Below are 70,602 nucleotides of genomic sequence, written 5' to 3'. Positions count from 1 at the left end.
ATTTCATAACATTTACTGATTTTAAGGTATGAAAAGTATGTTGTTAACAAATAAAATATCAATAGTTCCATTCCGAACTGCTTTCCATGTCGAAACATCCACGAACATAAGCAGGTGAGCAGATCACTCTCTCACTATTTGATTGCTCTAGTCTTTATCCACTCATCATCATCATCCACCAATCAGAACACACGAGAACTCTTTGACCACAGCTGCTGTGCTTCTAAAGCTCTTGCAGCAGCTCAACACTGGTTTTCTCTGAGGTGGTCGGATCACATCAGATTGTGGTTAATCTTGCAGATCATGACTTATATCTACTCTTCCTCTCCCTGCAGTTTGGTAATATAAAGATTCCTCCTTTGAACTCCCACCTCTTCTGTGGGTTTTATTGTTCTGGGTCTGAATTGGGCTCCTGGGGTCTCAAAAAAGAAACAGTTTCAATCTCCAAGGTGAACGTTATGACAATGTACTAAATATTGATGGCTGTGATGATATTACATTCCACTTTAGAATTAATTTGAATCTCTTATTATTTTCATCAGAATGGTATGAAACTTGTTCACATTTGTGTTATGTGAACGCACAAAAAAATTGTGCACCTCACTTGTAAAGGCTAAAAATATATCACACTTTACACATGACTGCTATAGGAAATGATAGGGTAATATACAGCTTTTTTTTTTTTTTTAGGTTTCTCTCCGCTTATTGCAAGGCTACTCACCAAATAAATACATGCATGGATGCTAAACGTTGATTTAAGTTGATATTATTTCATAATTTTACCTGTATGTTGTTCTTAAAGCTTGAAACTCGTTGCAGATCATATCTGAGTGTTTATGATTAACACAAGTTTCTGGTGTTCAGGCTTGTCGAGGGCACGTGTTGGATGCAGGAGCGGAGGTTGAGACAGATTCTTCATTCTCAGAGGAAGAGGACGGCATGTCTGAGCTCTTCTCCATTCCTAGTGACACAGCAGTCATGTACGCCACATCTCCAGGTGTGACTTATTAACTCAAAAACACTGTTTGCATGGTTTGAGAAGTCACAGACACTTATGTTCGTATGTTCGTTCCCTGTTTTTCTAGGTTACGGTGCATTCATGCATCCTCTGGGCTCGGTGTTGATTCAGACCCTCTGTGATTTGCTAGAACAAGAAGGAGGTCCAAATCTGGAGATCACTAGACTTCTGACTCGACTGAACTACCAGGTGGCCTACAACTTCGAATCCAGGGGGAAACAGTTGGGCGGCAAAAAGCAGATGCCGTGTTTTGTGAGCCGCTTTACCAGAGAGGTTTTCCCATTCATGAACATCCAGCAGCAAATGATCTGAGCTTGACCTCTCCAGCTGAACCCAAGAGCTCCATCAGAACAGAGACTGACTGCGAAGAATACGTAGACAAACTGATTTATCTTAACTCTTCTATGACATCTCTCAAAGTATCTCACAGGAGACTGATAATGAATCACGTAAAGTTTGATGTCCAGCAGGAAGTGAGCGGCTGGGAAAGTTGCAGGATGTGATGTGCTCTTTTAGCATTCCATTTTTTTTTTTTTGGCTAGAGTTACATTATTATGTATATATTCTACTTATGCTTTATATACACTATTGTTCAAAAGTTTTAGGTCATACATTTTTTTTATTGCTTTTGAAAGAAGTCTCTTCTGCTCACCAAGGCTGCATTTATTTGATCAAAAATACAATAAAACAGTAATATTATTAAACATAATTACTATTTAAATAACTGCGTTCAATCAAATGATTTTATTATATTATTATTATAACCATTCTAATATACTGATTTGGTGCTCAAAAGACATTCTTATTATCAATGTTGATGGTGGTGGTGGTATAACCATGATCATTTTTTTCAGGATTCTTTTGATGAATAGAAAATTCAAAATAACTTTTTGTAATCTTTTGTAACATAATAAATGTCTTTACTGTCACTTTTGGTCAATTCAATGTTTCCTTGTTAAAAAAGTATGTTTATTTTTAAATAATTTAAGTTTTTATTACAAAAGTAGGCTACTGACATATGTTTTTGATAGTCAAACATTCTTAGAATTCTTGAAAGAACGTTAAAACAAAGTGCAATGACTCGCTAGACAACTGAAAGAGAGAAAGAAATCCCGCAACTGTTTAATGTCAAAAAGATCACATTTACCTGAGGTCTGATGCGACTGCTATTTTATTCACGATTCCAGAGAGAACTAATGTCATAAAAAAGAAGAAAAAAAGATCACATGCTGTTTGAGTTTAAAATAAAACTAAAAGTAAGTCTCAGCTGTCCGTGACTCAGATAACCATACTTTTTGCCTCTGTATATTTACTGTAATTGAAGCAGTGTTCGAATTGAGGGGGGGCCTGGGTAAAACTAAAATAGAAACAATATTTGACATAGCCTTATCTAATTTTTTATCAAAGTATTACGCTGCCGCTCCCATAAAAATCTACTTCAAATTAGATTTGCGTCTGTAAATACGCTCAAGTGCGCCACACACTGTTTTCTGAAGGAATTTACAGACTGCGGGCGCGACGTCGCTGTGTGATTGGCTGACAGAGTGATCCTTCCTCATTATTTTACCTCACGATGACGGTAAGATAATATTTGTTTGTTTTATGATTGTTTGGTACACCTTATTTACTGCTACTGAATAAGTGTTTATCCTAGAATCGGACAGTCACTTTTATAATCTTGGTCTCAATAGTTGTTTTTTTTATCTTATGATGCTAGCTCACTATCGGATTGTTAGTTGTAAATTAGCCATCTGACGTAATTCTGAGAAAAAAAAGCAAACATTGCACCCATTCTGAATAAAAAATAATTTTATATCTAGTAACGTTAAGGCCGCGTGTCCACCAAAGCGTTTTTCCCTGCAGCTAGTGTATTTTTTCAGTTGTTCTCAATGGGAGCGCCGCGTTTTTTAAAACGCCAGGAGCAGCGTGCCGAGCGCTGAGCTTCTTTTTCGCGCCGAGCGCTGAGCATTGGGCTTTTTTTTCTCGCGCCGAGAGTTGAAGAATCTTCAACTTTGGATAAAACGCTGCGCTCACCGCTCATCACTGTCACTTTCTAGTCAGCTGACCAATCAGAGTGCAGGAGGGGCGGGCCAAATTACACACCAATCAACTGTCACAACTGTTATTTGTTACATCGACGTGTCAACAAGCGCAACAACGAGAAAAATGGAATATACATTAATATTGCTGGTTTCTGAGCATCCAGAGCATTTATGTCAGAAAAAAAGATTTAACAAATCAGATACAAGTAACAGTTTAGCGGTTATTCTGTATTATAGCAACCAACGCGTCTCAACCACTGATCATATCGATCAGTGGTCTCAACTGAAAAAAACGCAGCCCACAAAAGGATTGTCAACGATGACAAAGCAGGGTTGCTAACTCTAACAAATTGTGCGTGAGACAGACATGCATTGATTATTACGCCGAAGACAAACATGCAGATCAGCCGTTTTTGTTATGAATTGTATCCTTCCGTACTTTCCGTTATTATGTATAGCCTAATACAATTAGTGTAGTAGCCTATTTAAGGTTAAATGGACAAAAGGGTTTTAAATTAAATGCAAAGAGGCATATTAATGCAAGAAAATACTGAATTTAACCCAATAAAAGTAAGTACAGTAGGCCTATTCATGTGAGTTGATAGTGAATCAAGAGATCGAAATTGATTAATGGTCATCAGCATCGTAATCGTATCAAATTCGTTCTATTTTTTACCCTCTTGTAGAAACACTATTGTGACAAAACATATATTTAATGTAGTCTCTCATTCACCACTATAGAAGTTTTCCCAACTATGACAACTTCCGCTAGAAAATATGAAAGGGTTATGTAACTACATTCAAGATAAACAATTTTTTTAATGAAATAAAATGCATACATGTGCACTGTTCAAAGTATATAGATTTTTATTTAATTTTACATATAGTAAATGCTCAGCTGCAAAAACATGTTCTGAAACACACAAAGTAAATGAAATTCACAGGTAAATGAAATTATATTATTATATGAAATAAATAAATACAAATATATATTATTATAGAGCTTTGACACAATTCGAACACTGAATTGAAGATGTTACTGTGTACACATGAATGAATGAATGAATGAATGAATGAATGAATGAATGTGAAGTGACAGCAGATCCAGTCATGCAGGATTTCATCAGTGCACACAGCCTGATCAAGAGCTTGATCAAGGGTTTTTGCTCAGCTGAATAAACACAGATGACCAGTTTCTATGCTTCAGGAGTTAATTGTGTTTTTAGTTATGATAATTGCAACAACAACAACAAAAAAACTTTGCAGATGTATCCTGTCTTAAACTCCTCAGCAGAAATGGACACATACGGAATGCTGTAAAAGTCAAAATGTGTTCTATTAATTAATTTTATATGTCTTTTTAGGGGAAAACGGTGAAAACGTTTTTTTTATCTCTCTCTTTTTTTCTTTTTTTCTTTTTAACTTGTCTATACAGAAACAAAAATTCACAGAACAAACCAACCGCGACAAATATTTCCCGGAATAAGTTATTTGTGATAACTAGCCCCAGTTTCCTCGTGAATGAGAACAAGTGCGTTACTAAGGGATCTTAAGACAACATCGCCATCTACTGGCAGAAAGCCTCTACCGCTACTGACCGACACCAGTGTGATATTCAAGTCAGCCACTAGAGGGCGGTGTCGTACTACACCAATATTACTCAGAACTTAAAAAGATCACTTTGTACATGTAACGTTTTTTTTCTTCTTGTTTTCCCGTAAAAGGAGTAGTTTACTTCCAGAACAATAATGGACAGATAATTTAGAAGAAGTGCATGGATATTAATTTTAATTTTGCACACGGTGTTCAAAGCTTCAGTTATCACTTAGGCTATACATTTCATAGTTTAATGATATTCTGGATATTCTTTAATTATTTACAGTAATTTTCGTTCATATCTGACACATTGCATTCTGATACCAGGTTACATAATTGTTACATTATTTACATAATCCTGATCTGATATATTCTTATATGAAATAAATTACTAAAAGTCATTATAACACTTATTTTTCATTATGGTATGACCCAATAACACATTAATATGCAAATTAGATGCAATGTATAGATGCAAATGGGAATTCCAATTTATAGACATTTTACGCACATATTCCATAAAGTACAGTAGTATATAAAATCATTGTTATATATTCTTATATTAAATAAATGAGCAGTAATATTTCCCAAACAGTATTGTAATTAATATTTACAGTAATTTACAGATTACATTCTGATATTACTTTACGTAATTGTTACATTATCTACATAAGTCTGAGCTTATTTATATATATATATTATATGATTTATACAACTGTATTTAATAACAATTTTTTTAACATTATTTTTCGACATTAATAGGCCTATATTGTCATGTATATTTATTTGTAATGTGTGAGAACTCTTAATATATAAGCACCATCAAGATCCAACTCAGATATTTAACAGAATAAAATGGTTCATTATGTGTACCTTGGGCATGTTGGATATGGAAATGTGTCTTGATTCTCTGCATACACAGATGGGATACAGTCTATGGTTTGATTCAGAAAAACTCCCCTCGCTGCCAAAAACAAAAGAAATCCAGCAAAACAAAACACAAGGACCAGCTGAGAGTGCATCTGCTGTTCTTTTATTCAGATAAATGCACGAATGCATAAATGTAAATGTAGCTGAGAATCTAACATTAAAATAATTTAAACAAATCTGTTCAAATTCTGTGCTGATGCCTTTAACAATGAAATGAGGAGATCATTTTCTACGCCCTTTCCACAACACATTAGAGTGTCAGAATTTTAAATGCATGTTTATTATCCTAAATGAGAAGTTACAAAATATGCATAAAAAAAGCCTTGGTAACCAAACAAACATTCATATCATTCATTACACCATCTGCAATTGGTATTTTCTCAGTATATATTCCTCTTACACAAGTGTAACCTAATGCAAAGTTATTTCTTCCAATAGCTGAGAACTGTAGAACTGGCAGACAGGCTTTTATATCATATATTATATCATAAAACTATAGTTAGTAGGTTACTCATTTTATTTAATCTAATTTGCCTACTTTTTAGATTACTTTAATCAAACTTGTTTTAAACTTACATTAAACAAACCATATTCATATAAAAAAGCTAAGAAAAAAAAACATGTACATATTACATTTTTTATGTCAACATCATAAAATGGATTAAACATTACATTACACCAGGGTTTGCCAAACTGGGGTTATTGTAATAACTGCACTAGATTTGTGAGTTGATAAAAAGATAATAATTAACTAAATCTCAAAAAGAAAAAAAAGTAAATAAATAATAATAATAATAATAATAATAATAATAATAATAATAATAAAAAAAAAAAATATATATATATATATATATATATATATATATATATATATATATATATATATATATATACCAACATTTAACATGTATGAAATATTAACTTCCTCAGAGATATTTCAGGTATATGTTTTATTTTAAGGGGTTTGGGATGACGTTAAACACCCAGAGTCTTCCAGGTTTGAAATGGTTTTGTCCAGACTTCCATTATGAATAATTTACTGCCATTGTATGAAGTGTATGAATAATATCTAATCATGTAATCCATAAAAAGTAACTGTTCTCGGATTATGAGCATGTGCTGTGTAGTAACTGATTGCATAATCACACACACACACACACACACACACACACACACACACACACACACACACACACACACACACACACACATATACACATATGTGGTTGAATGAAAGTTGATTCAAGATGGTTTTTATTATGTTAAAAGAAAGAGAGCTAAAGGAAATGAGACATAAAACTATCACAGATATGTAGAAAATCTTTCAGACAATTTTTATTATTTCTGCCAATCATTCACATGAATCTGCTGTGCAGTGGTTTGGAAACCTGGTCAAGGTTAAACGAGGGCTTTGTGTCTGTCAACATCACCCACCTCGAGCTGCAAGTGAGACCGGTTAATACAGCTAAGAGTTGAGACTGGGATGACATGGAATTATGAATGGCATCAGTGATCTGATTTTGAGTGCCTCTATTTTAGGATGATTATTTCCTGTGTGATGAGCTCTTCACACCACATTTACACTGGAGAATGGAGAGAATCCTGCAGAGATCGGCGAGATGTTTGATGATGAATCCTTATAGTGGACATTGCTTTGATATATATTGTGTTGCAGGACAGTTTGACCCACATTTGATATTTAAAAGGCTTGAACCACTGGTTAAAGGGATAGTTCACCCAAAAATAAAACTTTGATGTTTATCTGCTTACCCCCAGGGCATCCAAGATGTAGGTGACTTTGTTTCTTCAGTAGAACAGAACCCGAGATTTTTAACTCAAACCGTTGCAGTCTGTCAGTCATATAATGTAAGTGGATGGGAATCAGGGCTTTGAGAGTCATAAAACATACACAAACAAAACCATATTAAACCCTGCAGCTCGTGGCGATATATCGATGTGTAAAGACACAAACCGATCAGTCTGTGCAAGAAACTGAACAGTATTTATATAGTTTTTTACCTCTGATTTTCACCACTGAAGTTGAACTGTTTGCACGAGCTGTTTGCATCTTCTTTTTCTTGCTTTACGGCAGATCGCAGACTTGTAAGTCTCTCAAGTGGATCATTGACACTCCTAATTGAGATTGTACATACAGTGTCAATGGTCCATATATATAAACTATCTGAAGAGTCATAGCTATCAGAACACAGTGAACGCTCACCTCTGGGAAAGTCTTACCAATGTAAGTGACCTCTGTTGGTTCCTGCGTATGTTCTCCAGTTCTTGAACCAAATTAAAACGATTGCTCTAGAGGCCAAATGCATTTCAATCTTCTCAGATCTGCAGTTCTGATGAATCGGATTCAGGGAAATTAAAACTAGATGGATTCTGTCCCAAAATCAGGGCTGAATCTCCAGTCTCTGTGAGTGATGCAATACATCATTTTACATTTAATTTTAATGTTTTAATTTGATTTAAATCTATTAAAATAATGCATAGTTTTTTTTATTTAATTAAATGATATAGATTTACAAGAATTGAATAATGTTTAAGAATGTGTGTCATTTATATTAGATATGAACCCACAAACCAAATAACTGATAAAATGAATATACTAAACCATAAAAACCGGGCAGGAATGGTTCATGGAGGACAGTGTTGATGTCCGAGCCACTATATGGAAACTTGGACACTGCAGGAGGGGTTTCCTTTAATCACTGTGGAGGTCAAAGGTCAAGAGGTCACCCTCAAACAGAGAAGCAAACTCTTTAAAGACTTGAAAGTACATACTAGCTATGGAATATTACAAACTACTGTTTGTTGTGTAATATGCATACTAAATATTTTGTTTGTTTCTGCATCAGATTTATAGAAATGTAGCATTGCATCAGTGTCTCATCAATGGATGCTCTGCAGTGAATGGGTGCCGTCAGAATGAGAGTCCAAACAGCTGATAAAAACATCACAATAATCCACACCGCTCCAGTCCAGTCTTGTACTTTCATTCTGATGGCACCCATTCACTGCAGAGGATCCACTGGTTAGCAAGTTCATACATCCACTAAAAATCAGCAAATACAAAGACTTCATATATGGAAAAAAAAAGTAAAGAGTGAAGAGAAAAATCCTGCAGCATTTGAACACAAACAACACATTTTTTTATTTGACTTGATATAAAATTAACGTTCAGTCATTAAAAGTCATGTTGCTGTCATTGCATATTTTTTTTTCCTTCAGCATTGTGAAAGTCCCGCTGGATAAAGCTCTGAATCTGAGTTTGTACCTCAGTAAAGAGTCAGAGATCACGCCGGTGTTTGTGAAGCACTTTGTTAAATTACTGCTAAGTTAAATTTTAAAGGTTTTATTTAGTCATTTTTGAATTGTTGAATGTTTCAGTTGATTATACTTATCAATTGATTTGAGATCCTTTTTTATTATTCAAATATAATATATATCTAAGATATATAAAATAGAATCCAGAAAAAATAAAATGTAAAATTTTTCAATTGATTTCAAGTCAAATCAAATCAAATCAATTGACTAAACATCCTTTTAATTATAAAAATTAATGAAACTATTAAAACAGAAATAAAATTGAAAATACTGAACTTGGTGAAACATTTAATGCACTTTGGGAAAAAATATAATATATAGTGCTGTCAAATGATTAATTGCGATTAATCGCATCCAAAATAAAAGTTTTTGTTTACATAATATATATGTGTGTAATGTGTATATTTATTATGTGTGTATGTATATATATATATATATATATATATATAAAAATACACACACATGCATGTAAATATTTCAAAAATATTTATATATATATATATATTTATATTCATATAATTAATATTAAATATAAATATATTTAAAATATAAACATGACTTACAGTATTTCTCTTAAATATATACATCCGTGTCTGTGTATTTATATATACACAATAAATATACAAAGTACGCACACATTTATTATGTAAACATTACATTTTCAAAGTTCACCCAAAACTGACATCGATAATGATGCATGAAACATTAAGGAAGGTTTGGTATGGAAACTGTTTGGTATGTTAATCAGAAAAGTCATTAAAATGCAAAAGCATGATTAATTTCTCACCTTTTCAATCCTGTGTGTCAGTAATAACTGCTCTATGATGTGTTTTGTTTCTCCTTCTGTCTAGGCTTTTGGAAAGAAGCATCGAAGGAGAGATAATAAAAACACAAGACCTGCCATCACTGGTCATCAGCGTCAGTAAAAATTGAGAGATTTTAAACTTGCCTGGGACGTCCTAAAAAACCAACTGGGGAAACTTGTGAAAAAGTGTGTAGCTAATATCGGTCAATTCATAATGTCAGAAACATTATGAATTGCTTCATATCTACCATAGGACCTCATTATACAGTCAAATACAGTCACTTTCTTACTTCATGGTGCTTGTGACAAATTATAGCATGTTAGATTGAATGTTAGAGGTGCATTAAATCCAAATCCTCCTTTTAGGTTTGATCTTGGTTAATCTGCCATATATCTCATGTGACTGATCAGTATGGATGGTATGAACGCAAACTGAGCCCCTATAGTCCAGAAAATGCTAAATAAAAACACGTTAAAATGTGCCAAAACAGCATTTAGTGTTCAATTTTCTTTATATTGTTGAGAAATGTAAAGCTCAGCCTTTGTTTAATATCAAAAATAACAAATTGTATTGCTATGAAGATAGATTTAAATCGACATCTTCATTTTCAGTTGCTGAAATCCAGTGCATCACTAAAAGAAACCGAAACCTTTGCGACACCAGTTGATGTTTAAAATTAAAGAAACTGGTTTAATACATTTTTTGTGGATTTTCTTGACATCCTTTCAGAAACCACAAACGCTTAATGCACTAGTAAATTTATGGTCACGTTTAATATGGCATTAAAAATGATTTTATTAATAGTTGTAAAAAAAAAACAAAAAAGAAAACACATGGTTGAACATTTAAATTATACATTTACCTAACAGCATGTAAAATGTTTTTAAAATGGTATAAATATAGCTTAAAAGAGTATTGCATTTTTAGGCTATATATAACCTGTAACTGATCACAGCTTGATTTATACAGACATTCAAGTTATCAAGAGTTCAAACCACCCACCTGCTCACAATTACCATAGAAATCTATGAAAAACATTATAAACCAACACGCTGTGCTGAAACACCAACAAGTTCATGTTAAATCTGTAACGGCTTATTGGACATCTGCACAAAAAAACAACAACAACTATAGAACTGATGAGGATTTATGCATCAGTCAAATCTTAAGGATTCTGGGAAAATACTGCACTGAGCAATACGAATGCTTGGAGTATTTACATGCATTATCTATCAAATCTAGAAAGCAACACAGCCCTGCTCTTGAGTGGAAACGACCCCCACATCTGGACAGACCCACACACATCTGTGCTGTCACAACACTGCTTCCTCTCTAATGTGATGGGAATGATCTTCAGGTCCTCCGGTCGTAATCGCTGACCATTCTTTTGATGTGGCTGAGTTTGGCCTTCAGGTGCTTGCAGCGCTTCTTCTTCACCAGGTAATCACCGCTCTGCAGAGACGGAGGGAAATACATCAGATAACATCCTCCACTGTTGTCGTTTCTGTGTGAAATCTGGGATTCAGCTCATTCTTACCCTCTTTTTGTCTTTCAGCGCGTTGTACTTGTCCATGGCGTCCTGTTACGAGAGAATGACTGAAGTCAGCAACAAGCACAGTGACTAATTAACGTTAGCATGGGAAAAACGTTATTCACAAGTAATTGCTTTCCATCGTTCAAAAAAGTCATGCACCAATGGGTGAATCTTACAAGCATTAATTTAATAGTAATAATAATAATAATAATCCATAATAATAGTACTTAATGAGGATTAATGATAATTATAATTGATTCTAGAAGACTTTTCATGCCAGGAACTGAGGAATATCATTTTAATTTATTTATTTACACATCATAATAATATTTCTTGTACAGTGTTTATGCTAATTTAATATTAATACTACTACTAATTATAATAATACATATTTAATACGTTATATCAATTAATTACAATAATAATACATTTTATTATTTACAATAATTATTTTTAAAACAATTCAATAGTAATAATAATATTATTAAGAATAAAAAAAATATATTTCAGTCCTTACTAATTTTCAGTGAAAGAAATTTAAATGTGTACTTTTTTTAATTATCAATGCTATTTCTTGTACTCCTTATGCTAGTTTGAATAATACAAATTAGTAGTAGTCATATTTTGTTGTTAAAATTATTGTTTATAATTATTTTATTACAATATAAATAAAAAATAATGACAATATTACGATACTTATTATTATTATTATTATTACTACAGTAATGACAATTCATGATGATTGAGCTATTATTTTTTATTTTAGAATTTAAATTTACTTTTTTTTACACTTCATAATCATATTTCTTGTACTGTCTTTATGGTAATTTAATAATAATAATAATAATAATAATAATAATAAATGAGAATATTCCAGTACTTCTTAATTCTCAGTAATGAGAATTCTCGAGAGTCGTCACTGAATCTTTTCATACCAGGAACTGAGGACTGCCCTCCTGCAGGTCATCGAGCTCACGGTCCACTTCAGCCAGACGCTTGTTGATCTGGTCCATTTCTGCCTGGAGCTGCTTGTACTCCAGGTGGTCTTCGTCAAACAGCCGTTTGTAATGTTCTCTCTTTTCATTATTAATGATGGGTGGGAATTCACTGGATAAAAAAAAACCAGATGCATCTCATCTCGAATGCCAGAGTGCCTTATAACCCCAGAGCTTGAATTCAGCAGGTAACTCACCTGGAGAAGTCGTCGTCGTCCAGCTCATCTCCAGAGGAGGCGTAGTCTGTGTCGTGATCCCGTCCTTCAGCGGTTCGTGGGCGTCCAGCGCGCCGTTTCTTGGGCCGTCCTGCAGAGCTGCTCATCTCTGATCCACTGCTCAGCGGGACTGAACTACGGACTTGCACATTGTGCTCAATCTCCCTAAACAACACAAACATGAGCAGATATTTGACCCAGAAATCATGCAAACTTTAAATGCACATAAAGAAAAGCAATTTGCTCTTTCATAACCACAAAGCAGGGCAGATTACATCATGAGACCTTGTTTTCATTCCTTCTCAGTGTCATCATTCTTTCTACTGTGTGCTGCACTACATGAGTCTACATAGCCGAGGTACTCGTCATGCTGTCTGAACTGACACAATGTTCACGGTGAGTCTCCAGAAGGCACAGCATTTTCAGGAATTATTCAGATCCGGGAGGAACACCGAAACGAGGAAGTGAAAGAATGAGAAAACTCCCTTCGTCTCACATGACATCTGATGAGTCGTTATTCAGCGCTTCTGCACGACAGGTTCTGTAACTCTGTACACTTTAATTTCCCTTTATGCAAATGACAGCATTTTTAATTTAAAGTTTCGAGTGTCATGCTGATCAACTATCAAACAGTGATGAAGGACAGAGATCTAACTTGAAGTGTACTAAACTTCGAATCACATCAATTCTTTTTTTTTTTACAGTGATGGCAACTAATGTTTGTAGATACATTTGAAAAAAAAAAATTTTTGTAAACAACATTTTATTACAAATGTTTACTTACTAAATTCACTAAATTTCTAAACCAAAATCGTATTACTTTATATTTTTTTTATTTGATTTAAAAAAAATTTAATTTAAATGTACACATCATAATCATATTTCTTCTATTGTCATTATCGTATTTTCTAGTAATAATAATAATTGTATTCCAGTATGTAGATACACCGAGTATACCGTCTGAACACAGGTCGGATTTCAACACTTTCAAAACATCAGTATCAGTCCCAAAAACAGATCAGAATCAGGTGCGTTGTGTTCAAAGCCGAACTCCGTCACATGCAGAAACGCAGCGATGAGATGAGGGCCATACTCACACAGGACTTTCACTGTAAGGAGGTTTGTCATAATTTGTGCTGTTGTCATCTAGATCATTTCTAGACGCTACAAACTTCACGGGATAGTCAGCCATCAGCGGTTCAGGGACTCCATTCACATCATTCACCTGTGAGAAGATTAAAATAGTCATTTATTTATGCATACATTAAATTCAGTTCAGCAAATACTGCCATGACAGGTGTACGTACAACTGCATATTACAAATTGCATTGTTTTGTCCCCATTACAGCAATAAGAACAAGACATTATTAATATAATCAGAGGGATTGCTAAAGAATTAAGAAGTGTCACGTGAAGTTAACATTTCTGGACGGTTTTTGTGAGTTTCACTCAAATGGTGCTGTCAGTTTCCAGTGCTTTGGGTGGATTCTTTGGGGAAAACATGTTTCAACATGTCTATCCTGACTGAGGGAGTCAACAATTACTATAGAAAAACTTTAAAGGAGCTTTCCACATCTTTTCTAGCTATTTGTTTTATAGAATCACAGTCTGATTTAACATCAACGGTGGTAACAAAAACACAATCCCTTTTCCTGCACATAGATTTGAGAACCAGTTTGCCTTGAGCATTTAAACAAATCATCTTTGCATGGAAACCCAAATATCTTGATGTTCTATTCAGATCCGGTATTAATCTTTCAGATTTACAACATTTTACATCTATATGCCCTTAAAAAGCTATTCATTTACATTGATCCGCTGAATAGCTTTCAAAATGCCCGGAAAACCAAACGACAAAGATTTTGGAACATATTAAAGCATATTTCACAAAGAAAATGAGATCTCTGTTAAGCACCAATAACATGTCTAGCACATATATGTGAGGGAAACGGTCACAACAAACCACACCCAGAAACCAACGGCACGCTCTTCCCTTCCCCAACCACCATCACACACACACACACACACACACACACACACAAACAGGTCTTTCCACCTTCAGCGCATTACAAGATAAGGACAATGACACAGACAATTCCCCCAAGAGATAAACAGGTTTATGCTACGTGGAGACTGAAGGAAACCAAAAAACTCTTCGTTTGGCAACAAAAACAAAAATGCCAAGTAAAGTAACACATTGAATTAAATATGAAATTTTGAAGTAGTAGGATTATAATAGTATTTTCTAATGCGAATGCACTTTATTTTTTTTATAGTGCATTTGTTTCAGATAACTTAAAACTTTTGAGACATGTTTTTATGGAGATTCGACCTACAAAAATAATTGCAATGTTTTTTTTTTTTTATCGGAATTACTGATTTTTGATTGATTTATTTTAATTAATTAATTATAAGAATTTCTGACTTTTCCAGTACTGAAGATCACAATAACCCAAACATCCCAAAAACAAAGATTATCAGAGTAAGTTTTAGAAGAAAATAAATTCGGTCTTTCTACATCCAAATTTAAATGTTTGATTCAATTTGATGCAATTTCCTTCTAACTATTTGTAAAATTTAACAAACTAAATCCTACACCAATTTTTTTTCACTCTACTCCTACTCTATGATAACTAATGACTAGTTTGAGACATTTTCTCACTAAAGGAATTTTAGGAGAAACATTTGAGAACAGATGAAACTTTAACTAACAAGGCAAAGAGCAATAATATTATGCTCACCCAATCCTCTACATCCCGTGGCGAGTCTTGAGCACCAATTTCTTTCACACAGCGCCATAGTATGTTGTCCTTCCCGTGATAATTGATTCTTTGACGGGTTTTAATGGCAAAAACCATGATGATGATGAGGGCCGCGGTGACAATGAAGCCCAAAACCAGAGCGATTGCCTGGATGAGAAACAGAAAGAGGTCACAGTTAACCCTATTAAGAGCACATTGACTTAAACTGACCACGATTTACAGCTCACCCCATCAGATTTACACGATTTATATGATTTGTGCTCACCTCCTGAGGATCCACCACACAGAAGTGATACAGATACTGGTTCACGAACGCACCCGACATCTGAGGCTGCTGGTAAGCGGCGCACATGGCATAAACCTGATTGAACTGCATCGTTCCGGACGACTGGGCCATTGGGTAAACCGTCACCAGATAGACTATAGTGGCAACTAACATGAGGAAAGCCGTGATGGCGCTGATGATGATGACGGCCAGGTAGAACTTCCTTCCCTGGGCCAATTTCTGGTGCGAGATGATCATGATGAAGATGACAAGCAGAATGATGAAGGTGATGATGCCCATGGCGATCATAAAACCCTTCCCCTTCCTAGGGTCATTCTGAGAGCCGAGGATCCCATAACCGTATCCTCCACCCATTCCGCCACCCATTCCGCCACCCATTGAGCCTCCATATGAGCCACCATAAGAGCCACCATAAGAGCCACCATAAGAGCCTCCAGATGTCCCGAATCCAGCTGCTCCTGCATCCGTGTCCCAGGCCAGAGTCGAGGCCACGCACACAAAGATGCCCACGCATAAGATGATCGACATGATGCACATGATCTTTATGATGCCCGGCGGAGACGTCCAGCGGTAGAAATGCTGGAACTCATCGTCAGGGTAATACGAGTACGCAGGCTGCGAGGGAACATTGCTGGAGAGAAAATGATCAAAATTGTTTAAGATAGCAATATATTCTGACTTGGTGATATTCACACATTCACACTAATGCAAGATATCAGTATTGTTCTGTATTTTTTTTCTTTCAAACAATGTAATTTGTCCTACACCAGGTTTTTAAAAGCACTATTAATCTTTTAACATTCAATATTTTATTGTATAATTTTATTTGTGGGTGTTGAAGTGTGCTAGTGTGAGTTTTATATTGTTTAAAAACAGGCAAAACATATATGATAAATATACTATCAACTATTATAACATACAAGTTTTCAGCCATAACATATAATAATCAGTGAATTGCCAGTTCTTCTAAAACTTGTAACAGGAACATAAACAGGAACATTTTATACAATTACAAATATTGGTCGCATGAATATGGGAACACGCACCACCCAATAGCCATTAATTTCCCTATATTTATTTAATTTGTACAGTAACAGTTCATTCTGACTGTGCGGTTCAATTCCGCTCTTTAAAAAAACAAAGGCAAAAAAAAAAATAATAATAATAATCTAAATCCATGTAACACAATCCAGAGAAAGACTGAGGTGAAACTCAACACTTACTATGCATTCTCTGTGTGATAATCATAGGGCGGAGGACTCTCGTGAGGCCTCGAAGACATTCTGAAAATAAACTAAAACATGGAGATCATAAATACACGGAGTATAAAATTAGCATCATACGCACTTTACCTAATTTCAATATGATCAACATCATGACGATTGATCAGAAATCAAGCCAGAAGACAATTAGTGGGTAAAACTCCGCGAACACGGTGTACAAATGTAACATTTTAAGTTGTTTCTGAAATAAATCTCAGTGATCGTCGGCATCAATTATGTTATAATTAACGCAGATATAAAATGCTGATATAGGCTATACTAGAATTGTAATTACATAATAGATTATATGTAGTAGTTTCAGTCTCACCTGTTTAGGGAGTTGTTCTCGCGCACTGATGTTCACTGTGCGTCACTGTTCAGGTCCACAAACAACCTGCCCTTAAAATGATTAAACCACGCCCACAGAAAAATCTACTCTACAAATGTTATCTTAAAATCTAAAATCTTTAAACAGTTCCCCAGATGGTGAGAACACGCCATAGGTTTGTGCAGAAACATAAAGTGTAAAATGTCACAAGTTTTATAATTGCATTATTTGTATTTTTTTATTCTAATTTAATTGCACTTTTAAACGGCTGCTGCAGTTTGTGCCAGAAATGGGGAATTGATTTTTTTTTTTATTTGATTTGATTTATTTCAACAATAATCATAAACTTATACAATCATGCCAGAGGCAGTTCATATACATTGAATACAATTTGTTGAGGATAAAATACACAAAAAAAGCCTCGGACTTATTTCCATTGTGGTCCTCTACATGCATAAAATGAAACGAACAGTTCAAATGGGAATAAAATCAAATAACAAGCAACTCACACTTTACAAATTCCTAAGGCATCCTAATTGGAAAGCCATTTTTTAACTTCACTTCTAAAGGGCCATGCTTTCTGTAATTGTTTTATATGATCAGGCAATTCGTTCCAAGCAACTGCACTTGAGTACAGAAATGAATTTTTCCCAGCTACACTTTTAAACCGGTACAGATATATATTATTTATCCTTGCCCTTGTAGAGATACAATGTACATCTCTCACAAAAACATACACAAGTATTTAGGAACAGTTCTCTGAATTATTTTGTACACCATCATAATTTTAATAAACATTACTCTTTTATCCACTTTTAAAATACCCAATTCCCTGAAATGGTTATTGTTAAGATGCATACGAGGATGCAACCCCAAAACGATTCTGCACAACCTGTTCTGTGCAGTCTGTAATTTATTTTTAACATGTTTTTTAGAGCCACTGTACCAAAAAGTTACTGCATAGTCGAAATGAGGTTGCACTAATGCACCAGCTAACATAGTCATTGTTTGTTTATCTAAATAAGCAGCCTGTCTTGCTAAAACTTTTATTCGATTATTTATTTTTGATAAAGCTACAGCTGCCATGCTATCTCCAGTCATTTTGTTATCAAGAACACATCCCAAAAATTTCACTTCTTGTTTAAAAGTAAAATACTCATCTCCCTCCCTTATTTCTGAGTTGGGACATTTCTTCAACTTTGCAGCAGAACCGAATAAAATAACTTCAGTCTTCCCTAAGTGTAAAAATAGCTTATTTTGAAAACACCAATTAGACACTTCTACAATTTCTCTACTTAACTTGCTTTCTATTGTTTCTTTATTTTCATCAGTAACTATTATTATGGCATCATCCGCATATAATGATAAGTGGCTAGAACAAGCCATCTTTAAATCATTTATATAAATTAAAAAAAGTAAGGGCCCTAATACACTACCTTGAGGTACTCCACTAGTGATCGGCAAAAAGTCTGAGCACACTCCATTTACATCGACCATTTGACACCTGTTCGTAAGATAGGATTTGATCCATTTACATGAATTAGAGTCAAAACCCATAGCATTTAATTTCAGCAACAGAATACTATGGTCAACTGTGTCGAAGGCTTTTCGTAAATCGAGCAGTATCATCCCACTTAATTTACCTTTATCTATTCCTTTCTTTATATGATCCGTCAAATATAGAATAGTTGACTCTGTGGAATGCAACCTTCTAAAACCAGACTGAAATTCATATAAAATACTAAAATTGGAAAAATATTCTTCAATTTGGTCAAATAATATTCTTTCAAAAAATTTTGATAACGAAGACAGGATTGACACAGGCCTATAATTATTACACTCTAGCCTACTCCCTTTTTTGAACAGGGGAAAAATTTTAGCTTGTTTAAATTCAGCCGGTACCTTATTCTGGCAGATAGAGATTTAAAATGTGAGTAACCATAGGAGTTATAAAATTAGCAGCATCTTTAATAAACTTGGCCGGAATATTATCTAACCCTGTGGCTTTATTGCACTTCAATTCAGATAGAGATTGAGAACTAAATGTTTTCTTTAAAATAAAAGTAGTGAAAGTGTCTAATAAGGCAATTCTTAAGCTTTTTATGTCTATGCTGCAAATCAGCCATGGAGGGGAAAGAAAGATAATCATGTTCCGTTGTGTCTGAAGTGTTTCCTGACCGGACTTTTTTATTTAACGATTATTTTAGTTACAACAAATCTGCATGAAATGCTTCACCTTTTCACTCTTTACATTATTTGCATATAAAACACCTATTCAACACATCAAAATGCATGTACAACACTAAATATATAAGGAAAAGGCTGTTGTTCAGATTAAATAGAACTTCAACACAGAAAAACAAATGAATGAACTGATAAAAAAAAACAGCAGTTCTGTATTCATGCACACACTGAACACAGAGTATTTCTTTAAACATTCATGCACTTTTAGTCAGCATTGTGAAATACAAAATGAAAAAGAAAATATTTTCAGTCAGAGCGTGCACATTAAGAGCATGCAAGTTATCGATCCCTCATTGGATTACTGTTTGTAACAAAAATCCAGACTAGCATGGCTCTGCAGATACAGTGGTCACATGTTCAGTGTAATATGATGTCCCAGCATCAAAATGAAGGACCGTCATGGCATGACTGAATCTAGTGCTGCCTGTTTCAGCCGTAACCATCGTTCCAGCCCATGACTTTGTCGAACTCGTGAATCCTTTGTTTGATGTGCGCAAGTTTGTTCTTCAGGTACTCGCATCTTTCCTTCTTCTCCAGAAATGAAGGATCCTAGGGACAAAACACCATCATACACATAAATAAGACCATGAAGAGTGAAAACTAAATATCCTCTCAATGGCCATAAACATCGGTTATACTGCATTTTATAACCAAACAGAACAACTAGTTTTTAAAGGGATAGTTCATCCAAAACGACTATTTCCTCAGCTTTTCACTAATATTTCAAAAAACATAATGAAAAAGCATTCCTTTGTCATAAGGATTTTTTTAAAAATTAAATAAAGACAATGTATGCCAACAACTCACCATCTTCTTCCTCTGATATTCCTGCTGGATTTTGTTGATGTGATCACGCTCCTATGATCAAAAATGAGAGATTTTTTTTAGTAGACTAGAATTATTCTTCTGAAATTCATGATTTACATTTAAGCATTTAGCAGACACTTTTATCCAAAGCAGCTTTAAAAGAGGAACAAAAGCATTGTGTAAAAGAGCCAACAATATTCTTAATATGCAATGCCGGGTTTATTAGACAACTATATATAGGAATTTTATTTTTTATTACATGACAAAAATAAATGGTAAAATCCTTTGCTTAAAAAAACAAAGCACAAATAAAATGCATCAAGACCTGTGGCATTGAACATAAAAAAAAAAATTCTAAATTTCAAATGAAAACACACACATAGACTTCTTCTTGATTTGTGCTTGATATTTGTTTTCTAGATGAGCATTCACATGCACATGTAAAGTAATAAAAGCGATTTTCAACTGACTATGTGGCTGGTGGGGTTTTGTGGTAAATTCTGCATCATCACATCCATTTCATTAAACTTCTTCAGTATCGCTTGAACTTCTGCATGCAGCTCTTTATACTCAGAATATTGGTCATTAAACACGGCTTTATACTGATCCCGCTGCTCATCCGTTCCGATGGCTGGATATTTACTGCAGGGAAACACAAAACACAAGGAAGAGCTTAATCACAGAGCAAAAGCATTTCAAGTTTATAAAATACCCTCTTGTGAGTTCTGTTTTAAGTAAATACTCACGCGATGTAGTCCGGCATGATCACAGGTTTTGGAGCGTGTCCAGCTGGAATATGGGCTTTCACAACTTTGGGCTTGGAGACAGCTGGGGTGGCAGTGTGCTGTACCAATGCTGAGGCTGGCATCGGCTTCCTTGAACCATCAACAACCTATTAGAGCAAAGAAGATGATGCAAAATTGCAAGGAATATCCTCTGACTTAATCACATACTGACCCTTTGCTAAGCCCCGCCCATCTTAGTTATGGTTATTAAAAGAGTGCTGCAGGGATAGTGATTTTTTTGTGGGCCGAAACCCAGTAATTAGTTGCATTTTAGCACTTCTGGTTCCATCGTTTTGAAGTCAATGGCTTTTTGGTTGAACGTCTGGATATAAGTCTGTGGTTTACAAAATATTTTCACATTTTATAAAAAAAAAAAAAACATCAGTAATACCCCTTGCTATTTTTTTTTTTACTAGTCTTGAGAATGGAGGTTGCTAACAAGTGTCTAAAAGGTGGTCTTGATATTAAACAGCTACAAGCTAAACAGGTAAACTCATCTACTCACTAGTTTGATTTTACAGATATAATTACACTTTTGCAAGCTATTGAAACTCAAACTTTCAGAGAAAATGTTTTTAAATAAAGACTAAAAGTCATTTGATTGTGTTCGAATTCATTTTAACCCTGTTTAGCTCTTTACTTCTGGCGATTGTATTTAAGCTTTAAAATTCTTGTGTTCATTTGTGACCCTGGAGCACAAAACCGGTCTTAAGTCTCTGGAGTATATTTGTAGCAATTGCCAAAAATAATTAGTATATTAAGTAAAGATCATGTTCCATGAAGATATTTTGTAAATTTCCTACCATAAGTATATCAAAACTTCATTTTTGATCAGTAATATGCATCGCTAAGGACTTAATTTGGACAAGTTTAAAGGCGATTTTCACAATACAATACAATTTTTTTTTTTTTGCACCCTCAGATTACAGATTTTCAAATAGTTGTATCTCGGTCAAATATTGTCCTATCCTAACAAACCATACATCAATGGAAAGATTATTTATTCAGATTTAATTGCATTAAATTAATTATATTTTGTTATATTAGCAAAATCGGTTTCCAGTATGCTGAGAAAGACTACATGCAACACATCATAAAGCAGATGGCAATGCATCCTGGGTAAACATGAGAACAGACAGAAAATAGAAAATTCTTGCCAAATGATCAGCAACAGGACAATCTTTTGGCTGCATCTATAACACAAAAGTGGAGGTGAATCAATTATTGTTTTATTAATATAACAAAAAACTATTATAGCATCTTAATACTAAAATAACACTGGTTTAGAATATAGTATGCAACAGAAATAGACAATCTCACCTCCTGTCCGTTTTGTTCTCGAAGTCGCCGAGCCACCTCGTGACGCCACAATTTCAGACACACAATGGCTCCGACCAAGTACACGATCATGATGAAGAACAGGAAAATGATAGCAGCCGTCTGCCCAGCCTCAGTGCGACAGAAAGCACCATTGATGCCGTTATTGAAGGCCTGATAGTAGCAGAGTCCACCTCGAGTAGTGTCATTCACGTACACACAACCCGCTGCCAAAAACAGGACTGCAAGAGTCAGGTTTATGAAGAACTCCGTTAAAGGCCACCAACTTGAATCTAGAAGGATAGTTCGATAGTACATGGTCATTCCCAGGACAAGTATGATTATGGTTACTATCCACGCCAATCCTGCCACCACTAGGATGAACGGCGTCTTGGGTCCGGTGTAGTTGGCATTGCCGTAAGCGCCTCCTCCATAAGAGCCGCTGTAACCTCCTCCGTAAGTCCCACCAGGCTGCGAGTATCCGAAAATGTTATACCACTCATTGTCTTTATGAATGTAAGCACAAACGCATGCAAAAATCACTGCTCCAAGAAGCAGCTCGACGCAACCAAGAATACGTAAAAGTCCAGCCCAAGACTTCATGTAAGCATAGCGATGGTTGTATTCCTCAACTTTTTCACTGTATGTCAAAGCTGTGTGCACCGTATGCCCATCAATGGACTCCAACAGCATTGCCTCGCGTTCTTTACGTGAGTTATAACTGCCTCCAGAGCCACCATACGGGTCGCGGTAGGAACCGGGAACAGACGGTGATTGCGGCGGCGAACAATGAACGCCGTCAGTGGTCGTGTTCTTGCTGCTCGAGCCCAACATTGACTTCAGCTTGCTGCTTCCGCTGCTGGACCTGAAGAAGTTCTTCCATGTGTCTGGGATGAAACGGTGGACGGGTTTGATGTCGAGGGCAGAGTCCCCGTTGTCCTCGCTTCCGCCGGGGTCAAACTCTGGGCCTGTCGGTGGTAGGTCCGGTAGGGGAGGTGGTGGGAGAGGTTCGGTCCATAAAGAGTCAGATGTCCTGTGATCGGTCAATTCGTGAAGACTCGGAAGTGAGTCTGTGCGTACATCGTTGTAGTGGGGCATGTTTGGACACACCGAATGGAGTCTCCTCTAGAATATATAAATTATCCCTAGAGGAACATGAAGTAAAAAGACTTAAAGAAAATATCTAGAAAACTGGGTTTAGTTCTTGTAGATTAGTGGTTTCCAACTGGTGGTTTGTCACCCAAAATTCCTGATTCCCATAATAACCTTTGTTGTTGATGTCAAAGGAAGTGCACACACAGTTTAATATTAAATAAATTTTTGCTTACTTCTATACAAATGATGGTGCCGTTTTGGTTTAGTATTGGTCCTGAAGCAAAACCAGTTGAAAACTATTATTATAGACAATGACGAAGTGTCTACTCCAGAATATGCAATTATCGCTAAAGGAACATGAAGAGAAATGGCTTAGTAAACTGGCTTTAGTTCTTGTAGAGTAGTGGTTCTCAACTGGTAGATTGTGAAGCACAAATCATTCATATGTCTGTTCTGAACAATGCAACTGACTATAAATAAGCATAGATTGTAGAGTGAGCAATGGACTTCTAAAGTTTGAGATCTGTTTTATTATCTGCATTTGTTTTTTGTCAAACCTCCTCAACAGTTATTTTAGTCTGTTTTGAAAAGTTAAGAAAACAAATAAGTAGTTTTATCAACTTTTAAATAGGAGAAGTTTTCTTATTCCCAAAACCTTTGTTGTTGACGTCAAAGGAAGTCAGTGCGTGCACCCTGTCAAACATTGTTTGATATTAAATACATTTTTATGTACTTGTATATCAACTATGGCACAGTTTTGGGTCATCAGTAAACATGCAATGTAGAATCTATGCCATAAAGAAAACCAGTTGAGAACTGCTATTGTAGAGCAGATATTGTGTGCTAGAACACGTAGATATGACAGAAACTATAGCAAAGTACGCAAAATTGTCTGCTAGTATATTGTTTTTCACTAAGATAAATCTTGATGATTTCATCCACTTATGGAGCTGGAAACACCTGTATACAAGTGAAAAGAGTGCAAGAATAAGCAAAAGAATGAAGACATTAAGCAAAAAACCCTTTTCCAAAGCAGACAAGAGGCTATCAACACAATCACCATTCAAGATACCAGGAAGAGATACAAGAAACCAACCGCTTGGAAGCAACAGTGTCTTAAATGATGAATAAATGAACTTGCTAAATGTAATTTTATATAGAGTATGTGTAAACAATATTTAAGTAATAAAGTAGATTCAGAAACTAGAAATAGATCTACTTTGTGGGACAATCATACACTTTATTTAAAAAATATATTCTACCACTTAATACTACGATTAAACAAGTATTCCAAAGATGTGTGATACATGTTTATATTGATCTATGAAGAATATAAGTTCTCGGACACAAGTGCTTCTGAGGAGAGGCGGTTCAACTTTAACCGTAACCCGACAACATCCACTAGCAAGAGTGTTAACTCTAAACCCACAGCACATACGACTGCAACCCAAACATTTACAACGCAGACAGAATCAAGACAACCACAGAGACAGAAATAAACATGCCTGTTCAAGAACTAGACGCCTGATTGGGTAATCACAGACTATTAACGCTGTGTCAACAGCATACAAATAAAGAAAACAACAATCTTCATGTTATGTTCTTCCTTAAGCATAGTTTCCCTAATGAAACAACAAGAGAAAAGTATTACAAATGAGAAAGAACAAGGCATTTTTAAGGAATACCTTTCACATGCAGACACTGTGCAAGACTTACATTGAGTTCAGTGTGTAAAACCTCGAATGATACATGTGAAACCAAAGGCCTGAAAGACAATAACAAAAAAAATTATAAAGTTATATATTAATAAAGGAATTCAACACATTCACAAAGAGCCAAAAATGTCTTTATCTATGAGTATCTACGTTTTAAAAAGTGCTAAAAGGTACCAAAGTTATACCATGCTTCTTGACCATGGTAATATGTATGAGATATAAATACCATAGTACATGCTAATGGTTTTTTTGAGTGTTGCTGGCAGCAATTCGACAATGTAAGTAATTACCAGTAAAGAATAATATAACACGTTCTCGTCATTTAAATCGATACATTCCATGCTAAACTGAAACAATGTTGCACCGCGTGAACGCGCGCTTAAGAAAAACACTGCGGAATCAACAGGTCAACGAAGTTTAAATGATTGCCATTTATCCTAAATAGTGCGTAGATCTACATTCAAAATAGATATCTACTTTATCTAAGGCTTGTTTAAAATATAAAGCATAAGAACGCTTAGTAAACTGCAACTAAACGACATGACAACAACAGCACTGACTGACAGACAGATGTCTTTCTAATAAAACAACAGCTATCACATCCTTGAAAATGCGGCTTGGTTTTACTATATAATGGTATTATACATACAAATTATATAATATACTTTAAGGGTGATTTCGTCTTACCTTTTCCAGCTTTTTGTTTCTCCACAATTAGTTTTTTCGGAAAACACACAGGTTTGGAAAGTTGTACCACGTGACGCAGCCTATCCCTGCGTGTGACGTCAGCAGAGACTTGAAGACTTTACCTGAAAAGGGAGATAAAACAATAATAAAAAAAGAGGGAGATAATCAAGTTGTCAAACGTTGTTAAATCTGTGGTCATAATTCACGAGAAACTTCTTTCATCTTCTGGTGACGAATGTGCGCAGACTCCCAGGTGACATCATTTCCATGATCTTTATCATGGACAGGTATATTTTTAAGAATAATACATTGGTGTACATAATAGAATCATATTAATACTTAAAGTACTGAAGTTATTCCTAAAGTAAAGTAATAATAGTGCCAACCGGGAATAAGGACGATTTTAAATAAGATATATTTTGAATAACTCACAGATGTGAATCACTTCAGGAAGAGTTTGTGGTTCCTCTTCACTATGAAGATGTCATTTATAATCAAACCAGAGGGTGGATATGGGGAGTGTCATGTTGTGGGTGGTGTTCATCCTGCCAGCTTTAATCTGCCATAAAGGTTCATATATAATATGGGGAAAACAAAATGCTGTGTTTTCTGAGTAAACAAGAGTTTTCTCTTCATGTGCTGTCAATGTTATTCATTTCCAAACGTCTTTTGATAAAACTTGAAATTCAAAGAGACAATGAGTTTCAGTTGACTCACGGAAAGCAGTTTTTATTTCAGAAAGTTGAGGAACTAATGTAGCATATAGCGGAAGAATATGTGGAAATATTGTTTAAAACCAGGATGTAGTATTATTCAGGTGAAAACAAAACTATTTCTTGAGCTAAAGTTGAAGAAGGTTAGTTTGAAAAGTATTAGTTACTTGTACTTCATATGATCAGTAATAATGTTACGACACCCTTCGTTTGCTGTGTCATTCTGTTAAACACACTTTTTTTTAAACACACATTTATGGTCCGCCTCACCTTCTCATGGCAATAATTAACTATGAATAGAAACTCTTTTACTAACATAATTAACTAACTACTTGTTTCAGGATGTATAGAGAACGTTCAAAAGTAACGCTCTCACAATGTTTGCAGAATGATGAAAAGAAATGTTGGCTTAATATTCACATAACAAAGAAACACAACGGCTTTAAAACTATTTAAAAACTAGATATTTCAGAAACCATCCAGAATCAATGTTTTCTTAACGGGAACATTAGAAACATTAGCTGGAATTCCCTTTTAATGTTTTTTGAATTATTCACATAAACAATTTATGTTCTAACCATAAAATATATTTTTTCAATTAAGTTATTATTACATGAAATAGCTTCAGTCATACAAATCAAAACATATATATAAAAAAGGATGTTTGGGATGGTACATAGGGAAGCAGTTTTCTTTTCTATTAAAATGCACATTTCTTTTAGAAATTGATAGATTTATATACTCTGAATTCATGCAAACCAAAAATAGGTAGATCCCTATCATTTAGCCTTCACTGAAGGCAAACTCATGCTCGCTCTCATCATATGGAAGAGCTAACTTTCTATTGGCCTTTCCATAAAATATTGCTGTTTTCATCTTCTGAAAAGAAGAAATAAACAGTGTTGGGGTAACACATTACAAGTAACATGAGTTACATAATCAGATTACTTTTTTTCAAGTAACTAGTTAAGTAACAGATTACTTTTTAATTTACAAGAAAATATCTGAGATACTTTTTCAAATAAGTTACAGTATAAGTTCAAATAAGTTGTCTTCCCCGGAACCCCGTCCACTCTATGCAACCAACATCAAGCAACACCACTTACCTTCGGCTCGCTTCCCCGCAGTTCCTGTGTCACCTTCTCCTGCTGCAGACTCACCTCCGCCTTCCGGATTCATCATTCCTCACCACCATCTTGGACTGTGCATTCCTCCCAGCGTTATTTGTGTCTCAGTTTTGTATTGTCTCATTATTCTCATTAAATATCATTAACCTCGTACTTGCTTCCTGCCACTCCTTACACAGTCGTTACAGAACGCTCTCACCACCATGGAAGCAGCGAGCACCACTTCACTGTCGGAATTCATCACAGCGTCATCCGTATGGATCAGCAGCAGGAGAGCATCGTGAACATCGGACGCGCGATCCAAGCGCTGGTGACACAGGTGTCCGAGCTCACCCAGCAGATTCATCAACTCCCCTCTCCCACGGTGCCCACCGCACCGCCTGCGCCGCCCGTCCACCGGGAGACCTCCCACAACCACTTCCGGCCAGAGCCGCGACTTCCGGCGCCAGAGAGTTACTCCGGTGAGCCAAACTTTTGTAAGACTTTCCTTAACAAATGTTCCATGCATTTTGCATTGCAGCCCTGCACCTTCGTGACAGGAGTCCTAGGTTGCGTTTGTTCTTACCCTACTCTCTGGCAGGGCCACCTAATGGGGGATGGTGGTGTGGGAGAATCAAAATCCGTGTTGCGCCTCATTCCACTCCCTCTCAGATGAGATGAAACGGGTCTTCGATCGAGCTGCGGCCGGCAGGGAGGCTGCTCACCAGCTCTCGGACCTGAAACAAGGAAAATCATCAGTGGCGGACTATTCCATTCAGTTCCGCACCCTGGCGGCCGCGTGCCAGTGGAACGAGGCGGCACAGTGGGATCGATTCCTGCATGGGCTGGCCGACCGGGTTCAGAAGGAGCTCTACCTCCTCGAGCTGCCCCCAACGCTCAACGGCCTAATCGACCTCGCACTCTGGGAGGACGCTTGGATTAACCGCCTGGGTAGAAACGCCATAATGCCTCTCCGGAAAGGGGTCGCTCGAGTCGAGAGAACATGGTCGGTCCTGTCAACGATCACAAACCCATGCAGGTGGGTAGAGCTCGGCTTTCCCGGAGGGAGAGAGCGGCGACGGTCCCAAGGACTACGCTTATATTGCGGTGGCTCGGAGCATTCCATCCATTCCTGCCCAGTAAAAAGAGCCAGCCCGGTAGTAAGTTTGAGGCTTCTATCGGGTGGGATCTCCGCCAGGAAGTCCTCAACCTCATCGACTCTCCTTCCGGTGAAACTGCGGTGAGAATCACACTCACGACTGTCATGCCCTTCTGGACTCTGGGGCCGAGGGTAATTTCATTGACTCTCTCATTGCACGTCACCTGAACCTTCCAGTCCTTCCTGTGTCTCATCCCATCCATGTCACCACACTCAATGGCCAGGAACTGCCACACGTCACCCACTACACTGAACCCATCACTCTGCTCACCTCAGGCAACCACAGTGAAACCATATCCTTTTACCACATGGACTCCCCTGTAGCTCCCATTGTTTTAGGTCACCCCTGGTTAATCAAACATAATCCACTATAATCCACAGCTCCCATCCTTGTAGCTCCTGATCCCACACGGCAGTTCGTGGTGGAGGTCGACCCATCAGAGGTGGGGGTAGGAGCAGTTCTTTCCCAACGTGCTGCCTCGGACGATAAGATGCATCCCTGCGTGTTTTTCTCCCATCGATTATCTCCTGCTGAACGCAATTATGACATTGGTAACAGAGAATTGTTGGCCATCAAATTGGCTTTAGAGGAGTGGCATCACTGGTTGGAAGGTTCAGGGGTACCTTTCATTGTTTGGACCAATCTTAAGAATTTAGAGTATATTAGAACTGCCAAAAGACTCAATTCCAGGCAGGCTCGGTGGGCACTTTTTTCGGTAGTTTCGATTTTACTCCGTCGTACCGCCCGGGTTCCAAAAATGTCAAACCCGATTCTTTGTCACGTCTTTTTGATCCCTCCGCCCGCTCTGTGATTCCCAAGTGTATTTTACCTGAGAAAAGTCGTCTCAGCACTCGTATGGGAGGTCGAATCGAAGGTCAAGACGGCCTTAGAAGGGGTAATGCCTCCGCCTGGTTGCCCACCGAATCGTTTATTTGTGCCGGAAGAGTTACGGTCCGAAGTCATTCAGTGGGGTCACTGCTCTAACGTGGCTTGTCACCCAGGGATAAGTCAAACTAATGGGTTTGTTAAACGATTCTGGTGGCCACTTATGGCTCGTGACGTCACAGTCACTGTCCTAGATCACGTCTTTCGGTTACATGGCCTCCCAGTAGACGTGGTTTCTGACAGGGGATCCCAATTCATATCCAAATTTTGGAAAAGATTTTTGTAAGTTGCTAGTAGCGACGGTTAGCCTGTCTTCGGGTTATCATCCCGAATATCAGTCTGAGCGAGCCAACCAAGATTTGGAGAGAACGTTGCGACGTTTGGTCTCCAAGAATCCTTCTTCCTGGAGCCAACAACTCTCTATGGTGGAGTACGCTCCCAATTCGTTACCAGTGTCAGCCACGGGCCTCTCTCCGTTTCAGTGCAGCTTAGGTTACTAGCCACTAGCTTTTCCTAGTCTGGAATCTGAAGTCGCAGTCCCCTCCGCTCACGCATTTGTCCAGAGGTGCCACCGCACCTGGACCAGAGCCCACGAGACTCCGCTCCGGATGAGGGAGCGCTCTAAGGCCAAGGCCGATCGCCACCGGTCAAAGCCTCCCGTTTATGTCGTTGGTCAAAAAGTGTGGCTTTCTACGAATAAAAAGTGTGGCTTTCTCTCCGTTCCGTTTCTAACAAATTGGCTCCCAAATTCATTGGCCCGTTTACTATCACCAAGATCATTAGTCCGGTGACCGTCTGCCTCAAACTACCTCCAGCGTACAGGAGGATACATCCAGCCTTCCATGTGTCCAAAATTAAACTCGTGTTTTATTCACATATTAATTCGCCTACCCTGGTTCCCCTGCCTCCGCGTCTCGTAGATTGGGAACCGACCTATTCGGTTAATCGTATTCTGGACTCGAGACAGAGGGGACGAGGATTCCAGTACTTGGTGGACTGGGAAGGTTACGGTCCGGAGGAGAGGAGTTGGGTACCTGCTAGGGACCTACTGGATCACTCCCTTATTGATGATTACAATCAGCAGGTAGGCCCTTCTGGGAACTCCAGGAGGCGTTCTTCGAGAGGGGGGGGGGGGTACTGTCATGGTTGGTAAACCGTGATCTATGGGTTTTGCACTTTGTGGGTGAAGACTGTGTTACGCGTCAGCACTGATTAGTTTGTGGGCGTCTCCGTTAATTGTCATCAGCAACAGCTGTCACTCATTACTCATCCCTATATATATATATATATATATATATATATATATATATATATATATATATATATATATATGGCTTGTCTTGTGTTCGTGAGCGTTGTTTCATGTTTGTAACCTGTGCCTTGCTTTCTTGTGTGTTTCTGCATTGGATGTCCGTGTCTTCCCCCGGAACCCCATCCACTCTACGCAACCAACATCAAGCAACACCACTTACCTTCGGCTCGCTTCCCCGCAGTTCCTGTGTCACCATCTCCTGCTGCCAACTCCCCTCCGCCTTCCGGATTCATCATTCCTCACCACCATCTTGGACTGTGCATTCCTCCCAGCGTTATTTGTGTCTCAGTTTTGTATTGTCTCATTAAATATCATTAACCTCGCACTTGCTTCCTGCCACTCCTTACACAGTCGTTACACCAACGTCTTTAGTGCTGACCTTAAATGATCCAATTCAACCGTACTTGTAAGCAAAAATTACTCTCGATAAACATTTGTGCTTTTTTTTCATTTGCTGAAGTGTTGAACTTTCTTCTTTTGTTTTATATTATGCAGACGTGAATTTACTTCCTCTTCAGCCTGAGACTTATTCATGTAGTTTTTGGTGTGAAAGGAATTTTATGTTTACCAAAAAATATAACTTTTTTTTTTTTTTATATATATATTAAAAGCAAGCCCTGCCCAGATGAAAAAGGTATGCAAAAGTAACATAACGCATTACTTTACATAAAAAATTTACTTGGTTAAATAATGAGTTACTATTGAGTAGAGCAATATTTTAACGAGTTTTGGACTGACATTCAAATATCATATGAATTAAAAACCGCACATCACTGTCTACCTTAAGGCTTTTTTTAATTCCCATAGTGCAATGTATTTTTTTTTTTCAGAATAAGCATATAAGTAGAAATTAATTCTTGCAACTCTGTACCATTAAAGGGGTTAAAAAATGGATGTTTTGAACGTTCTGTCAACACTCAGAATGCTTTTATAACTTAAGTTAATTTGTAACTTAAGACCTTTTTCCTCAGGGTAGACGCCACATTGAATTTAAAGAGGATAAATGAGGCTGTGAAGGAATGATTTATGGTTTTTTACAACGGCACGCACTGTATAAAGGCCCTAGATCCTTTATATCTTTATTTTCGCTAAAACTCAAAACTTTCAAAACCGTTGTATGCAGTTTTTGTCTTCTGAATGGTTTTTGCTTCCTCTCTGAAAAGACGCAGTTGTGAAACAATACAGTCCATTGAACACCCTTTACATCAGTCCCTCACAGACTCATTTTTTTTTATTTGTGTCAAAAATTAAATATACTCCTGAGACACAGGCATTGCCTTTATCCTCAGTAGAGGACATTATATTTTAGTGAATTTTATGAATTTTATTTTAGTGAAGACTGTACATGCCACAGTTTGAGGTCTGGGTGTCCTGTACAGAGCACATTCAGGACTTTTCAGAGATCTCAAATGATTGAAGGTTTTATCATAAACACACTTTCTACTTGTATGTCTGACATTGACAGAATAATCTGATTTAGTACTCTTAGGAAATATGATAATGGTTTGTAAATATCATTTAAATCTGTATCATTTTAGATTGTTTATCATAAATAAACATCTCTGAAAAATGTGATGGGTTTCAAATTGGAATATTACTTTTTATGAAACAGGGAAAGTTTTCATTTATGTCTTCTGTAGAAGACACCAGGATAAACATGTCAAGAGAGAAATAAATGATAGATCTATATTCCCATGAAATATGAAATAATCTTATGAAAATGATGCCATCTTATTACTCCCATTATTACACTAATGGTTTCCCCCAAGAACACATTAATATTCAAATTATATTAAATTGATACATTGTATAGAATGGGAATACCAATTTATGGACATTTTACACACATATTCTATAAAGTACAAAAGTATATTAAATTATTCTGTAATATCTTTAATAAGATAGTTGAGAATAATTTTTGTGCAAAGTTTGGCTAAAAATAGCCTGAAACCTAAAAACTGATTGTTAAAAAAATAAATAAAAAAAAGACATTGCTTTTGCCAGTACATGGGTCTTTTATGTTTATGTTTATGTTTTTTGGTGTCCTCACAAAGGACATAGAATAAAATATGAATAATAAATAAATAAATAAATAAATATATATATATATATATATATATATATATATTTTTTTTTTTTTATGTATTGGCAGGGCAAGGCAAGGCAAGTTTATTTATATAGCACATTTTGTACACAATGGTAATTCAAAGTGCTTTACATAAAAGAAAGTAAAATAGTAATGAAGAAAAATAATGACAAGAATAAAACAAGCAATTTTAAAACTTTTAAAATTATTAAAACTGTACTTATTTAAAATGAATTTAAAACCGTTATAAAATGATTTTACATAAAATTAAATAAAAAAAACAGTGAAAATATATATTGCAATCAGTTCGGACATTGCACAGTGCTCATTCAATAAATGCACAGCTAAACAGATGAGTTTTAAGTCTAGGTTTAAATGTGACCAGTGTTTTAGCACATCTGATCTCTTCTGGAAGCTGATTCCAACTGCGGGCGGCATAGTAACTAAAGGGGGACTCCCCTTGTTTTGTGTGAACCCTTGGTATTTCTAACTGACTCGATCCTAATGATCTGAGTGCTCTGTTAGGTTTATATTCAGTGAGCATATCTGCAATATATTTCAGTCCTAGGTCATTTAGTGACTTATATACGAGTAGAAGTACTTTCAAATCAATCCTAAATGTAACTGGAAGCCAGTGTAAGGACCTGAGGACTGGTGTGATATGCTCAGATTTTCTGGTTCTAGTCAGAATCCTGGCAACAGCGTTCTGGATGAGCTGCAGCTGTCTAATGGTCTTTTTGGGAAGGCCGGTGAGGAGCCCATTACAATAGTCCATCCTGCTGGTGATGAAGGCATGAACAAGTTTCTCCAAGTCTTGGCTGGAAACAAAAGATCTAATTCTTGCAATGTTTTTTAAATGATAGTATGCTGATTTAGTTCCTGCTTTGACATGACTACTGAAACTAAGGTCTGTCTCCAGAATCACACCAAGATTCCTGACTTGATTTTTAGTTGTTTGACCCCTAGAGTTAAGGTATGCATTCACCTTGAACACTTCATCTTTGTTTCCAAATGCAATGACTTCAGTTTTTTCCTTGTTCAACTGAAGAAAGTTATGGCACATCCAGCTATTAATTTCATCAATGCATTGGCAGAGGGAGTCAATTGGGCTGTAGTCATTTGGAGATAAGGCTAGGTAAATCTGGGTGTCATCAGCATAGCTGTGATAGGCAATTTGGTTCTTTCTCATTATTTGACTTAGGGGAAGCATATACAGGCTAAACAAGAGCGGTGCCAGAATTGACCCTTGTGGGACTCCGCATGTCATGGACGTCCACTTAGGGAAGGGAAGTCGTGGCCTAATGGTTAGAGAGTCGGACTCCCAATCGAAAGGTTGTGAGTTTGATTCCCGGGCCGGCAGGAATTGTGGGTGGGGGGAGTGCATGTACAGTTCTCTCTCCACCCTCAATACCACGACTTAGGTGCCCTTGAGCAAGGCATCGAACCCCCAACTGCTCCCCAGGCGCCGCAGCATAAATGGCTGCCCACTGCTCCGGGTGTGTGCTCACAGTGTGTGTGTGTGTGTGTTCACTGCTCTGTGTGTGTGCATTTCGGATGGGTTAAATGCAGAGCACAAATTCTGAGTATGGGTCACCATACTTGGCTGAATGTCACTTCACTTTTTAGACTTATGCTCTCCTAGACTCACATAATAACCTCTCCCTTCTAAGTATGACCTGAACCATTTGAGTACCATCCCAGAAAGCCCGACCCAGTTTTCCAGTCTCTCTAGTAGTATGTTATGATCGACAGTGTCAAACGCAGCACTGAGATCTAGCAATACCAGCACCGATATTTTGCCAGAGTCACAATTTATGCGAATATCATTTATTATCTTAATGAGTGCTGTCTCTGTGCTGTGATGCGGTCGAAAACCAGATTGAAAATTGTCCAGGTACCCATTTGAGTTTAAGTATTTGTTCAGCTGATTAAAAACGACCTTTTCTATAATTTTACCTATAAAAGGAAGATTAGATATTGGTCTAAAATTGCTCAAAATGGTGTTATCAAGATTGCTCTTTTTCAGGAGGGGCTTAACAACTGCATTTTTTAAGGAGTTTGGAAATGTCCCAGAAAGAAGTGAGGCATTCACCACTTCTAAAAGATCTGCTTCTAAGCAGTTAAACACATTTTTGAAAAAAGATGTGGGAAGTGTGTCAAGATAGCAGGTTGACGATTTTAGGTGCTGCACTATGTCTTCCAGAATTTTGCTATCAATTGCTTCAAAAATCGACAATCTGTCTGACCTCTGCATTACTTGAGGATGTGCTAATCGCCTTCCTGATATTGATGATCTTCTCAGAAAAGAAGGATGCAAACTCATTGCATTTGCTGTCTGAGAGCATTTCACTGGGAATCTGACTTGGGGGGTTGTCAGTCTCTCAACAGTGGCAAAAAGAGTACGATGTTATTTAAGTTACTGTTTATAATGTCTGAGAAGAAATTCTGTCTAGCTGTGGCTAGTTTGACATTAAAAGCATGAAGGTATTATTAAGTTTATTTAAATTTAAATGTATATATTTCCAAAAAAAAATAAAAATACATTCTACATTTGTTTCTTATGCTCCAATTAATGTAATGACCATAGACTGTATAAAAAGGTAATGACCTAAAAAATTCACAAAACGTTTTTTTTCTGGTTCTCCGGAGGATATGACGTCACTCTGACTAAGGTAAATCCATAGACAGTAAAAGAAATGGACACAGCCACCCCATTGAAACTCAATTGACACAAGTGAAGCCCGTTTTTAGCTATTTTTAGCACTTCCGTTTCTGACGCGCAGACTCAAACTAAGCTTGATGACGTCAGCAACCTGTCTGCCAGATGTAAATCTTCTAAGTGGCTGTGCGTGCAAACTGCCATCGTTAATCTTGCAGAGACCGCGAGCTTGAGCGGGGAGTTCTTTGGTGTGAGTGAGAAGGAGTAAGTATTCTGATTAATTATTTTGTATAGTATTTTAAAATGTAACGCCAGTACGCCATATTAAGTTAATTGCCTGCGAGCTTCTCCTCCTGTCTGTACGGTAATGCGACAGAGAGTCGAGTGGTTATGACGCAATCGTTAGCCTATTTTTACAAAAACTGTTTCTACGGGGCCATAATGTAACATAGAAGGTAATGGAGCACTTTATACATTGTCGTGTATCTTTAGAAATAAATAATGGACAAATGGAGTCTTTAAACGCCTCAGATGTAAAGCTATTCGCTGTCAAAGTGACGCCAAAATGAATGGGAGGTCAATGGGATGCTAACGCAAGTGAAGTTCTGCTACAAGATGGCAGCACCCGGCCGACTTCAACTTCCGGTCGGCTTCCTTGCCGCCTGGGTAAATCAGTATAGTGCGCGTCCCCTTTAAACAGCGCCGGGTGGAAACGGTCGCTCGCGCACTAGACTGGAATTTACTGAGGAAAAACAAAACATCAGCTAGCTGCTAACAGTGTAATACACTAACATTTCATCTGGATACCGAACGACGGCGACTAAACAATGAAACATATTAAGGTAGATAATGAAGCGGAATGATATCATCAAATATAATATTACACTTACATGACTTTGTATTTATGTTTGCGTGTTGTAGCTAGAAGCTAACGTTAGTTAGCAAATCGCTAATGAAAACTAAATAGCTAATATAACTGAAAATAATAAGTTACTGTTTATTTTTGATATTTTATGGTTGATGTTAAGAAAGCTTTTTGGTTTGAATTGAGTGCTTTATTAGTTTATGAACAGGTAAATGACTATAATATAGCTAACGAAATTATAGACTCTTAGCAAAATATGGTGTTATTATTAATACAATGAAAATAATAAGATTAATAAACACTGAGTGTTTACTTGGATGAACAATTAACATCCCTTTCGAAACAAAAGTTGATATCATAGCTAAAAACAGAGAAATCCTAGACAGGGACCATATTCTGAGTGTATTAATTAATTATATATCTTTATAATATATTGTTGTTTACAATGTGTTCTTTTCAAATCTATGATTATGGACCTAGTGAAATCACACTTCCACTTTTCACTTCACAGTAAATCACCGCAAACTACACATCTGAACAAGTTACTGTTAATTCAGATGTTGAAAATATTCAAGCTTGCAATTATACAAATATTAAATAATAGCCATACTTATTTGCATTATTTAAGCATTGAGAATAGCTTGTCTATTTGTTTCTTATTGTCTATCACTGTCAGTAACTACTAAGTCAGATTTCCTGCTTATATTCCTAAGAAAGATAAGTTTTATGCCTATATTTGGAAAAAATGTCATTTTTAACTTTGTCCCATCTGCCCCAGTTTCTGTGCAGGGGTAAGTGAGGTGTATCGTACCCTGTCCTATTAGGATGGACAGTTATTTTAAGGCTGCTGTGTGCGACCTGGACAAGCTTTTGGATGACTTTGAGCTCAATGCAGGTTTGAGACTTTTTGCTTTACTGCTATTATAGTTACAAATATTAATTTTGGCACTTCTTAATTAAGGGTGAGTTGATGTAAATTTGGCCGATTTTGCCATTCAATTAATTGATCATACATTCTAGTATGTACTGTATGTATCCTATAGTTTATGTCATAGGATTTATGATATTGTGATATTATGTGACCCTGGACCACGAAACCAGGCACAAGGGTAAATTTTTTTAAATCTGAAAGCTGATTAAATAAACTTTCCATCGATGTAGGATTGGACGATATTTGGACGAGATACTACTATTTGAAAATCTGGAATCTGATGGTGCACACATAATCAACACATCGTCATCAAACAGCATCAAATAGTAATTCTAAACAGTTACAACAATCAGTCAGGCTCCATAGTCACTCAAACTCATCGTGAATACATAGTAGAAACAACACCTCATTCAAGACAATTGCATGACTATAACATTACATTAAATAATGCTTCCTCGTTCATACCCATGGGTGATAAAGTTTGAAGGGTGTAAATCCAAAACAGTTTGCGTCTCTGTAGAAGTAATTCAATGTCTCCACCTCTAGGTGGCAAAGTTACTTTCTCAATCCCACAAAAGCGTAAAGAGGTTACATCGTGATTCAAAGTTAAAAAGTGTGCCGCAACTGGATAATTTAGATCATTTCTTCTGATCAAACTCTTATGTTCACTAATTCTTTGTTTCAATTGACGTGACGTTTTTCCCACATAGCCTATACCACAAGGACAACGGATCAAATACACAACATGAGTGGAAACACAAGTAATCACAGATTTGATGCTATATTTTTTGGCAGTTCTAGGATGACAAAAAAATGATGTTTTAAAAGTATTATTACACTGAGCACAATCCCACAACGATAATATCCCTTCTGTATAGGACTAAGTAAACTCTGAGATGCACGAGGGCTAATGCTCTGAAAACGAGCATGTACCAAGTTGTCTTTTAAATTCCTAGCGCGTTTGTATACAATCAAAGGAGGATGTCTAAAAATATCGCTCAACTCCGAATCAGAAGACAACAAATGCCAGTGTTTTTTAAAAATTGATTTTATCATCTAAGACTTCATCAACCCAATCTAAAGAGTAACCTCTGTTCAAAAAATTTTTTTTCATGATTTTCGATTTCTCAATAAAGTCGGAATCAGAATAACAAATCCTCCTCAGTCTGTAGAACTGACTCTTAAGCAGTCCTTTTTTTAAAAAAGTCGGATGAAAACTGGTAGCGAGTAAAAGTGTGTTACGATCGGTCTCTTTTGTAAACAAAGTTGTAGTCAAACTGCCTTCGTTCTTCTGTATCCACATATCAAGGAAGTGTACTCTAGACGATTCCAAGTCGTCAACCAAGCTATTCAAATATGTCACAAATTCTCGAGCCTCATCGTGATCACCCAAAAAGATACAAAAAATATCGTCAATGTATCTATACCATTTGATGATCTTTGATTAGAAAGGATTATTTTCTGTATTCAATACATAACTCTATTCAAAAAAACCCATGAATAGATTGGCATAGTTAGGGGCAAAACTCGAGCCCATTGCTGTCCCACTTATCTGAAGAAAAAAATCCTTATCAAAACTAAAATAATTATATTTCAAAAGGTACAAAGCCATCTCGATGATAAAGTCTGATGGTGGACTAGAGTCCTCGCGTATTGAAAGATAATGTCTAAGGGCAATAAGTCCTTTTTCATGTGAAATGTTAGTATATAGACTTGTTATGTCCAAAGTTAATAATAAAGAAATATCCGGTAAATCATATAACTCGGAAATCTTGTTGATAAAATCAGTAGAATCTCGAATGTAAGTAGGTAACGAATAAACAAAAGGTTTTATAAAAAAATCAACATACTGAGATAAAGGAGATAAGAGGGAATTAGTCTGTGCCACAATCGGACGACCTGGAGGGTCGATAAGTCTCTTATGAATTTTAGGAAGAGTATAAAAAACAGGTCTAATCGGGGGTTGACAATACAAGAATTTAAACTCCCATTGAGATATCCAACCTTCTGTTTTAGCATTTGTTAAAAATGGCAATATCTCAGATTGATAAGTATTGGTAGGATCACTGGGAAGTTTTTTATAAAACTTAATATTCTGTAATTGTGAAAGAATTTCGTGTTGGTATTTTTTCGTATCTTGGATAACAATAGCCCCTCCTTTATCAGCAGGTTTTATAATGATGCTGGGGTCACTTATCAATTCGGTCAAAGATTTTTTCTCATTCAATGAAAGATTATCTTTCAGCCACTATGTCTGACATGAGAGACAGTGTTACCAGAGAGGCCAATGCACCAGTCCGTGGATCATCTAGGACTCGATTTTGTAATCTGAAATGAAGAAATGGATCGACCTTTTTCAATGGACAGAGTGATTCCACTGAGAGTGAGTTTACCATCGACAGTGATTCGAGTGCACACGCTTCGACTTCTTTTTTTGGACAGACGAGCCCCTCCACGGAGACTACAAAGAAGAAATGTCGAAGAGGTTCAAGAGCCTCAAAGAATTTTACAACCCTGGACTTGCAGCTACTCAAAGAGACTGTAATCAATATTTCTGAAAAGGAAGTTTCTGATGATCAAACTGTGGTTTTATCCAAAGGACTATTTTTTGTGCCTACTAGTGGTGTTAATTGTTTTGGTCTAAAAGTGGATCTGTTTAAATGTTTTAGAAACTACGGTACTTTTTCTCCAAATCAGAATCGGGTTTATCTACGACACCTTTTAGACCTAAAAGTAATTTCTGCCCTAATGTGTCTAAGGGCAATACAGAAGGGCAATTATCGTTGTGGGATTGTGCTCAGTGTAATAATACTTTTAAAACATCATTTTTTTTGTCATCCTAGAACTGGCAAAAAATATAGCATCAAATCTGTGATTACTTGTGTTTCCACTCATGTTGTGTATTTGATCCGTTGTCCTTGTGGTATAGGCTATGTGGGAAAAACGTCACGTCAATTGAAACAAAGAATTAGTGAACATAAGAGTTTGATCAGAAGAAATGATCTAAATTATCCAGTTGCGGCACACTTTTTAACTTTGAATCACGATGTAACCTCTTTACGCTTTTGTGGGATTGAGAAAGTAACTTTGCCACCTAGAGGTGGAGACATTGAATTACTTCTACAGAGACGCAAACTGTTTTCAAACTTTAAAACCTTCAAACTTTATCACCCATGGGTATGAACGAGGAAGCATTATTTAATGTAATGTTATAGTCATGCAATTGTTTTGAATGAGGTGTTGTTTCTACTATGTATTCACGATGAGTTTGAGTGACTATGGAGCCTGACTGATTGTTGTAACTGTTTAGAATTACTATTTGATGCTGTTTGATGACGATGTGTTGATTGTGTTTTTTGGATGATTTTGTTAACCTATAGGGGGATCTTGACTGATTGTTATAACTATAAAAATTTGTAACTGTTTATGATGTGGTGCTAATTATGTATTCCCAATGAGCTTAATTATTTGCAGATGGAGCTCTGTTAATTGGTCATGTGTTTATCTTAAAAGAGATGAATTTGAACATTTGTATACTCCTGATGAAGGTCGTGTGACCGAAACGTTGGTGTGATTAAAATTGTATTTTGCAAGTTAAGATAGTGTGCGGGAGTATGTTGAAACGACCTACCTGGTCTTATTTTTCTAAGCATCTATTACTTACAGGTGTGCGATGGAGTTCATTCACTAATGAACTTTTTTATATTATAAAAAAAAAATTTGTAAATCTTTTTTTTTTATCTGAATATATATATATATTTTAAATTTGTTTTTTTCATTGCATCATTACTCCAGTCTTGAATCACACATGATGATTCAGAAATATGCTGATTTGCTGCAAAATTATTATTAGTTTTTATTGGTGCTTGCTTGTTCTTATTAACATCAATGTTGAAAAATGTTTTTATTATTCTTTGAATATATATGTAACACATACATGACAGGTTATATATAATATATTTTATATGAGCAACTATATATATATATATATATATGTATATATGTTGTCTGATTTTATACTTTGACAGTTTTATGATATTCTATTTATTTTGGATGTCTTATGGTTGTTGTCAATATTATACATGAATATGATGTTTCACTTTTTATTTTCAGAGGAGCTTGAGAACAAGCCTATCACTTTTACAAGCTCTCCTTCTCTGGACGCCACAATCGTTCCTGGTCAACATTTGGACCTTCAGAGCTGCATACCAGAGCAACACACAGTCACAAAAACTCTCCCAAATGTCAATACCCTGCACTATGGACTTACATCACAAAGTATTACCTTAAACCAGATAGATTCTTATTCAAATGAACAGCCGCTCACAGGTGTGGACCTCCTGTCCTCTGTCGATAGCATAGGCATCAAAAGTTCAGCTCCACCTTGTCCGGACCGCTCACTGAAGCCGGTGTGTGATCTGGTGAATGATACGGGTTCTGCAAACCTCCAGCAGGCTGACAGTCAGGAGGACTTTAAAGAGCTGGATGTTCCTGAGGAACAAACTAATGAGGAGCTGTTAGTGGACTTCGAGAGTCCTGTGGTATCTAGTCCAGAAGATGCTTCTAACCCCGGTGCATTACCAAAACTGGACTCTGAGGTTAACTATAACTCATTCAGCCTGCTGGATGTCATATTACCAGCCATTGGTGACCCTTGTGATTCAAGTAACATCACTCCTTTGGAGTGCAATCAGATTGAAAGTTCTTGTCCTGAAGACTCAAACTCCAGTGATCAGAACAATTCTCAATGCAAAGTCTCAGTGAACGAGGACGATGTTAGTAATTCAGATCCTCATGCTACAGATGAAGCGATTTCAGCAACCAAAGAAGAGCATGCTGTATCACTGCAGCCATACTCAACAGATACCCAACTATCTAAAGATCTCAGTGTTAAAACTCCAGAGGATCCAGCTGGAACTCCCTCCTTGGAGAAGGAAACCTCTCTCTCTTGCTTGCCAATGGCTGTATCTATGTGTGGATCCCTTGTGGCCTCTTTAGACCCACAGGCAGCAGTGATTGAAACCAAAGATGAGCCTGATCTGGAAAAAAATTCAGCGATTCAAGAGGCTGAAGAGTTAATTCTTCCGTTAGAAGAACCCTCAACACCATTCTCCTCCAATAGACCTGATTCCTCACCTGAAGATGAACCTGAGCTTGTCCAAATCATGTCGAACACAGAAAGAGTGACTGCTGTCTCGGGCCATTACCCTGAAAGAAACTTTAAACGCAGCTTATCGCCATCAGATAAAGCGGTTTGCGAAAGCAACCCATCTCCGCCCTATTCAGAAAGCCCTAATTATTCCTACGAGTTCAGTATCGCAAACGAATACCTTCCTGAAAGCGACGAGACCGTTATGATGGTTACTGACGAGGAGCTGGACGCCTTTCTGATGGGTCAGGATGTGAAAATGAACTCCGACGCAGAAAAATTCGCAGATGACGGCTTTTCAGAATTTAACGGAAATGTGGAAGGCTTTTTAGATGAGGAGCTGCAGAGCTGTAAAGTCGGGACGTTTGCTTCTCCTGAGAGTGATGGTTCACTTCAATATCTGGAGGAGAGCGAAGGTTCGAACGTTTCTTCCTCATCTCAGGACAGCAGCCCGCTGAGGACAGACTCCACACAAACTATTACCCAAGAAAATGCAACCAGCCCTGTTGAGATTCAGTCAGTTAGTGCCCCCAACCAAGAGTCAAATTACGGCGGAGCGAGACCAAAGCAGTTACCCAACCAAACCGCACGGCCTCCATCTGAAAGACAGCGGACTGGTCATGCTGAACCCAATGTAGCAAGCCTTTCTGAAGAGCATGGCTCGCAAATTTATCCCGACCAAGAGGAAAATAACTGTGAACCCCCTTCTTATCAGCAATATGATAACAGTTATGGCCATGATGAGCTTTCAGAGCCTCCACCGTACCCAGGAGAGAGTCCTGATCCACCAGCACACGAGGCCGAGGATCTGGGGTCAAAGCAGCCTCCTTGGGTCCCAGACTCCGAAGCTCCTAACTGCATGAACTGTGAGCAAAAGTTTACCTTTACCAAGAGGAGACACCATTGCAGAGCATGTGGGAAGGTAAGTTTGATGCCTCTCAGTGTCAGTACCCACAAATATTTCGAAAATATTAAAGCAAAAATAGTTTGACGTCAGTACGATTCATTTTAAAGAAATTAATACTTTAATTCTGCAAGGATGCATTCATTCAATTCAGATTTATTTGTATAGCACCTTTCACAATGCACATTGTTTCAAAGCAGCTTTATAGAAAATGCATGTGTCTACAGTACAAAGCTGCAGTGAATGTGTACAAGTAATGTCTATTTCAAGAAAACAATTAGTGTAGCTGCTGTTCATAACGTTTCAAGCAAAAAAATATGTTTGTGACTTTTAACACATCTAACTGGGAACAAGTGTGAGATTGAGATTAACTATGTGAATGTTTGGCTGAAGAGATGTGTCTTTAATCTAGATTTAAAGAGAGCGAGTGTGTTAGGAGCCAGATGTGAAAATGATCTCTCTTCTTTAATGGACTTAGATATTTTCGGTAATACAAAAGGTCCAGAGTTAAAGAGCGTGATATATATTATACATTATATTATACATCTCACTGACCCCAAACTTTTATCTGATTTGATTTTTAATTAAATTGTATAATTGACCATTGTCCCAGGGATGCGATTTACTTAGTAGTTTAACCTCTGATCAATATTTCATGTCCATTTATTATTTATGAGGAAAGTATCCTCAAAAAAGCAAGATATGAACAATCAGATGGTAATTATTTCAATATAAACGCATTTAGATTTGGGTCCTGATCACCCTGTGATGGTGTATTTGCATAAATGAACTTAATTAGAGTCTTTCAAATACTTGCTTCAGTTCTGAAAGCGACTTTGTAATAACTTTGTGTATTAGATGAGTGTGCTCTGACGTTTGGAGGTGAAAGGCAAATAACCGCAGTGTGAATCAATGAATTAACATGCAGTCAGCTGCGTTGATTTCGAGCAAAGGTCTGTAACACAATCCTGCCACTGTGTTCTCATTTATTTATAACCACAGGAAATCCTTAAACCTGTAGTCCACTGCCTTAGACAGAAAATGTTCTCATTTTATCTATGGGTGCGACGTCTTTTGTTTTCATTACGTCAGTTTGAGGTTTATTCTGCTCTGGAGATGCTAAATATAGATGCAGATTTGCCGGGTCAGCAGAATGTATTTTTAGTGCTGATATGGTTTCCCGCTTGAATTGCTGCACTGAGTTGTTGTTTCCAAGACATATTGGGCCAGTAAATTAAATGGGCTAAAGTACACCAGAGAGTTTTCTCCAGGTTTATGTCTGATGAAGTACTGTGTTTATCCAGTGTTTAAGTGAATAATGTTGTCTGCTTTGCAGGTGTACTGTACTAGCTGCTGCAACCGCAAATGCAGACTTAAATATCTGGACAAAGATGCAAGGGTTTGTGTCGTCTGCCACGTTACCATACAGAGAGGTGAGTGCTAAACCACTTTAATATACTCCCCAGCTGGCTTAATAAAAGCTCATTCAATATATTCAAGTGGATGTAATGTACTACACGTTAAAGGGATAGTTCACCTAAAAATAAAAATTAGCTGAAAATGTTTGCACTCTCAGGCCATCCAAGAAGAATATGAGTTTGTTTCTTCATCAGATTTGGAGAAATGTATCATCACTTCACTTGCTCACCAATGGATGCTCTGCAGTGAATGGGTGCCGTTGGATTAAGAGTCCAAACAGCTGATAAAAACATCACAATAATCCACAAGTAATCCACAGCACTCCACTCCATCAGTTAACATATTGATAAGCCAAAAGCTGTGTGTTTGCAAGAAACAAATCCACCGTTAAGTCCGTTTTAAACTGTTCAGCTAATATAATGATCCAGTGAATGGTTTTTATATGAATCAGCAGAGAAATATTCTGATAAAAAAAGAGTGGATTTTGATGTGAGAGGACAACAGGAGATGGACTTTTACACTTCAGGAAGCGTTATTATGGATTATGGACTCGTATTTTAGTGGTTTAAAGTTAAAAACCTCTTTGAGATGGATTTGTTTCTTACAAACATGCAGCTTTTGGCTTCACAAGACATGAATTGATGGAGTGGAGTGGATTACTTGTGGATTATTGTGATGTTTTTATCAGCTGTTTGGACTGAGGGTGAGCACATTATCTGCAAATTTTCATTTTTGGGTGAACTATTCCTTTAAATGCCCAATCTGTGGCAGAAGTTCATGTCAGTGTAGAAATGGTTCATATGAACCATGGTTTATTTTTAGCTGGTGTAATGTGATGAACACAAATTAGGTTGGAAAAGGTGTTTTTGATGAAGAACTACTCAAAAAACACTCATTGCATCGGTATTGTGATATCAGCATCAAGTCATTAAAAGAGATGTGTTTGATGCACTTAGTATGTCATATTTATGTCTGTGAAATAATTAGTTCTTAAGGCCCATTCACACACCTAAAATAACTACACTGAACAAAATTATAAATGCAACACTTTTGTTTTTGCCCCCATTTTTCATGAGCTGAACTCAGAGATCGAAGACTTTTTCTATGTAGACAAAAGGCCTTTTTCTATCAAATATTGTTCACAAATCTGTCTAAATCTGTGTTAGTGAGCACTTCTCCTTTGCTGAGATAGTCCATCCACCTCACAGATGTGGCATATCAAGATGCTGATTAGACAGTGTGATTATTGCACAGGTGTGTCTTAGGCTGGCCTCAATAAAAGGCCACTCTAAAATGAGCAGTTTTATCACACAGCACAATGCCACAGATGTTGCAAGTTGGCATGCTGACAGCAGGAAGGTCCACCAGAGCTGTTGCCCGTGATTTGAATGTTAATTTCTCTACCAATAAGCAGTCTCCAAAGGCGTTTCAGAGAATTTGGCAGTACATCCATCCAGCTTAACAACTTCCCACGTGTAACCACACCAGCCCAGGACCTTCACCTCCAAGATCATCTGAGACCAGCCATCCAGACAGCTGCTGCAACAATCGGTTTGCATTACCAAAGAATTCCTGCACAAACTGTTAGAAACCATCTCAGGGAAGCTCTGCATGCTCGTTGTCCTCATCAGGGTTTCGACCTGACTGCAGTTCGTCATCGTAACTGACTTGATTGGGCAAATGCTCACATTCGATGGTGTCTGGCACTTTGGAGAGGTGTTGTCTTCACGGATCTTTTCACTGTACAGGGCAGACGGCAGACGGCGTCGTGTGGGTTAGGAGTTTGCTGATGTCAATGTTGAGCATCGAGTGGCTCATGGTGGAGGTGGGGTTATGGTATGGGCAGGTGTATGTTATGGACAACAAAGATGCTCCATAGAAAGCATGGGATGGCATTGGGATGCTCTGGATCGCCATTTATGAAAGCGTGTTAAAGTTCCTGTCAATATCCCGCAACTTCACACAGCCATTGAAGAAGAGTGGACCAACATCCCACAGGCCACAGTCAACAACCTGATCAACTCTTGATTTTGTGTTGAATGAGAGACCCAACGTTAGTTTCAGTTTCGTTTTAGCCTACATGAATTTTTGGCTTGTGGTTTATATTACTATAGCTTCTTATATTTTTAATTCTTGTTATTTTCTAAATACTGTTAATTTAAATGATTTGTTGTGGAGTGAGGGGAACTAAAAAAGCCTAGCTATGGTTACAGTGTTTATTATAATGTTCGTAAATGAAATGAATGAAATAAAAAAGTGACTTATACGTGACTTTTACATTTTTTTATACACATCGTTAACTATGCAGCAAACCTTTTAAAATATTTGTATTGTCATTATAAAATAACTTTTAATCCTAACAAATAAGTTCTTGGTAAAAACCAACCAAAATTTCTGCACAGGAGAGACTTGGTGTTGTTTCCAAACAAAAGGAAATATATCAGTATCTGCATCGGCTATCAGCCAAAATGAGTTGAAAAATATCGGCATGTCGGCTAAAATCGAATATCGTGCATCCCTACCTTAATGTGTTTTTATTTCAGTCTAAATTTTGTCTAAACTAAATTTTCAGTCTAATATGTGATCCTGGACCAATAGCCAAAAAACACTTTATGATTTAAAATTATCGATTTTTCTTTTATGCCAAAAATCATTAGGATATTAAGTAAAGATCATATTTCATTAAGATATTTTGTAAATGTCCTACCGTAAATATATCAAAATTTAATTTTTTATTATTAATATTCATTGCTAAGAATTCATTTGGACAGCTTTAAAGATGATTTTCTCAATATTTAGATTTTTTTGCACCCTCAGATTCCAGATTTTCAAATAGTTGTATCTCGGCCATATATTGTGCGATCTTAATTAAACCATACATCAATGGAAATATTTTTTTTTTCAGCTTTCAGATGATGTATACATCTCAATTTTGGAAAATTTACCCTTAAGACTGGTTTTGTGGTCAAAGCTCACATATGTATCTTATTTAATTTCAGCTTTACTGCTTTTTTAGTTTCAGTTAGCAATAAAAACACTGGCTCACTTGCATCCCTTTTAAAAGAAGCAGATCCCCTACCCTTTTAATTTGTGTCCAACTTTTTTTGTGGACCAAACATCAGAAGCTCTTTTATTTTTTAAGGGCTGATTTAATGGAGAAGAACAAGGTTTTATTTATTTATTTTTGTCCTGGACAGTCTATAAAAAGAGGCTGGCATACAGTGTGTGGCCGAGCGTGTGGTCCATTTGCACATTAAAAAGAACATTCATCACAGAGCGTCAGTGCTGCAAGTCGCTAGCCAGCTCTCGCAGGGTTTGGTGCAGGGCTGGGTGGAGCCAGGGCACTGGTGCATGTCCTTGAGTGCGTGTTTGTGTGTGTGGTATAGGACCCACCTGGTGCAGTATTCGTGACACTCTCTCATTCACTCTCCAGGTTGAGGAATAGAGTTTTAGAGACACACAAACACACACACACACACACACCTCGTCTTCAGATGGGGAGGGTTTGTCACTATTCTCAGCCCAGGGCAGCCATTTAATACGACCTCTGTGTGTGTGTGACTGACGGACTGAGCTTGCACTCGCAGTCAGAGACGTTTGCCTGGCCCAGGACAGACGAGAACTCAGCGTGAGCTTGCGGAAGTGAGCTGCGCCCTGTCCGAGATGAGAGAGGCTCAAGGATGCACCCTCAATCTCATTCATTTGCAGACTCTCCCTCACTTAACAGCAAGGGAGATACTTCCTCTTTTGCTCTGCGCTCACTAACACCATCCTGGGAGACTAACATGCAACCCGTGATTAACCTGGAAGAGAGTTAATTTAGGATGAGGTAAGCTTGGGATATCTCTGAATTAAATCAAAATCAAGCCCGCTTGAGGTGTAATTGATCATTTTGTTTGGTTAAGTTTGTAAATTTTTTTGCGTCTTTAGTGAATTTCCACATGCTGAAGGACGTTCCGTCCTACTGGTTCTTGGCTTCATTATTCCCATCTGTCTTGTGGTCGTAGCCGTTTTCACCGTGAGCCAGCATATTTCAGCTTTTGTGCTTCTAGCTGACATGTTTGTGGGTGTCACAGGCAGTGCCAGTGTAATCAGGTCGATGAGCATCTATGAGCCTTAATCAACGTAATGCACAGCTGACTCATGGCTGGAGGAGGTGTCAGTACACTGGGCTGTGGCTGCGCTGGACGTCCTGTTTCTTGAGTTCGGTTTGGTGGCTCGTTGCCCATCATTTTAATAACAAAAGTGCTATGATTGACACTCAATCCTCTTGCTTGTAAAAGCTTGATGTTTTTGATTTATTAGAATGTGACTCAGTTAGATGGTTTGTTTTGTTAGTAGTGTTGTCACGATACTGGAATTTCAAACTTCGATACGATACCTTGGAAAATATCGATTTTCGATACCATTTTCGATACCACAGAGAAAAAAACTGCCACAATATTAAGGGGGTATTTTTTTTATTTAAAGAAATATAACAAGTCTACGGAGACCTTGGCAATTGAATCGCCATTGGCTAGTACTTTTTTTTGGTTTACTCACCAGACTGATATACTAATATTAATACAGTGTGTGTATATATATATATATATTGTGTGTATATGTATATACTGTGTGAATATGTATATACTGTATATGTTTTTAAAATTATTAAAACAGGTATTAACAGGTATTAACTTTTTTAATACCTGAAAGTACACTCTTAACATCAGTCAGTCAAGCATTATAATATGATATCTGGAAAATCAAGTATTATTTAATGATAGAACTTCAGTAATTATAATTAAAACTTGGTAACCATGTATGAATGTATAGACATTTTAACTGAATTTAGGACTGATAGTGGTGCTTTGTTGATCATTCAGTGTTTCTGAAAAAAACTAACAATAATACTGATAAGATGATAATAATAATACTACGAATTCTACTAATAAGAACAGTAAAGGATTCATGAATATTAATCAGGTTGTCAGCGTTCAGTCAAACTGATTTGCTTAGTAGGTGAGCACCAGCCAATGAGATTCCGTTTGCGTATTAGTTCCGCCCACTACTAAAGAACTCTGTTATTTTAACAAGAAAATACAACAAAGAATATCGTTCAGTGCGTACATGTAGCGTATTAATTCTGCATGTATATAAGACTCTCGCTTGCTCTATCTCTCTCTCTCTCTCTCTCTCTCACTTTGTGCGTGTGAGAGAAAGCAACGGCGAGTGCACTGCGCGTCCATTGAGATGAACTGAGAAATCACGGATCACTTGATGAGAAAGAACTCTGAAGTGCTCAGTCAGAGAGTGTTCGGAGAGTGAATATATATGTGCGCTGAACTTAAACTCACCATCTTTCTATTCACTTTAGCTGTTTAACCAGAGCGAATGAGATGAGACAGGCACTGCGGTCATGTGTGGTGTTTGTCAGCGCGCCTTTGGAAAGTAGTGAACGTGACAGTTCGGCTAGTACCGGTGTATCGATACTTAGAGAAATTAGTATTGGTACCGTTCAGATATTTTAGTATCGATATTTATTGAAATATCAATATTTTTGAAAAGTAGTTGTTAGTCATCATTTGATTTACCATGTATCAACACCTTGACAACAATAGATATTATAGTGTACATTATATACACTACCGTACAAAAGTTTGGAGTCCGTAAAATTTTTAATGCTTTTGCAAGAACTCTCTTCTGCTTATCAAGGCTGCATTTATTTTTTATCAGAAATAGTAAAAACTGTAAAATTGTGAAATATTATTTACATTTTAAATAAGTGTTTTCCATATGAATATATGTTAAAATATAATGATCAAAGCTGAATTTTCAGCATTATTACCCCAGTCTTCAGTGTCACATTATCCTTCAGAAATCATTCTAATATGCTGATTTGCTGCCCAAAAAATATTTATTATTATCATCCGTGTTGAAAACAGTTGTGCTGCCGAATATTTTTGTGGAAACTGTGATACATAGATTTTTTTTGTAACATATTAAATGTCTTTGTCACTTTTAATCAATCTACTGCATTGTTGTTGAATAAAACTATTAATTACTTAAAAAGGAATACTTAAAAAAAAAAAAAACTTACCCCAAACTTTTGAATGGAAGTGTATTTAAATATATTTGACATTTGAACAACTCCTTCACTGCATTTAAAGGGGCAGTTCGCCCCAAAATGAAAATGGTCAACAACCATTTTTTCCAAAACCATTACTTTTTTTTTTTTTTGGAATACAAAAAGCAAAACATTGTCACTTTTACATGAAATTAAAGCATATAAACCAGAGGTTGTCAGTCTCCAAAAAAGTACGATAAAAGTAGTTCATACTTGCCAATGTCCTATACTGAACATCATACTAAAGTTATTTGCGTGAGGAACAGATTAAAATGTATTCACCTGGCTGGAGTGAAGATTTTGAAGAGAAGATTTTCAATAAATATCGACCGTTCCTCACACAGAGACATGGATGCCAGCACGCACGTCTACTTATAACTACTTTTATGGTACTTTTTGTGCTTAATTTCTCCTTTTGTGTTCAACAGAAGAAAGAAACGTCAAGTCAGATATTGAGTAAGTTATTAATGCAACATTGATGCAAAATTAACAAGATGATATATTTTTTCTGTAGTATACACTGATGAATCGTTCACGAAACCAGGAGTTTTTATTAAGAGCATTATTTGCATTGATTAAATTTTTTGGTGGCTGTTAAAGTTGTTCATAGCCTTTAATGTAAAACCTCATACATTTCTACAACATTTACCCACTGTACCTTTCTCTCTCTCATTCTCTCTCCCAGCATGACCTTTCATTCAATAGACTGAAAAGACTGATTTGGGAATGGCTGATTTTGTTTGTTGTATGCAGCTCAAGCCCATGAGAGAATGATGAGCCCTACTGGGCCCAGTCCCAATCCCAACATCCCATCAGAGTACTGCTCCACCATACCGCCCATGCAGCAGGCCCGCGCCGCCGGCACCCTCAACTCTCCCCCACCCACCGTCATGGTCCCTGTGTCCGTCCTCAAACACCCCGGTAATGATGGTACGCACTGCACTCTGAGCCAGAGTTCTAGCTCTCATGGCTATAAAACACTGTGACTTCCATTTAATATAGTTACTTCATGAAAGGAAGAGTGACTGCGTCCCAATTTGCTTGCACTTTATATCATATAGTGAGCTACACTAGGTCAGCTTCAGTATACACTGTTATGTAAAGGTTTGGGGTCAGTATGATTTTAATTAATATTTTTATCCAGCACATTAACAAGATTTTTTTTAATCAGATTTGTATTAATATTTATATGCATGGATGCATTAAATTGTTTAAAAGTGACTCTAAAGACATTTCAAATAATTGCTGTTCTTTTAAATTTTCTATTCATCAAAGAATCCTGAAAATATAAAACGCATCATGGTTTCCACAAAAATATAATGTTTTCAACATTGATAGTAGTCAGAAATGTTTTTTGAGCAGCAAATCAGCATATTAGAATGATTTCTGAAGATCATGTGACACTGAAGACTGGAGGAATGATGCTGGAAATACTTTGTTCATAAAAATAAATACATTTTTAAATAGAATTAAATAGAAAACAGCTATTTTAAAATGTAATAATATTTCACAGTTTCTACTGTTATAATATAAATAAATGGTGAGCAGAATAGACTTTCAAAAACATTATAAAACCAAAACGGTAGTCTAGTAATAGAAAAATATTTTTCCTCTTAATCACAACAAACTTTAAACAAACTCTATTTGGTACACTGCTTTAAGTCTGTTCTTTTAGATAAATCTATATATCATAGTAGTTTTTATTGAATATTTTTGAATTACTTTTGTATTTTCTGTTTTCATTCAAATTTAATTAATTTATTTTTGGTCATTTCATAAAACAATTTGTAGGGATGCATCAATACTGATACTAGTATCAATATCGGGCCTGATACTGCTCTCCTGTACTCGTACTCATTAAAAAGCTCTGATACCACACAGCATGTGAGCAGTGCTGTGTCCAGACAAAGAAACACTGACAACAGAACAACATAGAGCAGAATGGAGTTATTAGAGATTAAGGATGTCTATGAAGTTCATGTATGTAATTGATATAATCTTACATTCAGTATTCACGCCTGTATAGCAATACAAATTATTGGTGCATTCACTACAATATTTAAACATCAAGCATAATTTAGTGTTTGAATATTGCCCCCAAATAGTCGACGAGAAGAATAAAAATTGTATTAGTCGCAGAAAGAAAGAAAAAATCCACAGCAAGTGGCAAAGTCTTATATCATCAGCAGCTAGTCTATGTGGTAATTACAGTACATCAGACATCCAAACGTTTGTTTCGTTCACTGACCTCAAATGTGTCTACTGAAACATATTAGTTGTAGCATCATTGAATGGCCACTCGCTCTAGCGTTAACTTGGAAGCGTGTGTGCTATTGAAGTGTTTATGCAGAATGTGGAAGCTGAATAGTCGTGCGCTTACTTCATGACAGTTCACTTAAAGGAACCGTTGCAATAATTTGCACTTAACTTAAAATACTAGTAATTTTTTGCTTCTACAGAGTAATACATCTATGTAAAGGATAGTGTTGTGCTTTTGTAAAATAATGAAAGCAAACAGTGTGTGCTTTTTCTATACCTAATATTTAAAAATGTATATATAAAAGCTGTTAAAATACCGGTATCAGTATCGGCAAGTACCAAAAAAAATTAAATTATCGGTATTATTGGTATCGGTGCATGTCTATATAGTTATTGTACATTATTTCACTTTTAATTTTTGTTACTATAGTACCTTAAGTAAAAAAAAAAATTATGGCAACTAACTGAAATAACTGTAACATTTTTTATATTTTATTTCAGTTAACATTTATTTTATTTCTAGTTACAAACATATTTTTGTATGGGTTTTATATATTTTAGTTTACTTAACAACAACAACAACCCTTCTGTTTGTGTTTGTGTTTCTGCATTTTTTCTCGTAGGGTTTCCACGTGAGCAGAAACACGTGTGGTTTGCTGATGGTATCCTGCCGAACGGTGAGGTCGCAGACACCACCAAACTCTGTGTACAGACCCGGAGATCCTCTCAGGAGTCGAGCCCTGTAACACCAGACCCGCCGGTGGTGAGACGGCTAAATCCTCTTAACTGATGCTGGAGAGAACTGATAATGACAACTGAAGTCATTAATTGATTCACTGCCTTTCAGCCCAATGGTACATTTCCTGGCGAGTGTGATGAGAGCACAGGAGGAAGTTCTGACAGCACTGCCGAAGTGAGCCGCCCGCCCATCAGAGGCCCATGGGACTACGGCCTGCTCTGTGCGGTGGGCAGCTGTGTGCAGAGAGCAGTCAGTCTGGTGCCGGAGGACAATGACGGTCTGCCTCCACTGCTCATTACAACAGGAGAGGAGGAATATGGGGGTGAGGACCATCATTTTGACAGCAGCTTCTTGTCTGAATGGTAGGACTAGGCAATCGACATCAATGTTAATCAAAAAACAAATCCACAAAATCGAAAGTAAACTTTTGAGCAGGGCCGCTGCTGACCAAATGGTGCCCTAAGCAGGATTGTATTGTTGGGCTCCCCTTCCTTAAGTATGAGGATACAAAAAAAACGCCTACTATAGAGGTAAAAATATGCGTTGGTGTTGGTGAAACTATTTTCGACATTAAAACTCGTTATTAACGTCAACAGCCCAAAAAAATAAATAATAAAAATTCCCGGAATGTGCCTGAAAGTGATACACGGGCCCAATTTTTACCTACATGATTTACAATTTATTTTAATATATATTTAAAAATGTATAAGGTGTGCGTTGTAGTTGACACCTAAATTAATGCATTACAGTTGTTTTTATGACTTTAAGTCATTCTCCTCAAATGCTATTGAGCTTCAAATTTGCATTTGAGCCCATTCGGTTGTGAAAAAGTAACCTCATTTACATATGATTTACATTTTATCAAAAATGTAAAAGGTGTACATTAAAGTTGACACCTGGATGAAGACTTTGTCATTGTCCTCAAATGCTATTGACGTTAGGAAAGTGTTTACAATATTTAAAATTATACAGTATACAATTCCTGCAGCACTTGTTAAAGTTTTATGAATTCACTTCATTAGACAACTTTTTTGATAATAAATTTGTATTAAATCATAAAACACAGAATGCAGAAAAAATTAAACCGAAATATTTTGGGGAAAAAATTAATGGGGGCCTAAATTAGAAGGTAGCTTATTCTGTGGAGTTAACGTCAATGTCAAATATATCAATCAATATTGAATGATATGGGGAAAATATTGTGATTTTTTTTTTTTTTTTCCATTATCGTCCAGCTCCACTAAACAGGTGATTTTTAACCAGAATCATGCTGCTTCAACAACACGTTGGAGATACTGTAATCACTAGATGAGAACATTTGAGAAATTCATGCCCTCTGTTGCAACACTTATAATCTTATAATCTCTCTAAATAAATCCATGTGCTGCTCTGTTGATGAATGCAAAATACTATTTACGTTTAGAAGTCAGTTGATATCCTAATTGCTGGTGCCAATTTGGTAGTTATTTTGTGACTGATTCTTCATGGTGTGCTTTCTGTAATGTGTAATTTTATTTTCATTTCGTTACAGATTTATTAGTTGAGGAACGTCCTGCTGCTTGCCAAATATTGCTGCTGTTGGAAGAGGGAGGCCCACAACCTCTGACCTTCGTGCTCAACGCCAATTTACTGGTGAACGTCAAGATTGTCACATGTATGTTACTTTATCTCAATCTGAATGAAATATCTGATCCTGTCCAGCTTGTTCATATGCTGAACATCATAACTCTCTCTGTCTGTGTTGTAGATGGTGGGAAGAGGTGCTGGTGTCTGAGCTCTAATGGTCTTCAGGGAGTGGGCCAGAAGGAGCTGGTGTTTATAATCGAGTGTCTTGCAAAGGAGAACAGCCTGCCTAAAGACCTATTCAACCTGTATGTTAGTATCTACGAGGATGCACAGAAAGGTATGTCACACAAAACACTTCACACTACGGGCAAAAACATTGTGTTTTTATGCACTGGTCAGTTTTGTGATGTGTTGTTTAAGTCTAGTGAAAAGAAAACATCCAAAATAACTTCTAAGTGTTTGTTTGATCTATTTGTGTCTGTACATTTTAATTATAATACATATCTTTTAAAGACCGTTTTCTCAAAATAGGTATTTGCTCCACTTCAGCAGCAGTTGCTTACACCAAACTTTACAGTTTTTATACAGCATTTTATAGCTAAATCCAGGGTGATTTTTTTTTCTTCTGGCTGTTGACATTTTTTTTCTAGAATAAGTGTACTTTCATAGTAAAAATAATTTAATAATAACAATAATGCAGCTTATTAGATATTACTTATTATTATTAGTAGTAGTAGTAGTAGTAGTAGTATTATATTACTATTATTATTATTATTATTATTATTATTATTATTATTAAGGAATATCTTACAACACAGATATATTTCATCCATGTTTTAATTATTACAGAATACAATTTCTGTAATGCAGAACTTAAAAAAAAAGTGGTTTGGTTGGAAATTATATTGTTATATTTATTTATAACTATTTAAAAATCTGAGGATGCAAAAAAAATCTAAATATTGAGAGTCACATTTAAAGCTGTCCAAATTAATTTTTAGCAATGCATATTTCCAATCAAACATTAAGTTTTGATATATTTACAGTAGAAAACGTACTAAATATCTTCATGGAACATGATCTTAACTTAATATACTTTGATTTTTGGCATAAAAGAAAAATCGTAAATTTTGACCCTGTAATACAATGTTTTTTGGCTACTGCAAAAAATATTCTCCAGTTACTTAAGTTTTGTGGTCCAGGGTCACATATATATATATGTGTGTGTGTGTGTGTGTACACACACACACACACACACACACACACACACATTTAAATGTGTATATATTTACGTATTTTTGTATGGACTAAATTGTTAAATCGACTTAAACAACATTTTTGCTAATAAAAATCCAAAATCCCCTTTGAAACAACCTGTTCTGAAATTTCAGTTTCTATAAAATGCATGCAAAATAGTGTCTATTTCATTAGTTAATGCATCATTTGCATATTTAAACATGTCACAGAAAAGAACATTTGCAATTGTTAAAGTACTGTAATCAGTCAGCTGGAGATGTATGATGATATCGGTTAGTAAAATGTTTTACCCTATTCTCCTCGTCGTAATTTACTTTTTCATCACTACATTCTCAGAAGTAAACCGTTACTTGTTTTTACTACTGCACTGATAAATTAGTAGCAAAATAGATTTATACCAGCAAAATTGTTGTTGAATATTTGATATGTTTTACAAAAACACAATCTATTCAGGATGTAAATGAGTTATGTTTATATGGATCATATGGTGTTTTTCTTATTTTTCCCCACCAAAGGGAAATTCATCGAGCACCTTGGTAACTTGACGTTCACTGACAGTTTCCTGGGCAGTAAAGATCACGGGGGCGTCTTGTTCTTCACTCCAACCTTTCAGCCACTGGATGGTCTTGCTCTGCCACAGGTCTCGTTCCTCTGCGGTGTTTTGATCCAGAAACTAGAGGTTCCCTGGGCTAAAGTGTTTCCCCTCCGACTGCTGCTCGCTCTGGGGGCACAATACAGCGGTGAGCCCTTACTGAAACATCCTTTAGTATAAAAGAGAAGACGATGTCATTATAATATTGCTATTAAAATATATAAAGGACCACCTCCTTCCATTCATGATGTGTTGTTTATTTGTACAGTGTATCCCTGGCCTTTGGTGAGCGTGCGTTTCCGTGACTCAGTTTTCAAAGAGACGGGCCACACCATCATGAATCTGCTCACAGTATGTGTTCACATTTAACCCTAAAATACTAGGGATGCACAATAAATATCGGCACGATATTAATGCACATCTCGTCAGTAAAGCTGGTTCTGTAATCAGTGGTAAATCTGCTGTTTAAAGATGTTCACTGCTGTTCAAAAGTTTGGGGCCGGTAAGATTTTGTACTACTGAATAATTGTAAAATATTACATTGATGCAAAATGCATCACATTTTGATACAGTGCTGCAAATCTAAATTTTCAGCATCATTCCTCCAGTCTTCAGTGTCACATGATCTTCAGAAATCATGATAATGATGATTTGCTGCTCAAGAAACATTTCTGATTATTATCAGTGTTGAAAACAGTTGTACTGCTTCATATTTTTGCGTCAAAAAAAAACCAAACCTTTGAAATGATGCTGTTTATTTCTGCTTATGGCTTATTGATTCTCGAAGATGAAAGATAAGGTCAAGATATATAGATATTTAGCATAATCCAGACTATTTGGTACTAGATATTGCATATAAGATATTATATACAATATCAAAATTTTAGGTTTATTGTGGTTTCAGTTAAATTTATAACGTGATTTTCTCTGAAAGATTTTAAATGAATTCCAAAGATGGTAGTTTGGTTAAGCTATTTTTCCACTTTTCTAACCAGAGTCTCGGGTTCAGCTCAGAACAGATAATGAAGGAGATTAGAGAGCAATCAAGACTCAAACCCGAGGCCTCACAGTGTGTACTTCAGCTATGAGCCACTCTTAATTTCTGAGAGTTAAAGAGCTTCTTATGGCCAGTTTTCTGGATGCGGAAATGGAAAAATGTGGTGCATCTCTGCAAATTAGGTTTATTTTGCATCTAAATTGGCTTATTACCAGTCATTCTACTTTGCAGATGCATTTTAGTATGAAGGTAAATGTACACGTTATCAAGTTTTAACTTTTGGCTTTCTAACCCCAATTCCTTTGTTTATTTAGGGCTTAAGATTTTTATTTTTTTCAAGCCGTTAAACCTACATTCAAAATACTTTTAAGTATATTCACAATACTACAATACACAAAACATTAAATGCGAAAACTAATAAAGTGAAAAATAATCCAGGCATATTTTTCCTCTGTTTTGATTGATTTAACAAAAAGGATTTTAACAATGTTTTAGTTATATGCACCAAAACAACATTACATAATACACATAACACACACGCATTAAGGGAATAGTTCACCTACAAATGACAGTTTGCTGAATATTTACTTGTTTCTTTATCAGATTTGGAGAAATGTAGCATTCCATCACTTGCTCACCAATGGATGCTCTGCAGTGAATGGGTGCCGTCAGAATGAGAGTCTAAACAGCTGATAAAAACATCACATTAATCCACAAGGATCCTTTGATGAGCAAGTAATGCAATGCTAAATTTCTCCATATCTGTTCTCTTGAAAAAAACAAACTCATCTACATCTTGGATGGCCTGAGCAAATTTTGGGTGAACTATTCCTTTAGCGTTAGGCCTTGTATCCCCAACCCCTTGGTATCCACCTTCATTCTTGTGTTTTGTTTATTCTGTCACAGGATCTGAGGAACTACCAGTACAGTTTACCAGTGGTGGAAAGTCTGCGAGTGCACATGGAGTTGGGCAACAGCTACATCGACATTCCCAAGTCCAGGTTTAATGAGGTCAGAGTTATATTTGAATTGTGCAGCAGTCAGGCATCATTGTTAATGTGTTGTTATTGAATGTGTTGTGTTGTTCTGGCTGTTGTAGATGCTGAAGGTGGTGAACTCCTCTAATGAACACGTGATCAGTTTCGGCGCCTGTTTCAGCACTGAGGCCGATTCTCACCTGGTTTGCGTGCAGAACGACGATGGAAGCTACCAGACACAAGCCAACAGTAAACCAGGAAAAACCAGGAGAGGTTTGATTGTCACTGCTAATAGAGCTACAAATCTTTAATAACTTTGTGTTTTCTCTTGAATGTCTTAAAACAATTTTCTTTTTCAATCAGAGGGACCAACATTTAAATCATTTCAAGCCATTGTAGTCAAGTAGATTCAAATGATTTAATGCAAAATCGAAAAATCAAGTGAGAAAGTAATCAAGGCATGTTTTTCCTATTGATTTTGATTAAAGTTACAGAAAGAAAAGTGGTTTAATAATTGTTTTTGCACCAAAATAACATTACATAAAACAGATTATTTCAATTACATATATTTGTGTAAAATAATCAAAGCATGTTTTTCTTACTGTTTTTGACTGAATTTACACATAGGAAATAAATCATTTAATATATATATATATATATCATAATACACATTATTTTACCTACATATACTCAAGTTTTCTTATGGTTTTTGACTACATTTACACAAAGAAAAGGCATGTTTTCTAACTGTTTTTCACTGAATTAACACAGAAAAAAAGATTTTTAATCGTTTTCATTTATATGCATTCTAATATTTAATTAATTAATTTAAACTTACCAGTAATAACATTTTTTATCTGAGGTGATATTAAAACGTCTTTGTATTTATGCTGTGATACTTGCACGTTGCAAAACAAGGAAGGATCGCAAAACTGGTTTAATTTGATCAAAATCTTTAGGACAAAACGAATTTTCAAATGTACTTTGGTTAACACCAAAAGTTTCAGTGTGAAATCACTCAAGTTGTTTGTTATGTATGATACTTATGTAATATGATAAGAGGATGTCTCAGCGAACCCTATCTTTCTTTTGCAGTGACTGGAGCTAGTTTTGTGGTTTTTAACGGTGCTCTGAAAGCCTCATCAGGATTCATAGCCAAATCCAGCATTGTGGAGGGTAAAGCTGTCACACTAATCATTTTCAAACACTTCCTCAGGTCATTACTCTCAAAAAGTTTTATCGTCAAACTGTCCATCTTCATCTTTAGACGGGTTAATGGTGCAAATCCCTCCGGAGACCATGGAAGGTTTGCGACAGGCCCTCAGGGACCAAACCGACTTTCACATCCCGTGTGGAAAAGCAGATTCGGATGAGACACGGGAAAATGTGAATGTACGCTGGGTGGACTGGACCACACCTGTCAACACTGGGTACCCACAATTTATCATCTACATTAACACTACCAAAAGATTTTCTTATTGCTTTTGAAATAAAACTCATCTGCTCACTTAAGGATGCATCTATTTGATCAAAATACAGTATAAACGGTAATATTTTTACAATTTTAAAATACAGTGAATTCCTTGTGACGCTCAGCTGTATTTTCAGCATCATTACTCCAGTCTTCAGTGTCACATGATCTTCAGAAATCATTCTAATTTGCTGATTAACATTGTTATTATCAATGTTAAAAACATGAGAATGAATTACTATTTAAAATAGAAAAAGTTATTTTAAATTGTAATAATATTTCACTATTTTTACTGTATTTTTATCATATGCATATGCAGCCTTTGTGAGCAAAGACACTTAAAAAAATTAATATTCCAAACTTAGTGGCCAATAGTGTACATTCTCATCGGATGCAGGTTTGGCATGCCAATACTGTACTGAATAACCACTTTACTGAATGATAAAGCACTATTGATCTATTTGACCAATATTGCAAGTGACCTTGAATGTTAGCTGCAATAATTAGGCACTGTTTAATATTCATTCTTTCAGACTGTTAAGATGCTGTGTCAGGTCAAAAATAATTCCTCTAAGACAGTGTAACATGTTTGCAGAGTCATCAGTCCGGTGGATGGCCGGTCTCTAGAGGGAGTGTCGAGCGTCAAGATTCAACAGGACTCAGAGTTTGAGATGGATGGCCAAACCATCAGGTGTACTGAGGTGTGTAGGCATGATGCCTTCAAAAGGAGGAGTTTTATTGATGTCTTCTCTGCTTGAATCGTGTGCGATCTCTCCCATCAGGTCTTCTATCTGCTGAAGTCTTCAGATGTCTCTCTGTCTGCCGTCTTCACGTCATCAGCTCAGTTTCAGAGAGAGATCGCCACGGCCAGCTGCGCATCTCTCTGTCCTCACCTCTCTGTGCTCATGGCCAATGGATTTAACTCTCTTGCACTCCGGGTCTCCACCGACTCAGACATGGTCAATTATTAAATCATTTTCCAATTTAAGATCAAAATTGCACGGTTGTCAACAACAAAAAAGATTAAAGGGCTTTTGTGGTTTTCCAATAAGATAAACGTTCAAACAACTTTAGAAAATTGGTAAATTAGCACTAGGCATAAATATTAGTATTTACATTTTAATATAGACTGCACTACCATTCAAAAGTTTGGGATCAGTAAATAAAAATAATAAAAAAATTCTTCTGCTCATCAAGGCTGCATGTATTTAATGAAAACTACAGGGGGAAAAAAACGTAATATTGTGAAATATTATTACAATTTAAAATAAGATTTTTCTATTTTCATATACTTTTAAATGTAACTTATTGCAGTGATCAAAGCTGTATTTACGCATCATTACTCCATCTTCAGTCTTCAGTGATCCTTCAGCAATCTTTCTAATATATATCTAATTAAATATATATATATATATATATTATATATCTTTTTTTTTTTAGAATTCTTAAAATATTATTTTCTTTTTAAGAAATTAATATTTTTATTCAGCATGGATATGTTAAAATGCTAAAAAGTGATTGTAAAGCCTTATATTGCTACAAAAGGTTTCTGTTTTGAATAAATGCTGTTCTTTTTAACTTTTATCAAAGAATCCTGAAAAAAGTATCTTAGGTTGCAAAAAAAAAACAAATTATTAAGCAGCAAACCTGAAGCAGAAAAAGATACGTCTGCTTTAAACAAGCATAGCAAACCTGAAGCCTTTTTTCAATCACATTTACATTCGCAATCACAATATTTATCAGAAAAATCTTGAAAGCACTTGAATCACACAGTTGTGAGTTTGCATCTGTGACATAAAACGATTTACACTGCCTCTTTTTGGCAAGCAATATTCACAGGCATCACTTTTTCTTTTGTTAGCAACTCCCAAGTCACTGTAATGTAGATTAAATGCATAAAATGCATTTGTAACCGTCTGATTGTTGGGTTTTTGTAGGTTGAGTACCAGGCTGGCTCTGGTGGCCACCTCCTGCCTCAGAAGTATATGAATGATCTGGACGGGGCTCTAATTCCTGTCATCCACGGAGGAAGCTCCTGTGTCCCACATCAGGCCATGGACATGGAGTTTTTCTTCTACATCTCACTGAGCATTTGAAAGCTGGTGACTTACAAACTTTGCATCCACAGGCAGCCATTGGGACCTTCACGATTGGTGCCAATGAATCACAGATACGGAGAGACAGACTTATCTGATCTCTGACAAGGTATGGAGAGTTTGATGCATTTTCAAGGAACTTCACTGAAGTGGAACTATATTAGCGACCCTTTAGAATAAAGCAGAGGTCAGCAACAAAAATAAAAACCTTGCTGTGCTGCTTCTTGTTTCAGTGGATGCTGGTTGATGAATGTTGGTTTGAATGCGAACAGAATTGTTTATGTTTGACTATTATGATATACCGATAATTATAATCGTTATTTGATTGCACACGTGGCGACCGAGCATATGAAGTGCTGCATTTCTTTATCTCTGTTTTTCTGAGCTGGAATCTGCAATGTTTTTTTGCCATCTGTCATAATTTATTGTTACCTTATGAAGTAGCTTCATGTGGACTTAAAAATCCATATGAAGGTTTTATGTACTGATTATTGTACTTTCCAAGTACTGCATCTTATGGTTAGCCATTTTTCTCAATCTGTAAAATACACAGAGTAAATACACCTCGGTTTGATTGCATATAGATTGCTAATTCGATTATGCTTAAATACTATTTTTGGAACAGACAGTTCATGTGTTGATTAAAGGTAATATTTTTGATAGGGCATTGAAATTACACATCAAAACTCATTCTGCAATTATAACACCAGAAAAAGCTCATGAAATGCTTATGAAAACATTTTCACTTCACATATATATGTGTATATATATATATATATATATAAAAAAGAATTTGGAGTAAAGAAAAAGGATGATGGGATCGCTATGAAAAGATTTGCTTGAACATTTATGTAATTATTTTCACACTACTACATTAATTAAAGAAAAGGCCATTTATTGAGATCTTTAAATGGCTTTCTTTTACTATTAGTTCATTTTTACTGGACAAACTGAAAAAGTCCTGTCTGTTAACACTACAAATGTGTTGTTGGTGTGTCCAGGCAGGAACTGAAAAATCCTTAGAGCTTTGAATGTTGGACTAAAAAATATCAACACATCTGAACACGTTTTTTTTTTTTTTTTTATTATTTGGTAATCCCACTGTGATAGAAGTTAACAAGGCTGCCAAAGGTCCTTAATGTACTACAGATATTAAATATCTGTAATTTTTATGGATTTGACAGATTGAATCTCTGTTCTTATAAAATATGCTGGATGGTGTTTCTGGATTAAGTAGCCATTTTATAAATTCAATAACCTTTAATTCTTTCACTAGACTGTGATCCTTCATTTTTACATTCAGCTTAAAGTGTACTTTAACCTGCAAAACAAATCTTTTTACCCCTCAAATGAATTCTGATTAAACTGACACCATTAATTCTTAAATTATGCATCTTAACAAAAATCTAAATTCATTAATTTGCAAAATGCACTTTTACTGTCGTTGATGAAATTAAATACAGGACGAGTGATTGTTTCTTTTTTTAATTATTTTTTTCTTCATAGTGATAAAATAGAACATAAACGTGGAAGTCTTGGCCTAATGGTTAGAGAGTCGGACTCACAATCGAAGGGTTGTGAGTTTGAGTCCCGGGCCAGCAGGAATTGTGGGTGGGGGGAGTGCATGTACAGTGCTCTCTCCACCTTCAATACCACGACTTGGGTGCCCTTGAGCAAGGCATTGAACCCCCAACTGCTCCCCGGGCGCCGCAGCATAAATGGCTGCCCACTGCTCCAGGTGTGTGTTCACAGTGTGTGTGTGTTCACTGCTCTGTGTGTGTGCACTTTGGATGGGTTAAAAGCAGAGCACGAATTCCGAGTATGGGTCACCATACTTGGCCGTATGTCACGTCACTTTCACTTTTAAACAGTGTTGAATCAGTTTATTTGATATATTGACTGGTATATTTAAATAATCTGAAGGCCTCTATAATTCTGTCATAAGCCAAATACAAATGTTCTTAAAATAAAGATGATTGTTGTGGAAGGATTGAGATTAAATGTCTGTGAAATTAATTGAGCATTTTATAGACATCTCAGATCTTCTCCCATAGATTTGGGCTTTGTGGAATATTTTGGGAGTTGAATTATTTTCTCACTGTTTCTGATTAAGTCATCACAATTAAAGTATTTTTAAGCTGTATAGATGTATCAGTTTGCATAATGTATATCTATTTATTCTTGAAAACCAGATTTATTTGATGATTTGTCTGGAATGGGACCTAAGGATGTTCTTCAAAACAACATTCATTTCTAATATGTATCTCATGTAGAATAAAATTTTGATAAATATACAAATTCATTGTCTAACGCTCATATATAACATGTTTCTAACAGCCTTTTGTCTTGCCATTTATATGAAGTGAGGTTTTCTAAATGGGTGATTTGCTGCAAATTTACTGCTCACATTATAGTTTTTGTAATTTATTATTTTTAAGACATTGTGGACATCAAACACACAACCAAAGGTACAGTATGTTCCATACACAATGACTCAAATGTATTAGGGATGAATTTGTATGTTGGCAAGCTGAATGTCTATGCCAGAAATGCCAGCAGTTGAATGGTGTATTTTGAGTCATTTTAATGTTTTTGTGTCCTGTTTTCTTAGCTATTGAAGCTCTAGCCACATTTATAACCATTTGTTCTTGTTAAGTCGTATTTGACTGTTAAGGTGCCGTCACATCAGTGAAATTTCACCAAAAAAAAAAAACAACTGTCAGCAGTACAGAGATGTATGAAGCACTGCTTTCACAGAAGTGTGACTTTCACAGGAGTAAATCTTTACGTGAAACTCACATGCCAATTCCTCTAGGAATGACTGGATTTTGTCCATGAAATTTCTAAAAGCAATAGTTAATGTGATCTCACCTTAAGGATTCTTGTTTAAAATTGTTTTGGATTAGATTTAAGAGTATAGATGTTATTTGTTCCGTTTCAGTGACCAGCAATCATTTGGTGTCGGTGCAAATTGATGCCTTTGTTATGGTCAAAATGTTTATAATAGCAACCATTCAGTGTCCAAAAATTTCAGTGAAGTCACCGTGCCGCTTGAGCTGCTCCGTTTGCATGGAGTGTCTTCTCATCAACATCCTCCTGGTCTTGGGATCCTTTGGAAAACCCGCAGGAGCCAAGGGAATGTAGGGCTTCGTCCCTGCCACTACGCCACATACTGCTTTGTTGCAGGTGTTGATGCTGCTTGGATTGCCACTTCCAATGATATTTGGGATTGGTGTATGCTGGTTCAGCGGAGGGAGAAAACCAGCTCGAGGATGGGAGATGGGATCCAAAAGCACCCCGGAGCCCCAACGCTCGTAGCCGATGGGATTCCTCCTTTGCAACTGCGTCAATGAAGCACTCTCAAGAGATTCCCTGGACCCCACCAAGGTAGGAGAACGCGAGTTAGCAAGTTTTCTCTTCTCAAGCTGTCCTTTGCGGTCTTCTGGAGAGTTTGCGAGGCTCACCGATAGTTGGGAATCAGAGCTGTAGTGGTCCATTCCTAGTTTCCTTCTCTGGATGATGTTGCGCAGACTGGACACTGCCAAATTTGGCAGGGATTTGTCTGGGTACTTCTCAGCCGGTAAAGCTTCTGCGCTGCTTTTGCAATGAAGATTGGGATGAGATAAAGAGTGCAGGGATGATAAGCTGTCAAAAGACATGTTTCGGCACAGTGCTCCTTCCAGTCTTAAACCTTCACCATTTCTTCCTTGTCGTCGAGTTTGACTCAAAGAGTTGGTTTCTTTCAAATCAACACTGCAATGGCGTGATAGTGGCGTGTTACCAAAAGCCAATCTGTTCATCCTGAAAGTCATTTCCTCTTCAGGCGTGATGTCCGGGAGTACCTCTGTAGCGGAGGTGCTGTTGGCTTTCTGTTGGGCTAAGAAAGACTGTGGGATCTTCAGCCAAGGCTCTGAGTGTAATCTTTGGAGATTGCCATGGATTTTGCTCAACCGACTGTTTACCAGGGAAACCTGGTGGGATGGAGAAGTTGGCTGGGAATTAGTCATGCTTCGGAGGTCCTGGAAAGAAAACATGTGCTCTGTTAAACTAGAGGAAAGAGTGCCCTGTGGAGATGTACTGAGAAGAATGTCTGATGGAGAAGCACATGGAACAATTGTAGGACTCAGTTGTTCCACCATTGCAAGCGGAGGAATAGGTAAGTGCTGTTTCGCCATTTGCCTTCCACATGCCAGTTTGTCAGGGGTGATGATGATGACCTCTTTTCCTCTGGCTTTGCAGGCATCCATCAAGATTTTAAGAGTTTCTTCATTGCTGGCATTGATGGCGTAAATCAGAGCCGAAGAACCGGTGTGGTCCTCAAGACACGGATCCGCCCCGCTACCCAAGAGCAGCGCCACCACCTCAGGACTGGCTTGCTCCAAACAGGCGTGTATTAGAGCCGTCTTCCCACTCTTGTCTTGGATGTTCGGATCAGCACCACTTTCAAGCAGGTACCCAACCATCTTCGGCTTTGAAACACTTTGGTGGTCCATATGCCTTGTCTTGCAGGCGACCATCAAGGGTGTTTCGCCGCACTCATTACTCTCATTAATATAAGCGCCTCCTTCCAGGAGTAGCCGTGTTAGACGGAGACGACTTAGATAGACAGCCTTAAGCAAGGAGTTGCCATCAGTGTTGACAACTTGTGGACCTTCCATCTTCACCTTTTTCACTGTGACTCGCACCTGATGGGGATCACGAATGCTGCCATGGCAAAGCCTGTGAAGAGGGGAACAAGGTTAGATATTGCATGGTCTCGGTCACAATGGATGTATGGAAGACAGTAACCGTACCTCCTCTTATAGAAAATTACACGCATTACACCTGCAGAATGGAAGTCTCGAGTAACTTTGAATTATCTTATTGTGTTCGCCTCGTTATTAGATGCTTGATTCGTTGCAAAATAATGAAATTAAGCCAAATGCATTTTCCCAATCTGTTTCTTTACACAGTCCTGCTCAGCAACAAGCTCCATTTTTGTAAACTGAAGCAGAGACCTTGGCTTTATTGTTTGCCATTACTGCCAGACAACATTCTTTGCGCTGCCTGTCCTTTTCAGCTTGAGCGCAAAGCTTGGCCTTACTCACACTTTCTTTAGGAACGGCATCTTTCTAAAGGCCATTGTGTTTGCCGTCCTTGGTGTTACTTTGTTAGAGCGCTGACACACGCCAGCAGAACATCATGCCTCTGATTAGGGTTTATAAAGTGTTTTTGAATACATTTTTTGTCAACTGGAGAGATGGTAGGCGCTTACATAAAGAAGGTATAGATACTGTATTCAATCCCTACTTTTGAGAGATGTATTATAAAGAATGATTCCATAGTTCTCAACCGTGAATGAGACCTTTTTTCATAATTATTTTTCAAATTTGCATGTTACAGTCAGAATAAACACATGCACACATTTTGATGTATCGACGCACATATTTAGTGTTATTGTGTACAATTCACTCTGAAAAAAAAACTGGTAAATTTCAAAATTGGTTGTGAAAAAAATAGCAAGACATTAAAATAAATGTAAAATTTTAAAGTATAAAATCTGAAATAGTGTTTTCTTGGAAAACACTCTCCAGTAATTTTACTACTTTTAAAAATATTTTTTTACAGCGTTAACACACATTCCTGGTGTTATTGTGTAAAGTTAATTAGTACCGTTATTTCAGAGATAATTTGTTTTTTTTGCAATCTTTCACCAGAATGCAATGCTTTTCAGCTGATGCTCATGTGCTGCACTCCTTTTCTCGTTGAATATCAAGTTTCACTCAGAAATGTCAGGTTACAGAAGGAAAATGCTTGCAAATGGATTTTAATCACGTTGCATGCTGCAGGTGTTGAAATCAAAACCCCAGCTCTCTCTCAATTAATCAATATCAATACTGACTGTCCAAGTAACAATTGCATTTCCTCTATGTGACAACAAGGGTTTGAGCAAGTTGTCATGAGCAGCTTGCATGCTGTTACCATGGAGGAAATGATGATTAGTTCTGAGTAGCTGTGACTTTTACCCTGTCAGCGATGTTCTGCTGAGCTGCTCAACTCTACTGGGAGCAGGTAGAGAAGCTCCACCTTTGCACTTAAATTAGTCTTTGGAAATCCTTTCCAGCTGTTGTACTTCGTGTGAATTAAGAGAGAAAAATCTGAAAACCACTCCATGCCATTTGCTTCAATTCTTCAAGCTTTTGTAATGTACATGGAAAGATGATGTACGAAACCGCATGTTCAGTATGCACTTGAGATTTTGAAGAGGTCGCAAAGTGTTTCTATTCTAAACAAGGTACAGTGGTTCAAAGCGCTCTCTGCTTTGTGCCAACTTAACCAATGAAACACGATAAAATAGATCTAACAATGCTTTAAGCGAACCTCGTTCAGTCAACTTTGTGACATGGGAATAGAATATGTTATGCCTTCAGTCTGCATATGATAAAAATGGTGGTATGATTATCATAAGCTGCTCATTTAATCATTAAATGTAAAAAAACTACAGAGTTGTGGAGTTAATGCAAAAGTAAATAGATAAAGAAGAGAAAAAAATCAATATTGTTCTTACCGTGTTATCAGAAATTTAGACCGATCTGGATGGAGGTTGGAGTCAGTGATCACAGCTGCTCGTCTGTCTGTGGTGTAAATGTGTTTGACTGTGCTTGCATTGCAGGCTGACGCTGATCAGATCTAAGCGACAATGAGAAGTGCATGATTCACATGCTGAGAGAGAAACAGGCAGGGAGAAAGAGAGAGAGAGAAGCAGGAAAACATCAAGACTCAAAATAACCCTGATTCTCGAGAACTTCAGATACACATTTGGACCCTTTCAGAGTTTCAGAGAATTGATTTAGAAACTATTTAATCTCAAGCAATCTGAGGGGCCACAGAGGCCATTCGTTCAATGTTTTCTGTCTAAGGAGGCTCTGCCATGAAAGTGAATTCATTTAAACACATCCAGAAACTGTTTTATTTCATATTTTATTGTGTGTGTGTGTGTGTGTAGAAACAGGGTATAGAAACTTTAAAATAATCACATTTTGCTGCTTCGCTGCCTGAAATGAAGACAGACACTGTTTTTGTTTTATCCAGCTGTATTAACTCAGTGATAATTTTAAAGAGGGGTGATTCTTTACTATGCCCACTGTACACACACACACACACACACACACTCACGCACACTTAAGTTATATAGATAATTAATATATATAGATATAAATGGGATTTTAATTGTGTATGTGTGTATATTATGTGTGTGTGTTTGTATATATACATATATATATATATATATATATATATATATACATATATATATATATACATATACACATATATATATATATATATATATATATATATATATATGTGTGTATATATATATATATATATATATATATATGTATATGTGTTCCTGTAGCTCAACTGGTAGAGCATTGTGTTAGCAAGCGCAAGGTTGTGGGTTCGATTCCCCGGGAACACATGATAGGTAAAAATTGATAGCCTGAATGCACTGTAAGTCACTTTGGATAAAAGCGTCTGCTAAATGCATAAATTTAATTTAATATATGTATGTATGTATGTATGTGTGTGTGTGTGTGTGTGTACACGTACATAATG

The 70,602-nt window shown here is 36.7% G+C and overlaps 5 protein-coding genes across 10 annotated transcripts in view; 2 read left to right on the top strand and 3 right to left on the bottom strand.

Moving 5' to 3' along the window:
* LOC132132832 (caspase-3-like) overlaps window positions 1–1,547 on the top strand; it is a gene marked incomplete at its 5' end in the record, with an annotated part of 8,408 nt that extends 6,861 nt beyond the window's left edge. The window contains 2 exons of the mRNA XM_059545360.1: window positions 865–997; window positions 1,086–1,547. Of these exons, the coding sequence (XP_059401343.1) occupies window positions 865–997; window positions 1,086–1,330 (378 nt within the window). The remainder of the gene's footprint in view (window positions 1–864; window positions 998–1,085) is intronic.
* Window positions 1,548–11,014: 9,467 nt separating this feature from the next.
* On the bottom strand, window positions 11,015–17,181 carry LOC132132981 (occludin-like). Its single transcript, XM_059545623.1, has 9 exons — window positions 17,108–17,181; window positions 16,741–16,811; window positions 15,497–16,148; window positions 15,211–15,378; window positions 13,567–13,694; window positions 12,452–12,634; window positions 12,195–12,366; window positions 11,263–11,304; window positions 11,015–11,177 (listed from the first exon to the last, which is right to left on the bottom strand). The coding sequence occupies exons 2-9, from the start codon at window positions 16,797–16,799 to the stop codon at window positions 11,079–11,081; spliced, it is 1,503 nt and encodes a 500-aa protein (XP_059401606.1). The 5' UTR covers window positions 16,800–16,811; window positions 17,108–17,181; the 3' UTR covers window positions 11,015–11,078.
* Window positions 17,182–19,262: 2,081 nt separating this feature from the next.
* LOC132132979 (MARVEL domain-containing protein 2-like) lies at window positions 19,263–26,310 on the bottom strand. Of its 4 annotated transcripts, XM_059545619.1 has the most exons (10): window positions 26,190–26,309; window positions 25,758–25,879; window positions 25,072–25,120; window positions 24,861–24,977; window positions 22,264–23,405; window positions 22,101–22,136; window positions 20,905–21,050; window positions 20,629–20,800; window positions 20,159–20,209; window positions 19,263–19,900 (listed from the first exon to the last, which is right to left on the bottom strand). In XM_059545619.1, the coding sequence occupies exons 5-10, from the start codon at window positions 23,356–23,358 to the stop codon at window positions 19,781–19,783; spliced, it is 1,620 nt and encodes a 539-aa protein (XP_059401602.1). In that variant the 5' UTR covers window positions 23,359–23,405; window positions 24,861–24,977; window positions 25,072–25,120; window positions 25,758–25,879; window positions 26,190–26,309; the 3' UTR covers window positions 19,263–19,780. The 4 variants fall into 4 exon arrangements, with proteins under 4 accessions (XP_059401602.1, XP_059401605.1, XP_059401604.1 ...); XM_059545622.1 differs by lacking the exon at window positions 24,861–24,977 and having other exon boundaries at window positions 25,041–25,120; window positions 26,190–26,310; XM_059545621.1 differs by lacking the exon at window positions 24,861–24,977 and having other exon boundaries at window positions 26,190–26,310.
* A 10,052-nt stretch (window positions 26,311–36,362) lies between these two features.
* Window positions 36,363–63,671, top strand: LOC132132955 (zinc finger FYVE domain-containing protein 16-like). Of its 3 annotated transcripts, none has more exons than XM_059545579.1 (18): window positions 36,363–36,520; window positions 37,322–37,438; window positions 41,588–43,545; window positions 44,864–44,960; window positions 51,806–51,973; window positions 53,935–54,074; window positions 54,159–54,372; window positions 55,582–55,704; window positions 55,798–55,953; window positions 57,389–57,613; window positions 57,734–57,816; window positions 59,369–59,473; window positions 59,562–59,712; window positions 60,535–60,615; window positions 60,707–60,869; window positions 61,506–61,611; window positions 61,693–61,869; window positions 62,848–63,671. In XM_059545579.1, exons 2-18 carry the CDS (start codon window positions 37,369–37,371, stop codon window positions 63,004–63,006), a joined length of 4,176 nt encoding a protein of 1,391 aa, XP_059401562.1. In that variant the 5' UTR covers window positions 36,363–36,520; window positions 37,322–37,368; the 3' UTR covers window positions 63,007–63,671. The 3 variants fall into 3 exon arrangements, with proteins under 3 accessions (XP_059401562.1, XP_059401560.1, XP_059401563.1); XM_059545577.1 differs by having other exon boundaries at window positions 51,806–51,982; XM_059545580.1 differs by lacking the exon at window positions 51,806–51,973.
* Window positions 63,672–65,787: 2,116 nt separating this feature from the next.
* Window positions 65,788–69,680, bottom strand: LOC132132267 (ankyrin repeat domain-containing protein 34B-like). Its single transcript, XM_059544641.1, has 2 exons — window positions 69,554–69,680; window positions 65,788–67,725 (listed from the first exon to the last, which is right to left on the bottom strand). The coding sequence occupies exon 2, from the start codon at window positions 67,662–67,664 to the stop codon at window positions 66,021–66,023; it is 1,644 nt and encodes a 547-aa protein (XP_059400624.1). The 5' UTR covers window positions 67,665–67,725; window positions 69,554–69,680; the 3' UTR covers window positions 65,788–66,020.
* Between the last annotated feature and the right edge of the window lie 922 nt (window positions 69,681–70,602).

Source organism: Carassius carassius, chromosome 49 (assembly GCF_963082965.1).
Source record: "Carassius carassius chromosome 49, fCarCar2.1, whole genome shotgun sequence".
NCBI classification, from domain to species: domain Eukaryota; kingdom Metazoa; phylum Chordata; class Actinopteri; order Cypriniformes; family Cyprinidae; genus Carassius; species Carassius carassius.
The sequence above is the reverse complement of the archived record's forward strand: the minus strand, read 5'-3'. Positions and strand labels throughout refer to the sequence as shown.

Bases quoted from the DNA above. Each gene is read 5' to 3' on its own strand.
- LOC132132979 (XM_059545622.1), bottom strand. From the start codon at position 23,358: ATGCCCCACTACAACGATGTACGCACAGACTCACTTCCGAGTCTTCAC. The intron at 20,801-20,904 runs GTGAGTATTTAC...GTTTCCCTGCAG, and splicing joins ATCATGCCGGACTACATCGC to TAAATATCCAGCCATCGGAA. The intron at 20,210-20,628 runs GTCAGTTGAAAA...TTTTGATCATAG, and splicing joins AAAACCCCACCAGCCACATA to GAGCGTGATCACATCAACAA.
- LOC132132955 (XM_059545577.1), top strand. From the start codon at position 37,369: ATGGACAGTTATTTTAAGGCTGCTGTGTGCGACCTGGACAAGCTTTTG. The intron at 57,817-59,368 runs GTATGTGTTCAC...ATTCTGTCACAG, and splicing joins CCATCATGAATCTGCTCACA to GATCTGAGGAACTACCAGTA. The intron at 61,870-62,847 runs GTCAATTATTAA...GGGTTTTTGTAG, and splicing joins TCTCCACCGACTCAGACATG to GTTGAGTACCAGGCTGGCTC.
- LOC132132981 (XM_059545623.1), bottom strand. From the start codon at position 16,799: ATGTCTTCGAGGCCTCACGAGAGTCCTCCGCCCTATGATTATCACACA. The intron at 15,379-15,496 runs GTGAGCACAAAT...TTTCTCATCCAG, and splicing joins GTGTGGTGGATCCTCAGGAG to GCAATCGCTCTGGTTTTGGG. The intron at 11,305-12,194 runs GTATGAAAAGAT...CTCTCGTAACAG, and splicing joins AGGGCAGTCCTCAGTTCCTG to GACGCCATGGACAAGTACAA.
- LOC132132267 (XM_059544641.1), bottom strand. From the start codon at position 67,664: ATGGAAGGTCCACAAGTTGTCAACACTGATGGCAACTCCTTGCTTAAG.